General features: G+C 39.8%; 1 protein-coding gene across 1 annotated transcript; it reads right to left on the reverse strand.

Annotated features, from left to right (window-relative positions):
• Positions 1–28,092: 28,092 nt before the first annotated feature.
• LOC126235964 (transcription elongation factor SPT5) lies at positions 28,093–56,124 on the reverse strand. Its single transcript, XM_049944935.1, has 2 exons — positions 55,935–56,124; positions 28,093–33,174 (listed from the first exon to the last, which is right to left on the reverse strand). Exon 2 carries the CDS (start codon positions 33,161–33,163, stop codon positions 29,561–29,563), a length of 3,603 nt encoding a protein of 1,200 aa, XP_049800892.1. The 5' UTR covers positions 33,164–33,174; positions 55,935–56,124; the 3' UTR covers positions 28,093–29,560.
• Between the last annotated feature and the right edge of the window lie 15,965 nt (positions 56,125–72,089).

The following is a 72,089-nucleotide window of genomic DNA, read 5'->3' on the forward strand; positions in this document are numbered from 1 at the left end:
TATTCATACAAGTGGTTCTCTTTTCTCCAAAGGTCTCTTTAATTTTCCTGTAGGCAGTATCTATCTTACTCCTAGTGTGATAAGCCTCTACATCCTTACATTTGTCCTCTAGCCATCCCTGCTTAGCCATTTTGCACTTCCTGTCGATCACATTTTTGAGACGTTTGTATTCCTTTTTGCCTGCTTTATTTACTGCATTTTTATATTTTCTCTTTTCATCAATTAAATTCAATATTTCTTCTGTTACCCAAGGATTTCTACTAGCCCTTGTCTTTTTACCTGCTTGATCCTCTGCTGCCTTCACTACTTCATCCCTCAAAGCTACCCATTCGTAGAACTGTCTTTTTGGCCAGAGTGTACCGGGTAGCTGAGTCCGAGGCATCGACCAGGTCAGCAATCAAGTCCTCCTGGTCATGCAGGTGGGTAATAAGGCACAGAAATCTGGTTGATTCGAAGAGTTTGAAAGGGTCAAACACTTCGGCCACAATTTTGAACCAGGTTGTTGCCCTGTCGGGATTAAACGGCGGCAACATTGGTAAGCATTGTAGAATGTTCAGAAGAACAGGTTGAGTTGAATACATTGGGGCACTGCCTGAAACGAGCTTCGGTTGCTGCAGTATTCCAGGAGAGTGTCTCTCCAGGGTATGGGGCGACGACAGCTGGTCAGGTGGCAGCGTGAAGGTGACGCGTTGTGGTTGAGCGCAATCCGTCATTATGCAGAAGGCCGACGCGGGTGAGACACTGTAATGTGTTGATTGCGATAGCGGAAGCTCGACTGGAGCCGGCGCGGGGGCGACAGGTGAGAAAAAGTTTAAAGTTTGAAAACGCGTGCTAGTCCGTGGAAAGCTCGATGTACAATCAGAGCCAGAGCCACCTGTGTTGCAGGGAGGCTGCGGAGGTGCGGGCTGTCCAGAAGCACAATGTGGAAAATGATGTCAAACATCGGACGGAATGTGTGAATGTTCACTGTTCATAGTCACCCCACTCAAAACGCTGTGCAGATAAGGTGAATGACATGGCACAAAACACTGAGGCGTAGCAGTAGGACGGAAATGGAGGTCAGGCACAGATAACAAGCCATTGTTCCTGTTGCAGGCGAAGGTATTGAAGCAGGAAGGCATGTGCTGATGCTGAACCGGGGCAGGCGCGGGCGTGGTCGGATGCTGAGGAGGTTGACCTGTGAACAAAGCAGTTCTGGCCACGTGGCAGGAATCCGCGTGGTACTGTATGGATTGCGGCATGGCAAATCGTTGTCCTGGCAGTGGTAGGTTGTCCAACAAAGCATTCGTAGAAATCGGCATTGGTCCCGCACTGCACGGAGATCTGTAAGAGGTAACTGCACCGTCGATGAGGGAGGGCACTTGTGGTGGGAACAAAGGTGTCTGATAGCCGGAGTCATGCACACTCCTAACCTCACTTATTGTTGCAGGCTCGACAATGTCCGGCGAAATCGGCGTAATTGTTGAGTGAGAGGCATCGTGTTGCAGTCCTGGCGGGTGTACATCACCTGCAGCATGATGCATGTCAATCACAAAATCCGGCATTAGGTGTTGGGCCGAAGCCATTGTTCGAATGTTGTGTTGATGTAATACACGTGAAAATAACTGACGCGGGGTCCGCAAACACAGTAAAACGGCGAAAACGGAAGACGTTACAACTAGAGTTCACCAGTGAGGTGGATGCTCAGGTCAGTTACATCAAACAACACCTTATTGTCAGGTGTTCATTTATTCACCTCTTTACACAAGCAAGGCTTACAAAGAACTGGCTGGTGGAACTGCACAACGATATTGTTTAGTTTAGTTCAAAGATGATACTCAGATCGATACTGGTGTCGACCTCATTGGTGCCACAAATTTATTACAAATTTTTATTCACATTTATTGAGGTCACTGGGCATACAGTCTGAGGCAGTGGCTGGGGAGCAGAAAATTTTCTTTGTTCCTAGTATCATGTGAATGGACAAAATGGTTTCTCTCAAATAATTCATGTCTGGGGTACAAAAATGTGATATTCTCATATATGTATAAGGATGGTAGAATAAATATTTTAAGTTTTACAAATAATGGTCAACATGGTTGTTTGTGATTTGCAGTGCACATATTTTGAATGATTTTTTCTGTATTTTTAGTATCTCCACTATGAATGTCGAGTTACCCCAAAAAACTAAACCATACCTAATAATGGATTTGAAGTAGCTTGTATATGCTACTTTTTGTGTTAATGAGAATATATTATTGATGACTAAAATCTCTGTTATGTGTATCTGTTGTGTTTATTAAACTTGTGGAAAAATGCTATGAACTTATGCACCAACCCAATACATACACTTTATTATTAGTAAACGAAAACAAGGAGATATCTAAAAAAGAGATTAAAGTTCATAAAAAGGAAATAAAAAATTTAAGATTTGTCAATGAGATTGTAATTCTAACACAGACGCCATCACATTTGGAAAATTAATTGAACAGGATGGATAGAAGTGATGATAATATTGATTTCAGGGTGCTCAGTGACATGGTTATCAGTGCATTAGCAAAATGCTGGGTGAAATAAACACTTCTCACACGGAATCTTTTTGGGACATTGGCCCATGGACACAAAATGGAGACTTGAGAAGAGTGTCTGGCAATGACAACACAGACAATGGTTGCTAACCGAAATACAGAATGACAATCATTGAACTATATGAAAAAATATAAACTAGTTGAAACTATGGTGTGCACACACTTTGTTCAACATGTAAACATCACTACAGATATTTGGATTTAGGTTATGACTTGTTCAATATGCCTGCCATCATTGGCGATGATGTGCGCAGATGAATAGTGAAATTCTGCATGACCTGCTGAAGTGTCGGAACATTGATGCTGTCGATGACCACCTGAATGGTGTTTTCAGCTCAGTAATGGTTTTGGGGTTACTGCTGTATACCTTGTCTTAATATAGCCCAACAAAAGAAGTTTAGATCCGGAGAATATGGCAGCCAATTGAGGCCCATTGCAGTGGCCTTTGGGTGCCCCAGAGCCAGAATCTGGTCCCCAGAGTGCTTCTCCAGGACATCAAACACTCTCCTGCTCGATCAAGGGATCTAAGATTCCATGCTCCAGTCCATAGAATGCCACTTTTGTTTCTTGTGATGATGGCGTCCTCCTGAGTATTCCCCACCTGGAGATCCAAATGGGGAACTATTTTACCTCCAGAAGATTTTACCCCAGAGCATGCCAACATCTTTTAACCGTACGGTAGAGCTGCATGCCTCTGAGGAAAATGACAGCTGTAGTTTCCTCTTGTTATCAGCCATTTGGAATACCAGCATAGAGCCATTATGGTTGATGTTCCATTTTCCAAGACCAGAGCAGTCAGTAATCCAGACTGTTGCACCTGCAACTACTGAAAAGGCTTCTGCCACTCTTCAGGAGCCACACATTTGTCTGGCCTATCCATTGTGGTTGGACTACAGTACAGTCATCTGTATTGACTAAAAAATAAATAAATAAAACAGTTACTCTTAGATGCACAGCCTGCCCAGAAATTGAGACTGAAGTCCTGACAACACACAAAACCTTCAAACCTTTTATGCACTCAAATAATGGTGGACAAATTGTTATCAACAAAAATTGCTGCCCTTTTGTCAGAATGAAATTACAAGTAAGATGTGGCACAATGACTGGTAGGTGACAAGCACTTCACTCTGGTGGGTACTCATACCAAAGAAGGTGCTTGCATCCCAGAGGACAGTACCCTATCCTCAGCAGTGTTAAAGTCACTTCTTTTAATCTGTATGACAGAAACAATGTTTGCTATGGGAAAACTATAGGTTTTAGCAGCTTTAATTTGTCATTTTTTACCTCCAACTAAAAATTCTCCCATCGATACAACAATGATGTAATAGCATTCAAAGGGAAAGCATGGGAGTAGTACAGTGCTTTCTTCTCATGCATCTACATCTACATCTACATTTATACTCCGCAAGCCACCCAACGGTGTGTGGCAGAGGGCACTTTACGTGCCACTGTCATTACCTCCCTTTTCTGTTCCAGTCGCGTATGGTTCGCGGGAAGAACGACTGTCTGAAAGCCTCCGTGCACACTCGAATCTGTCTAATTTTACATTCGTAATCTCCTCGGGAGGTATAAGTAGGGGGAAGCAATATATTCGATACCTCATCCAGAAACGCACCATCTCGAAACCTGGCGAGCAAGCTTACACCGCGATGCAGAGCGCCTCTCTTGCAGAGTCTGCCACTTGAGTTTGCTTAAGGGGCTCCGGAACGCCCTATACTTGCAATGTTAAAATAACGCTTATAAATTACATCTTTCCTCACAAAGTATTTGAGGTAGGAAGTTAAACTTTTTACAGATTATTTATTGGAATATGGGCTACAACTTAACACAGGGATTTTACAAAATTTTAGTTCAGTTATTAAAGATGATTTTTTTTCAATTGTAATGAAAATTCATAACATTTTTTTGCAATTTTTTATTTATATATTCAAAAATATACAGTTTTTTGGAAAAAGGCTGTGTTAAATTATGCAGAAGGTACTGTGTAACATTTACTGAAAGTTTGAAACAAATATGTTTGGAAAATCCTTAGAAAACATGTAATTAGTATGAGAAAATAAAAGTTTTGGGAATCGAGCGACAAAGATTGGATTAACTTTTTAGTGCATTCCAGGTCCATAGGATGGATTATCTTCATCCTCTGCAAACTCCTCCTCCAGCTTCCTCTTGTTCCTCCTCCTGTTTACTCTTGCTTGTATTTCTAGACTCTTTACAGCCCTGTCTGCAGCCCGAAGGCGTTCCTTGTCTAAAGCAAGCATCGCTCGTACCATGTTAGAACCTATCTTCATTCCCATATTTCTAAATACCTTGCACCTTACAATGTTGCCATCATTGAAAGTCGCAACAGCATCATACACACCAAAGTGAAGTGTTTCTATTCCAACAAATACAGTCTTGGGGATTCTCGACCATATAACACAATTTACACTTTCATTGGGGTTTTGAGTTTTTCCGTGAATACACTTTTTCAACAGTTCAGGTGCTGCTAAGTCTCTGAAAATAGCTTTTATCACCTCCATTATTGCATGAGGCAGACTATGCCTATGAGTGTACACTTCACCAGTTAGCAATCCTTTGTTATATTTACACCAACTGTCTTCTTCTTTGGGACACAAGCTATGTTGGGGATTTTCATCGTCTTTATTGTTTACAGTAATAACACATACCTTTGGCTTTCCAACATTTCTCCTTTTCTTAAAAGCCTTCAGAGGATTTCTAATAACTTTACTTTTACTCATTATTATACTTCAGCAAAACAGAGACTCAAGAAACAGAATTAATTACGAATATTTTCGAGATAACGACAGAGTAAATAAACATGAAACAATCGACAATCACACCAGCGATATATATTGAACCATCACAGGTTAGCCACAACACATACTTTATCTCACATCACTAAAATGTACCTGATGAACACGGACGTTAATAATAACACCATTTGACAGCTGTTTAACAGCGCCACAGTGGGTCACGCCCATGTAGAACACATTTCAAAAAAAATTTAAAAATAGTTGTAGTCTTCGGAATTGAATAAATTATATATCAATTAAAAGGTGATAGTCTGCAGATTCAGAAAATGCAAAAAAGTAAAAATTGAACTTTTCATGATTTTGAGCCTTTCCGGAGCCCCTTAACATCTCCGTAACGCTATCACGGTTATCAAATAACCCTGTGACGAAACGCGCCGCTCTTCTTTGGATCTTCTCTATCTACTCCGTCAACCCGATCTGGTACGGATCCCACACTGTTGAGCAATACTCAAGTATAGGTCGAACGAGTGTTTTGTAAGCCACCTCCTTTGTTGATGGACTACAATTTCTAAGGACTCTCCCAATGAATCTCAACCTGGTACCCGCCTTACCAACAATTAATTTTATCATGTCCATTATAATTATCCGGTCTGTTATGCCGTGGTCGGTTGATGAATTCTGAGGTGATTCCCAACGTTTCGTCTCCGACTGCGGGAGACATCTTCAAGGGGGTCCGTAGCTTGATGGTCCAACACACACACTGGCTCGCTACTGACTGCTGCTAAATTCCGTGTCCGCGCGCCCCCGCGCCGCGGCGTGACGTCACGTGTTTTGAAAACGTCAGTACAATTGGCCGCTGTCCGTCGCCGTTGATCGCCGTTGCCATCACCCAGTAGTGGACGAGTGGTACACATCTTCTTTAACACCGGCATCCATATACTGTTTAATTTGACGCCCTCCTCCTTTCGGTTGAAATTATTTGGGTGTTTAGCGATTTCGATTGCCTCCCTGTAGAGCCTTTCGTAGTATCCGCTCGTGGCCGCTAGTACTTGCGTCTCCTCGAAATGAATATTGTGGTTCCCTGGCTGGAAAGCATGCTCCGCAACAGCTGATCGTTCCGTTTCTCCTCTTCTACAATTTCCCTTGTGCTCTTCCAAACGTTTAGAAACAGTTCTTTTGGTGGTACCCACATAAACATCACCACAGCTGCATGGGATCCTATACACTCCAGATTTTTCCAATGGTTTGCGAGCGTCCTTGGCAGGCCTAAGGTATTCCTGTATCTTCCTGGTGGGCTTGTAAATTACGGTAATATTCCGCTTCCTCAAGATCCTCCCTATTCTTTCCGTTACATTTTTAACAAACGGCAGGAAAACCTTAGATTTTGCGGTAGCCTGTACGTCAGTATGATTTCTGCGTGGCTGCCTCAAAGCATGTTTTATTTCGGCGGACGAATATCCGTTCTTCGTTAGTGCATTATGGAGATGTTCCATCTCAGCGTCGAGCAACTCAGGTTCACAAATATTTCTGGCTCTGTCCGCTAACGTCTTGATAACACCCCGCTTCTGTTGTGGGTGGTGGTTCGAATCCCGGTGCAAATAACGGTCCGTGTGCGTGGGTTTGCGGTACACTGAGTGACCCAAACTACCATTTTCGTTTCTAAACACAAGCACATCGAGGAAATGTAGTTTGCCGTCTACCTCCTCCTCCATAGTAAACTGAATTCTTGAGTTTATACTGTTCAGATGTTCGTGGAACCGGCTTAGTTCCTCCCTACCATGTCTCCACAACACAAACGTGTCATCCACGTATCGGAACCATATATTTGGTTTCTTGCTGGCAGTACCTAAGGCCTATTCTTCGAAGCCCAGACTTAGGGGGCTTCCCATAGCTACGCCATCCGTTTGCGCATAAAACTGTTCATTCCACTTGAAGTATGTGGTCGTCAAACAACACTTAAACAGCTCTAAAATATCGGCAGGAAAAATTCGATCCAGCTGTTCCAGTACATCATTAAGTGGAACCATGGTAAACAGCGATACCACATCGAAGCTGACCAATATGTCCTCCGGCTGGACCACTATGCCATTCAATCTGCTGATGAAATGTGTCGAATTCTTTATATACGAGTCCGAACGGCCCACATGTGGTTTTAACAGCGTAGTCAAAAACTTGGCTAACGAGTAGGTGGGCGAACCAATGGCACTTAGTATCGGTCTTAACGGAACATTTTCTTTATGAATTTTGGGCAATCCATAAAGCCTCGGTGGTAGCGCAACCGAACTGCAGAAAGGTCTCTGCCGTTTGTTAAAAATGTAACGGAAAGAATAGGGAGGATCTTGACGAAGCGGAATATTACCGTAATTTACAAGCCCACCAGGAAGATACAGGAATACCTTAGGCCTGCCAAGGACGCTCGCAAACCATTGGAAAAATCTGGAGTGTATAGGATCCCATGCAGCTGTGGTGATGTTTATGTGGGTACCACCAAAAGAACTGTTTCTAAACGTTTGGAAGAGCACAAGGGAAATTGTAGAAGAGGAGAAACGGAACGATCAGCTGTTGCGGAGCATGCTTTCCAGCCAGGGAACCACAATATTCGTTTCGAGGAGACGCAAGTACTAGCGGCCACGAGCGGATACTACGAAAGGCTCTACAGGGAGGCAATCGAAATCGCTAAACACCCAAATAATTTCAACCGAAAGGAGGAGGGCGTCAAATTAAACGGTATATGGATGCCGGTGTTAAAGAAGATGTGTACCACTCGTCCACTACTGGGTGATGTCAACGGCGATCGACGGCGACGGACAGCGGCCAATTGCACTGACGTTTTCAAAACACGTGACGTCACGCCGCGGCGCGGGGGCGCGCGGACATGGAATTTAGCGGCAGTCAGTAGCGAGCCAGTGTGTGTGTTGGACCATCAAGCTACGGACCCCCTTGAAGATGTCTCCCGCAGTCGGAGACGAAACGTTGGGAATCACCTCAGAATTCATCAACCGACCACGGCATAACAGCCCAGATAATTATAATGGACATGATATTTCCGGCCGTGAAAGTTTACATTTTAATTAATTTTATATGATCATTCCACTTCAAATCGTTCCGCACGCATACTCCCAGATATTTTACAGAAGTAACTGCTACCAGTGTTTGTTCCGCTATCATATAATCATACAATAAAGGATCCTTCTTTCTATGTATTCGCAATACATTACATTTGTCTATGTTAAGGGTCAGTTGCCACTCCCTGCACCAAGTGCCTATCCGCTGCAGATCTTCCTGCATTTCGCTACAATTTTCTAATGCTGCAACTTCTCTGTATACTACAGCATCATCCGCAAAAAGCCACATGGAACTTCCGACACTATCTACTAGGTCATTTATATATATTGTGAAAAGCAATGGTCCCATAACACTCCCCTGTGGCACGCCAGAGGTTACTTTAACATCTGTAGACGTCTCTCCATTGATAACAACATGCTGTGTTCTGTTTGCTAAAACTCTTCGATCCAGCCACACAGCTGGTCTGATATTCCGTAGGCTCTTTCTTTATCAGGTGACAGTGCGGAACTGTATCGAACGCCTTCCAGAAGTCAAGGAAAATAGCATCTACCTGGGAGCCTGTATCTAATATTTTCCGGGTCTCATGAACAAATAAAGCGAGTTGGGTCTCACACGATCGCTGTTTCTGGAATCCATGTTGATTCCTACAGAGTAGATTCTGGGTTTCCAAAAATGACATGATACTCGAGCAAAAAACATGTTCTAAAATTCTACAACAGATCGACGTCAGAGATATAGGTCTATAGTTTTGCGCATCTGCTCGACGACCCTTCTTGAAGACTGGGACCACCTGTGCTCTTTTCCAATCATTTGGAACCTTCCGTTCCTCTAGAGACTTGCGGTACACGGCTGTCAGAAAGGCGGCAAGTTCTTTCGCGTACTCTGTGTAGAAACGAATTGGTATCCTGCCAGGTCCAGTGGACTTTCCTCTCTTGAGTGATTCCAGTTGCTTTTCTTGCTGCCAAGTCAGTTTGTTTAGTTCCTGAGAGTCCCACCCAGGAGTATTGTACTTGATGTTTTAGCATGTGAAACATGTATGTTTGGACCACTTTGTTTGCTGAATGGTCTGTAAGACACTTGGGGAAGCAGAGTAGATAAGACTGTCATTCTGTTGATTGCATCTCATATGCTCCAATTCCTTTAGGACTGTGTCTAAGACTGCAAATTAATCAGGAATTCTAATCCTAAAGTCACTGGCAGAGAAAAATACTTAACAGCCAGCATTATAGCTCCCTTTTACACTCGTCAGTGTAAATAACTGTCAAATTTCCTAAAAAGTCGTAAAATGCCTGTATGAAAATTAATTTTGTTGCACAAGGTTTTTTACACTCTGTCAAACTTAAAAACAGCTTGGCCCCACTATGAACCAAGGAGAATACTTGTGCCAACCCATTGTTAAAACACTCAGGACCACCACACCAAGCTCTGCTAAGGGCTCTTTTGCTCTAATCTCAAACTGTCTAGCTGCTCTTCAGTGATTTACATACAAGAGTGTCAGGCACCTTGAAAATAGGTTATAAGATGAAAAAAAAACAAGGATGCTGGAATTAAATAAAAAGACACTGAGGAAACTGGATTAGGTTAGTGAGACGCAAAGTAGTAGTTGAGTTCTGCTGTTTTGGAGAGCAAAGTTATTGATGATGGCAGAGAAAATGAGGATATAAGATGCAGAGTTGTAAAAGAAAAAAAAATCTAAAAAAGAAAAACATGTTAACATCAAAAACACTTGATGTATCAAGAGGAATAGTAAATACTGCAGGAGGTGGTGGTATAGAATAATATTAATAAACTATCCCGTATAACATGTGTTCAGTTTTTACTGGTCAGAGAGATAAAACTTGTTATAGAGATAAATTTTCATTTCAAATGTTAGTAATCCAGCTGGTCTACATTTATTTATTGATTGTCATTAGTGCCTCAAAGTCACGGTTATTGAGTTGTGCTTGAATTTACATAACTGAATTTTTCAACTTAGCTTGCAACTTGTTGGGCAATTGTATTGTTTAAGCTTGTTGCATGTATTTGCAAAGGATGAATATTCCAACATGGAATTTGTATATGGCTTTTGTTATGGAAATGCACTGCAGGTTGTAGAAAATAGAGGTACATTTCCTAAATTTACTCATGTTTTCACTAAACTGCATAAGACTGGTGTGGTCCCCAACAGTCTGATTTTATCCTAATGCATAAATTAACAGTACGGATGAAGTAAAAGACATTATTCAGATGGCAGAACATACTCCTTCAACCAAACAAGCACACACAGCATTCATACACATTTTGGTGTTCCAGATGCAAGAATATGGTGAATATTACATATCCTCAGCCTCTATCCTTATCATTTATATCAGATTCAACACCTTAAGGAAGGAGATGGAAGGTAGATGACTGGAGTTTTATCACTGGCTAATTGCAGATCACCAAGTAATTTCATTAAAACTATTTGCTGGTGAAGCCATTTTTACTCATGGCAGTATCAATGACATTCATAACTCACATCAGTGATCCAATGAAAAACTGCATGCGTCTGTGGAGGCCCACTTTCAATAATGCCTCTCTGTAAACGTGTCATGTCATGCGATAACAATCAGTTGATTGGGCTGCCTGTGTTACCTAGGCTTCCTTGAAAATATGCTCCTAACATTACTAGAAGAGGTTCCTTTGGCTACAAGGTTGGGAACATTCTTTCAGTATGATCGGGCCCCTGCACATTCTAATCATAAAATGACACTCCATCTAAACCTAACATTCCTCAGAAGATGAATTGGCAGAAATTGTCACATTTCTTGGCTGCTATGGTCATTACCCCTTTAGTTTTTGCATGAGAGATGAATTGTTTGTTCAGACTATGACTAGTTCTGCCCACATAAAAGAATGCCAGGATGACTCAAAAGAGCTACAGTTGGTATTGTCAAGAGAATCTGAAAATGTACTGAAGTCAGAGATGGAATTTATGAAAATCAACTTTGAACTTAATCACTTGCCTTTGCTTCACATGTTTGTGAGTGTTTGGGTTACATACTAACTGTATCTTTGTAACCACATATGATATATGGAATGTTTTATTTAAATTGGGCTATACTACCATGGCCTAAAATATTTACTATCCTCTCGAAATACACCATATAGGTGGAAACCAAGGCTTGAATGCAGCACGTTCAAGTGGATACAGGCTGCAGTAGTTAGGCAGACATCAAGGGGTTTTGCACAGTAGAGCTGCATCAAACCAGTCTTTGGGCGAAAACCACAACACCTCACGTGCCTAACCTGCATAATTTTTGGAATTTGAGAATATTAAAGAAAAACTTCAAGAAATCAGTCAGAATATCAAGTTCAAGGTATGCACAAGCACCACAGTTCTTTTCCCCAATCCTCAAATTTGTCTGTTCACAATGAGATAATGAAAACAACACAATAAATAGTTTTTATTCGCACTTGAAAAGCTACTCAAGTTTATCAGAACTAGATATTTTCGTCTTCATGAAGTAATCATTATCGTTACTTATAAAAAAATATCCAATATCAGTTTCAAGATTGCTTTCCATTATTTCAATATCATAGCTCTGAGCCAGCTGCCCATCTTCAGATATACTACAAAAAATTTATTTTATAATTACAGTTGGTTCAAATTAGAAATGGGTTACAATTTAAGCTTGTAAAGCTTCAGGATTCTTAAGAAATTAGTTGTGATGCAGATTTGTGAAATATATAATTTGTTACAGTTATCTGTCGAATGTAGAACTGAAAGTCATAACTAGCCATACACCAGCTGCTGTGGCTTTATAAATAAATTTTTAAGAAATCTGATGGGTGCAGAACCTACAACACTGAAAAGCACTCTCTATTTGTGGAGAGTGGATCATGTAATTCATAAGAACTGCTCCTAAGTGTAGCATGAAACACTGATTTCACACAGCCTGTCTCGCACCTGCCAACACAAACTGTTGGGTGTGATGAAGCACCAGATTCCACATTCATTAACTCATCACAATCTCCCATGTTTTCAACAGCGAATTGGCTGACTGTGATCACACTGCCCTTCAGACATTTGCATCCACACAAACTTGTATCTCAAACAAGAGTACCACCATTCAGAACAGAATAGCTAGTGCTATGGTTCTCCGCTGCTGAGCATGTGTTCAGTTCGCTAATCTTCTGGGTTGTTAGGCCATGTCATATTTCCTCTAAAATAGCCAACATTAAGACCCCTCTGCTGGGATCTTATTCAGGATTTTCCGGTGTCCATCACTGTTAGGACACTGTCAGAGACCAGTCTCATGTTCTCTTATAAGGGGGGGTGTCAGAGACCAGTCTCATTTGTGGGACGTCATAATAGGCCTATAATGATGGCCCACCAATGGTAGCCACAAGAATTTTATCCAATACTCCCACTCCTCCAGCACAAATGAGGAAAAACTCCCCTTTATAAGAGAACGTGAGACTGGTCTCTGACAGTGTCCTAGCAATAGTGGACCCTGGAAAATCCTGAAGAAGATCCCAGCAGAGGGGTCGAAATGTTGATTATTTTACATGAAATTTGACATGGCCTAACAACTCACAAGATTTTAATTTCACTAAATATCATTGACGACGACACCAGATACATCACCCTCATCAGTAATCTTGCACAACATACTGAATTAATCAGTGAAGTCATCTTATCATCAACTGCTAAAAATAAATACACCATAGCTATGATATTGCTGTTGCAAAGACTATCAAAAAACTGGAGGAAAAATTACAAAAAGCCCTATTTGGTCATCAGCTCAAAAATAAGATTCCTTTGCAACTTTGGCACCACCTACGGTAAACAGTTGACGTGAATCTCATGACTAATGCCACTTTGTGGATGCTTCGGGTCGTCAAACTACTACAGCAGTTACAGCTAACATTGATACTGCATGAAACAGAAATGTTAGAGAAACACTGGGCTCTTTCGAATAGGTTGTTTATGCTATTACAGAACAAGCAACATATCAGCCAGGAAGTCACAGCACCCACACAACATTCTACAAATCGCTAACCCGCACCACGTGCTGGACAGTACTGAGTGTAGCCAAATTCCACCAGTGGTGACATCTCCACCACTGACTGGACTGTGGCAGAATGCACAAGGCACCAACCCAGCAACTGACAACACAACAAAGGTTACAGCGGCCAATTCAAGGTTACTAGCCTGGTAGGACCACAACCAGTTTGGTGACACCGCATGTGAATGCCACACCACATGTGATTTTCCAAACTGCAACTGCAAGGCGGTGTTAGCACACTGGCTCGCACAACTACATTAAGTCACCACCAATTGCTATATGTGTCGCAAACACACACCCCTTCACATGCTCATTAAGGAGGCAGGCTGTACACCCTCAATCTCAACTCTGGGGATTAGTTCCTCATCAACACCAGTTCCAGTATCAGTTCTGTACCGCAAAATGACACATCGACAGCTGACAGCAAGCAGTCATTCCAGCTGCATGCAGCTAACAACTCCACAATCAGAGTGACAGATCCACGATGTGCAATTTATATCCCTCAAGTCAATACCAACTCACATGGACATTCTACATCACTGACGTCTTCGAACATGTGTTGATCATCGATTTTCTTCACCATTTCTGATTCTTGCCTGACATCACAACTGCTTCGCTCATACAACATGATACCGGAGAACGCATCACAGGGCTTTTCTCACTGACCACATTTCCACCCATTAATCCAGCATGCTGCTCCAGACGGTGACTCAACAATGCTTCTAGACATGCTGACATACTCTGCAAGTGTGTCATCACCGCATAGGAACATCTCATAACACGTCAGCATTATGACAACAGCCATGCTGCTAATGATGCACACCCCACAGAAAATGCTTTGTATCAACGACACTTCAACTGTTCTCGCATTAGCACATGAACAGCTGTGGTGTACTTCACTCACACACAGCACTTACCATCATGTGGACACACCAAAGCCATCCAACCAGGCCTCACTGGTGCCATCACACAGCACAAAAGTTAGTACCACACATCTGCTTTTCTTCGTGCACTGCCTCTACTGCATTTTCCAAACCCCACATAATCGAGGCTAGAGCATGCACAGTCCATGATGGCACTGTGCACTAAATCTCAACAACCAACAGTCCACCTGTATGGCATAAAGCATGCTGACTAGCAATGGCTAACTTGCGTACTGCTAAAGAAGTGATTGACAATATGTTGCAAGCTGTTATCGTTCTTCTGTCTGATAGCCTGTGGGTGTCGGCTATCAAATAGGTGTGAAAAAAAAAATTAATTAATAAAAAAAAAAGAGGGCACTCTTCACCTCTGCTGTGATTATAGAGCTCTCAACATCCTTACAATGCCTGACAGTTACGTATTACGAAATATACAAGACTTTACTCACGCACTGGCAGGCACATCCACCTTTAGTGTACTCGATTGTAAAAAGCCCATTTACAAATCCATATGCACACCGACGACAAAAGTGGCAATTATCACACCCTTTGGTCTGTACGAATACGTTTTCATGCCTTATGGGTTGAAAAACACTGCAAGATTTGGCAGCAGAATATTGGCAAGGTCCTCTTCCATGTCAATCATTGCTATCCATACCTCAATGATACTCTTTATTTTTTCCACCTAGCCTGAAGAACATGAGGTACACCTCGAACCATTTCTCAGAACCTTACAAGATAGCAGTGTGTTGATCAATCATGACAAATCTCAACTAAATAAAAAAAAGCCACTTTCCTTGGACACTTAGTCAGTGCCACAGGCATCAGACCAACACCAGACAGGGCAGAAACCGTACAACAGCTCCCACTACCACTAACTTACCATGAACTCTGACATTTCTCATAATTTTAAATTACTACCAATGCCACCTGCCACAAGCAGCTGCACCACAAGTGCTGCTTACAAATGCGTTATCAGGTCACAATGAAATTGGAAAAAGGAAGGTTTAATTGACTGAAAACGTGAAATGGTTTCCATTGCACAAAAGAATGTCTCACTAATGCAGTCACACTTGTACAACCCACCACGAATGCTCAATTGAGTGCTAATGCTTATGTGAGTGACACCACCATAGGCTAGGTTCTACAGAAGTTGGTGAGCATTAAAGCTCAACCTCTCCGGTTTTTTGCTTGCAAACTGACAGCTTCCCAGTCCAAATGGTCGGCATTCGACGGAGAACTCCTTATGTTTTACAAGGCAGTTAAGTATTTCTGCAAAGACCTCGAAGGTAGGAACGTCATTCTACTCATGAACCGTAAGCCATTTGTTAACATTATAAAATATCCACAAAGGAATTCACCCCACAAGGTTTTCAACACGTGGATTTCATCTCACAGTGCTCAACAGATGTACAGCACTTACATAGTGCAGACATCAGTGCTGATTACCTATCAAGGGTTTAATAACATCTCCATCCAATTCGAGTGAGAATATCAAGCTGCTTCCCGAAAAACTTACACTAGCATTGCTGAACCACTACACAGGAACAACACCGGCCTCAAAATCGAAAAGATTAACCTGAAATTCAACCACTTGCACCACACTAACAATGTGACACAAAATCTTTAAATCTGTCCACATCCTTACATTCGTCCCGCAGTCCGCTAATCACTGAACATTTTGTGTGACTCAACATTAAGATAGTCTTTCACACTTGGACACAGATGTGTGAATCCCGTCAACACAGCAAGGCAGAATGACATGCACAACCACAACTCAGCCAATTCACGATAAGCGCAGCTCATTTCTGCCACCTCTGCATTGATCCTGTGGGGGCCCTTACCAATTTGGAAAACTACCAAGTTCCTCCTCTCCATCACAGAGAGGGTTTCATGGTGGGTCGAAGGAACATCATATTAAAGACATTAGAGCTGAAACAACAGCATGCATTTTTGTTGACACTTGAGTATCACGCTTCACCACACACACCAGGGTCACAAAACTGATGTGCACTCTCTGTGACAGCCTGTGTTATAAATGTACCTGTACCATCACCTAAAACCTGCAGAGCATCAGTCATTGTCCCCACCAACACCCCTCTTCAGTGCAACGCACTACGAGGGGGAGGGAGCGCTCAGTGGGGATATCCTCACCTACAGTCACCATAAGTGAGTGAGGACTGCAGTATCTGTGACTTGACCAAAGACAGCAGTGTGTTCCAAGCTGTGTGTCTATGGGCATGCTTCTTGTCAATACATAGTGTTTCTGTATCAGCATTCCATCTCGTTACTAGTATATTCCTACCACATTGGAGTGAATTCCTCCAAAATCTCATAATTATTCACTGCCTGATTGAGTTGCACACGCTACGGCTGTGGCTCTTCAAACATGAACATTAGCTTCCCACATGATACCAAAATGTTTTTGAAGAATGTTGTTTTTTGTTTTCACTTTAGCAGCTACACTACTGGCCATTAATTGCTACACCAAGAAGAAATGCAGACGATAAATGGGTATTCATTGGACAAATATATTATACTAGAACTGACATGTGATTACATTTTCACGCAATTTGGGTGCATAGACCCTGAGAAATCAGTACCCAGAACAACCACCTCTGGCTGTAATAACAGCCTTGATATGCCTGGGCATTGAGTCAAAAAGAGCTTGGATGGCGTGTACAGGTACAGCTGCCCATGCAGCTTCAACACAATACCACAGTTCATCAAGAGTAGTGACTGGCGTATTGTGACGAGCCAGTTGCTCGGCCACCATTGACCAGACGTTTTCAATTGGTGAGAGATCTGGAGAATGTGGTGGCCAGGGCAGCAGTTGAACATTTTCTGTATCCAGAAAGGCCCGAACAGGACCTGCAACACGCGGTCGTGCATTATCCTGCTGAAATGTAGGGTTTCGCAGGGATCGAATGAAGGGTAGAGCCACGGGTCGTAACACATCTGAAATGTAACGTCCACTGTTGAAAGTGCCGTCAATGTGAACAAGAGGTGACCGAGAGGTGTAACCGATGGCATTCCATACTATTACACCGGGTGATACGCCAGTATGGCGATGACGAATACACGCTTCCAATGTGCGTTCTCCGCGATGGCGCCAAACACGGGTGCGACCATCATGATGCTGTAAACAGAACCTGGATTCATCCTAAAAAATGACGTTTTGCCATTCGGGCACCCAGGTTCGTCGGTGACTACACCATCGCAGGCACTCCTGTCTGTGATGCAGCGTCAAGAGTAACCACAGCCATGATCTCCAAGCCCATAGTCCATGCTGCTGCTAACATCGTCAAACTGTTCATGCAGATGGTTGTTATCTTGCAAATGTCCCCATCTGTTGACTCAGGGATCGAGACGAGGCTGCACGATCTGTTACAGCCTTGCGGATAAGATGCCCGTCATCTCGACTGCTAGTGATACAAGGCTGTTGGGATCCAGCACGGCATTCCGTATTACCCTCCTGAACCCACCGATTCCATATTCTGCTAACAGTCCTTGGATCTCGAACAACGTGAGCAGCAACGTCACAATACGATAAACCGCAATCGTGATAGGCTACAATCCAACCTTTATCAGTCGTAAACGTGATGGTATGCATTTCTCCTCCTTACACGAGGCATCACAACATTTCACCCGGCAACACCGGTCAACTGCTGTTTGTGTATGAGAAATTGGTTGGAAACCTTCTTCATGTCAGCACATTGTAGGTGTCACCACCGGCGCCAACCTTGTGTGAATGCTCTGAAAAGCTAATCATTTGCATATCACAGCATCTTCTTCCTGTCGGTTAAATTTTGGGTCTGTAGCACGTCATCTTCGTGGTGTAGCAATTTTAATGGCCAGTAGTGTATGTTTGAAAGACGCTGCTTGCAAGTTAGAGTTCAATCTAATGTTACTCCTAGGTGTTTTGGTGTACTGCAGTATGGTAAGACTTGGCCTCTGAATCTGACTTCTGGTTTATATTTTGCCTGTCTGTTGTGTAGGCGAAATGCAGCATTTAGTTGGAGGTACCAGTTCATGAAGTGTACATCCCTCAGTGGAAAAGGTGACTTCAGCATCAGAAAATATAGAACTCTGGGCCACCAAATAAATGTCACCAGCAAAAATGAATTTTCTTGAAGATATTTCGAAAGTCATGTGTTTACGAACTGAAAAGTAGGGGAGCCAGAACAGGTCCTTAAGGTAAACCACCATTTTGTTTAAATACTCTACTTCTGTCATCATCAGAACACATCTCAGTCTCTATTGTTTAGTATGTTGTAAAGTTGGTGCATAAGTTTACAACATGGGATACCACTCATGAATTTCAACAGAAATTCTTCTTGCCAAACAGTGCCATAAGCAGCTGAAAGATAAAAAAAGGTAGCTACTCTTACTGATTTTTTCTCCAACCCATTGTAGATATAAGTAGTGAGAGAGAGAGTACCTGATCGTTATCAACTTCTCCCTGGTCTGAATCCTGCTTGGTCTATAGGGATGTGTTTGTCAATTACTTAAAAATTCTGTTGTACTTCAGAGGCTCAAGGAGTTCATATGTCAAATTTAAAATTGCTATTGGACAACAGTTTTCCATCCTCATGGGATTTTTATTTGGTTTCAATATGGTTAATACTTTAGTTTCTTTCATCAGAGGCAGAAGATTTCCAGTTTGTAAGATATTTGAGAAGAAGTTCAAATACCATTTTACTACAGCTGGTCCATGGTGAGCTAGAAATTTAGAGTGTATCCCATCAAACCCAGCTGCTTTTCCAAGTTTCATACTTTTGACTGCATCTTTGGTTTCCTCTTCTTGACATGGAGTGGAGAATCCAAAGTCTGTTGTGCAGCTCTTCTGGTATTCAACTGTAATTTGATACCCCTTTGGTTTGCTGGTCTTTTGTGTTCTTGGAAACTGATACCAGGTGTTTAACAACTCCATTCAACTGATGGTTGTTTTTGATATTTTAGTTGCAAGATTTGTTTAATCTAGTCTCCTAATGACAGTCCTGGCTGTCCTGCTAGAGTGGGTGTAATTTAGTTTTTATATTTTACAGATATTTTTTGTTCCAAACATAAGAATTTTATTTCATATTTTGCAAATATTTATTTATTTATGTCTGTGGATCATTCTGTATATATGTATTTGACATGTCATGTTTACATTAAGTATGAAAAATTACAAGTTTCAAAATTACATAACTACATGCATAAATCAGTAAAGTGACTTGATTTCTTCAAAAGTATCCTCTAAAAACCAAGCATCTAATATATTTTACAATAATTTTTTGCTTCAGTGTATTCTTTAACACTGTATGAACAAGTTTTAATCAAGAGACATTTTAGTGTTTTTTTTTTTTTTTTTTTTTTTTTTTTTTTTTTTTTTTTTTTTTTTTGAAAACAGAAGCATTTAATTACTCTAGTAGATATGCTGTCTAGCGCCCCCCCCCCCCCCCTAGCATTTTTTGTTTTTAATCAGAGTATTACTTGACTAATTTAGGTTCATTTGTTGGGAGAAGCAACAAACTTTTTGTCTTGTGAGGAGGACTTTGTACGGATTGTGTGTCAGGAAGGTTTTAGTTTATCAATTTGTCCACTACCACAACTTAAGGCTGACTTAAATATTACTGACTTCTTAAGGGTCCTTGATTTCCTTCCCATTTTTCTTTATAGTTATGTTTCCACTGTTTTTAATGTCTACACCATCCCTCTCTTCCTTTGTGTGAGACCATTATTTATGTTTTCTGTTTGGTAAATATTGCTCCAGTATTTAGACTGTATTATTCTTTATAGCCTCTGTAGGTTTGCTTGCTTTATTTGTCGCAACTCTTTAAAGCTTTTTTACGACATTGTTACCGTATCTGATGCCTGTATTAATACCCCACGGTGGTCAGCAATGGCTGTGTTTATGACCTGTACTTTTTGTCTGTATTGTGATGTACAGGTAATTAGGTGATCTATTAATGTCTCTCTATCTTCACTGCACCTTGTGGGACTCATTACTACTTTCTTTCAGAGTGTTAATATTTAGATAACCTGCTACTATTATGTACGTCAATTGCTCAATAGACTTGTCTAACAGAACTTTTAGGTTCTGTAGATTATCATTTACCTGTCTGGTGATCTGTATATTCCTAATATCAAACACTTTTCTCCTTTGAATGTTTGCCAATCCAAATAGCATTTCTGTACAGTTGTCCACTGTCCATGGTAGGCAATGTTTCATTGTAGTTCAACTCCTCCACATTTATATTGACATCTGCAGAAGTAAGTCAATATATACACTCCTGGAAATGGAAAAAAGAACACATTGACACCGGTGTGTCAGACCCACCACACTTGCTCCGGACACTGCGAGAGGGCTGTACAAGCAATGATCACACGCACGGCACAGCGGACACACCAGGAACCGCGGTGTTGGCCGTCGAATGGCGCTAGCTGCGCAGCATTTGTGCACCGCCGCCGTCAGTGTCAGCCAGTTTGCCGTGGCATGCGGAGCTCCATCGCAGTCTTTAACACTGGTAGCATTCCGCGACAGCGTGGACGTGAACCGTATGTGCAGTTGACGAGGGCATATAGTGGGCATGCGGGAGGCCGGGTGGACGTACCGCCGAATTGCTCAACACGTGGGGCGTGAGGTCTCCACAGTACATCGATGTTGTCGCCAGTGGTCGGCGGAAGGTGCACGTGCCCATCGACCTGGGACCGGACCGCAGCGACGCACGGATGCACGCCAAGACCGTAGGATCCTACGCAGTGCCGTAGGGGACCGCACCGCCACTTCCCAGCAAATTAGGGACACTGTTGCTCCTGGGGTATCAGCGAGGACCATTCGCAACCGTCTCCATGAAGCTGGGCTACGGTCCCGCACACCGTTAGGCCGTCTTCCGCTCACGCCCCAACATCGTGCAGCCTGCCTCCAGTGGTGTCGCGACAGGCGTGAATGGAGGGACGAATGGAGACGTGTCGTCTTCAGCGATGAGAGTCGCTTCTGCCTTGGTGCCAATGATGGTCGTATGCGTGTTTGGCGCCGTGCAGGTGAGCGCCACAATCAGGACTGCATACGACCGAGGCACACAGGGCCAACACCCGGCATCATGGTGTGGGGAGCGATCTCCTACACTGGCCGTACACCACTGGTGATCGTCGAGGGGACACTGAATAGTGCACGGTACATCCAAACCGTCATCAAACCCATCGTTCTACCATTCCTAGACCGGCAAGGGAACTTGCTGTTCCAACAGGACAATGCACGTCCGCATGTATCCCGTGCCACCCAACGTGCTCTAGAAGGTGTAAGTCAACTACCCTGGCCAGCAAGATCTCCGGATCTGTCCCCCATTGAGCATGTTTGGGACTGGATGAAGCGTCGTCTCACGCGGTCTGCACGTCCAGCACGAACGCTGGTCCAACTGAGGCGCCAGGTGGAAATGGCATGGCAAGCCGTTCCACAGGACTACATCCAGCATCTCTACGATCGTCTCCATGGGAGAATAGCAGCCTGCATTGCTGCGAAAGGTGGATATACACTGTACTAGTGCCGACATTGTGCCTGTGGTTCTGTCAGTGTGATCATGTGATGTATCTGACCCCAGGAATGTGTCAATAAAGTTTCCCCTTCCTGGGACAATGAATTCACGGTGTTCTTATTTCAATTTCCAGGAGTGTAGTTCAACTCCTCCTCCTTTATAGTGACATCTGCAGAAGTAAGTCACTTTTTCATAGTCCTGTATGTTGTAAATGATTATTTCATTTTTGTTTAACCCATTTTCTGTCATAATAAATATATGTGGTAGTTCTCCTGCTGCTATAGTCCAATCCACGAATTATGTCTGTTCGGCACATATGGATGGGGACTGCATTGTAGCAGATGCCAAGTGACAGTTACGGTACACAGATGCACGTGCTTTGCTCTTGAAGAAAGTGTATATCCAGCAAATTATGTCTCTCGCTTCCTTATGCAGAGTTTCTCATATACCACCACTACAATGACAACTCGCAACAAATGTGACAGAAATTCAGTAAATAACTTGCTACAATCACATTAGCTACAAAATTCACAGCAGAGCACTCACAACACTCACCAGCTGTTCAAGAATGTGTGACATAGGCATGCAGAATAAACCAAAACTCGACTGCCATCGTTCGTGACTCCAACTATAGTGTCTAATTTACTTGATACATATCATAATTTGGTGTAGAATTCTTACAGCAGAAAATTTATATTCGTTTCTAAATTCTTTCTTTATCTTTTTTCCCAGCTGCTTGTGCATCCAAAGAACACCTCTGAACACTTTCTTGATGGTCATTTATCCTATTGTGATGATCTAATTTTAGAATGTAATTTTGTTTTATTTCATTGCCTTTGGATGATGATTCAGAATTGTCTGTTTTCTTTCCTGAACCTTCTACACAATATTGCAGAAATGGTACATTGTTCTCATGTGTATTTACACCTCTGTGAGGCAGAGGTCCATATGAATCACATACACTGTCATTGAGTGGTGCAACATTGGTGGAGAGTTTTATTGGTGTAAAAGAACATTATTCTTGCCCTGCTGATGTACAGTTTCAGTGATCTGGCATTGTGTGGTTATTTTTTCTGAGAGTTCATGATTTTTGTCATTGAGGGAATGACCTCTGTAGAACAATACAGCATACTCAATTTCTTTACACATGACCAATCTGGTAAGTCATAACTTTGTGGGACAGAAGACAATCAAATCTGAGCTTCTCAGCTGGTTGAGCCTTCTTTTGAGTGAGAGCAGTAGCTCTATAGCTTGATTTATTGTCACTTCGTTTGTTTCTGCTAAGAATATGAAGTTTTTGTTTGTTGAAAGTGTTGCCACATTAGGATTTATAGAAGTCATTGCCTGGAATTTAGCACCTGGTTTCAATATGCTGCTTATATTGCTCCTGGTTTTAGATTTCAGTTAAATTCCGCCCTTGACTGTCTACAAACCGGTTTATTTCATCTGTTCTTGGTGGCTAGTAGTTCCTTGAATTTTCCCCTAAGCAACATTCACTCATATACCATGAGTTGATGCCAGCTTTAGTCTTTTGAAGAATGAGTATGTCTTATCATTTCACCAATTTTCAGATCTTTAACTATTTTTAGTATTTTGCACATTTTCTTTGTTATGGTCTGCAACTACAATTTTCTTGACACTTCTGGTCTTCGATTTCTTTCTTCAGTAAACATATTCACTTTTCAGAAACTCTATATCACTTAACACCACTCTTATAATTTCATGTTTCGACTGTACTGCCAAGGCTAAACATGTGTTTTCTTCTTTTAAACAGTCAGAACATGACCACTGAAAATCGTAAAGTGATCAATTTTAGACATACTTTTATGTACTTTTCACACTGAATTCCTTTGCACTAGTCATTTTTTACTTTTCTTACATGATGCACTGTTTAATTTATTCTTTTTATGGAGTTATGTAACTCTACACCATCTTACTCAACATCTAAGGATCCTACCGTTATGTGCCAGAGCTCTCTTCGACCATTATTGCAATGAGGTCTTTTAACTTCACAGACGACGTGGGCAGTCTGAATGGGTAGTCATGGATGGCATTTCCTCAAGTTTAATCATGTAAGGATGATTTAGCATGGGTTCTCTTCTAGTTTTTTTTTTTTTTTTTTTTTTTTTTTTTTTTTTAGTGATGATCTGGCATCTTTTCGAAGAGTTCCAATCCTTGTCACGGTTCTTCTTCAAAGTTAGTGTATTTGAAAATAAGCATGCCATGTTGTCTATTAAATTTCACATAGGTTATTTTTCTGACTAGCACTTATTGCAATTCCAATCTTTATATTTTGCTGTAGAAAATCCCTGAAATATTTATGTTTTCATTCAAATTACATTAAAGGGGTCTCTGACTCTGGCACTTTCCACAACTTCAGGTGCGTAAATATGACATGTCTTTCAAAGTTTCTTTTCAATTGTGCCAAAATCTTGATCACTTGGTAAATAGGTATTACCAAGAACAAGGAAATAATGTTGAATGGAATCATAGCGTCCTTTCACAATCAGAGAATAACACACATTAACAAATATAATTTTTTTGTCCAGTACAACAGACAGAAAAAATATTAACTTTCTCTTAAAATTAACATTCATGGGATCACTAAGCACTTCTGCAATGAAAGGTGAAATTGCTGAAGAACCCCTCAAGGCAATATCTTCTGACCACATACACATAATTAACACTGGAGCTGTGTATGTGGAAGCCAAGGTTGTATACCCACAACTACATTAGACAGATCAATGCCTCTGTTGCAATTTTTGGTGCTGTTTTAATTCACAGATGGTGATTACACAGCAGTCTCAAACATGACTGGAACAAGCCTCTTTGCTTATTCGCCCCACCCCCGAGATTGTTTTTTTTCTACTTTAAGCTGGTGTAGCCTAACATTCAAAGGGATAGAAGCAGCACACTCATCACAAGTTTTACACATCAGTATGTGTTCACTTATAATAAATTCAGTATTGAAAACTTTACCATACATTTCATATTTTAGAGGTAAATCTCCTGAATCTTGGCCTTTTTTCATACAGACAATGCATTTCAGCTATAGTTTTCACACTTCTCGTATACACCTTAATTGTATTCTTTTAATGAATAATGACTTCCGTAATTCAGAAACTTTTTTATGTGGTCTCTCAACATTATGCAACAAGTATACACTGATTTCATGCTTAACACTGCCATGTTTGTCTATATGTGGCAAGGAAAACTGTGTTGTATTAAGCTCATTGCTAACTTCATCAATACCTGCATCTTTTCCCCAACATTACATCTTTCCTGGCTCATGTACTCTTTTCCATGAATTGTATCGCAAGAAGCTTTCAAACATAAATCTAAGCTTTGTACCAGTAGCTGTCTCCACTGAAGTAAATTAGTTCGTTCTCCTACTCACTCCCATGTCATTATGTTTTTTAGCAAAGCCCCAACTGCATGCTTCAAGCTTAATAAGACCGCTGAAGCATGCACTTGGATGTTGCACACTCACTGATTACAAAACAAAATAATGTGTGTTTAGCATGTTCATCTACAGTTGAATAGCTACATCAGTTGAGGTTAGACCTCCTGATTTGATTTGCAGTTGCATACACATCCTTTTTGCCTAGTGGCTGCTATTTTACTGGTCTTACCTTTCTTCTTTACATTTTCTCTCTTCCTCTAGCCTGGGTTACAGATACATGCTCTGATGCACAAGCACCCTTGTTTCTCTGAAATACTGTATAACAAGGATACCAGAAATACAATTTTTGTTATCAAAAAACTGAGTTAACACATGCATTACAAAGTGAGGAAAGAAGACGGTTTAGGTGTAATGTATGTAAAAGAAGAGAGATGTAAATGCAAAAATCAAATAAAAAAAATGCTCTTCTTGTACGATAAAATTTATGCAACAGTCTGTAACATTCCTGTTGGTAACTTTGTCACTGACATAGCAGACATCATTAGTAAGTGTCATAACTCCTCCTCTCACTCAAAATGCTAATGACTATGAATTCCCGTACTCTAAGAATCTAATGTGGATCTATGTCATGTCATTCTAGTTTACTTGACACACAACAGATGACAGTAGTACACCAGAAACGGCAAAAACTGAGTTTTTCAAGCTTTTTGGCATAGCTTCCCCTCTCACTACACCCCTCAATTAATAACTGAAAATAATTGTTACCTGTTTCAAATGAAAACCAATTGGCAACTCTTATAGCTTACTTGTTAGGAATCAAATCATAACTTCTGTCTTGAGATTAACTACTTTAAATGTCGCTAAATACATAATGTCAAATGTTGCAGAGAAGTACTGTTATTCATTTTATGCCATATCCTTACTGTGTGTGGTCTATGACAATTTTAGATATCACCAATGGCTGTTGTGACTTCCATACATTCTTCTTGTGGCCTTCAGTTCAAAGACTGGTTGATGCAGCTCCCCATACTACTGTATCCTGTGCAAGCTTCTTCATCTCTAAATAACTACTGCAACCTACACATTTCTGAATCTGCTTACTGTATTCATCTTTTGGTCTCCCACTACAATTTCTATCCCCCACACTTCCCTCCAGTACTAAATTGGTAATGCTCAATTTCCAAGTTTGACTCATTCCATTCTTGAAATTCAACCTGCACGTCAGAATCTACAGAAGATAAATACTAATGGGAAAAAAATGAAATCAGTGTTCCTATTCAACTAAGTGCAATTAAATATTGCAACAAACAGGAATTCTCTGTTGCTTGAAAAATGAAGGGATATTTCTGATCACGAAATTAAAATTACAACCAGTGAAAAAGAGAAGTGTGGGACTTCTTATGAGTATTATTATATTTATGGGCCACATAAAAAAAGGTGAATGATAAGCTCACCAGACAAAATATTAGTCACACCCTTACAAAGTGAACACAGGTCACTTTGAAATGCAACAGAAGGTGCAGAACTGGTACCCAGTGGTAATGTTACCACAACCATTTATGCAAGTCATGGCAGTGCAGTGGTATGTTTGTACTGGTCACTCATACAGTATCAACATAACAGAACGTAACTATCCACACCGTGAATGAAGTAGCCAGTTTGGTGTGTTACCAGTCTGGACTGCCCAATGTGTCTACAAGGAAAGATGCACTACTTGCAGCCATGTTAACACTGCATAAAACAGAGGCCATAAAAAGATCCTGACAGACTGGAGATGACAGTAACACCTTGTAACTCAAGTGGTTCTAAATCTGACAGGAACAGCTGCTGTCACTGGATCGAGGGCCAACCAAACCAGATTCAGGGTGAGCAATGGGAAGGAAACTGAATGGATATTTGGAAGGATGTACTCCACAAAAGGTCATTGTTCACAGTGGCACGTACAACTCTACCGGCTGCAATGGGCCAAGCAACACAGACTGGGCAGAAGCTGAGTGGAGTCAAGTAGTGTGGTCTGACATGTCACAATTTTGCCTCCTTTAAAATGCTGTGAGATACTGTGTGCACTAACATACCAATGATATACATTTTTCAATTCTCATGGCATAATGAGAAATCCATTAAATTTCAGGCACGCAGCCATGCAAATACTACTTCTTCCACTGATATTTGAGCCATGTACCGCCCGAGCACCCTCAAAGTGAATCGCGGGTCAAAATATCAGTGAAAGAAGTAGCATTTCATAGCTGCATTGCCCAAAATTTATTGGCCCAAAGGTATATTTAACCCACAGCTTGTGGAAGGTGTAGTTCATCCTGGGTATGGATTCGTGGTGTTTCTTCCCCCCTCCATGACACAGCCCTTTCTTTCAGGTTACTGTAAACAAGAATCAGGATACTAGTGTCCAGGACTTTTTGGGATAGTGGGTGAAATTTATCAGTCAACATCTCAGCAATTTGGTAGCTCTGTGGGATATAATAATCAATGAATGGCTTCAGCTGGATACGCTATACATGAAGAAACTTGCTCACACTTTCTCATCAAATGGTGGCCATTAACAAGGCTAGTGCAATTTATCATGGGAAGGACTAATTTTTTGTCCATTTCACTTATCACCAATACTCTACAAAATTAGAATTTTGACCTCTGTCTCTATCTGGTCTCGTGTTTCACATTCCCCTGAAAATATGCAATTGTTGGGTAACAGGTGACAAGTTTCCATAGTGCAACAGAAAAAGGTATTAACAAGGAAAGCAAAGTATAATGGAATGGTAAATGACAACTTACAGCAGCCAAAATGACATAATATTTTTCAAGAATGCAACACATCAAATATAGATGTATTAAATACGTCTTTATTTCAACCATGCAGATTGCAATTTAAATACCATTTTGCATATAAAACAGAGCTAGAGCAGAAATATGCACAACATACAGCTGGCAAAATTATTCTTATACAAACTAACATAAAATGTCGATGTGTAAATGTAAACTTTATTTACACAGTAATCACATTAATCTCAGGAAACAATACGAAGTCTCACAGATAAATCAGTTAATTTCACAGGACTGTTATTTCCTCTTATAGCATAGCTGTTCCTCAATTGTCACTTCTTATTACGGTCCTATAATATTCTAACAGTCCTATAAAAAATAGTACCATTGGTATTGATGTGAAAATGTTGCTAGCTTTCCAATCTGGGATGAATTCTTGAAGTGCCAACAGATATAACTGGAAAGAAGCAGCCTGTTCTTTCATGTCTCAGTATTGTATTACAGATGATTACTTCAAGTGCCAACAGATAAGACTGAAAACAACCAGCCTGTTCTTTCAAGTCTCAGTATTGTGATACAATCATAGTGCACAAAATGGGGACTTAGCTGATTTTTACCTAATTTCTTTCTACTCAAGATATTAAATCTCTTAGGCTAGCAGAGACTATTTTTTCACTTCAATAAAATAGTACAAATACTTATTCATTTACCCTACTGCCTTGGTCACACACTTTTTCAAATACTTCTATTCTTTAATTATCTCTAGTCTTTGACAAGATGTCAGAAAACTGTGGATGAATATATATACATGGCAATATCACATACAATTGTCTCCTAGTCCTTGCTGTATAAAGTTTCTATGAACTAGACTTTTCATGTATCCTTGTGTAACTCATTGTCTTTTCCTTTTGCCTTGTAGTTCCAAAACAAGTAATTTGAAATGCAATAAGTTAATGATTTGATAACTGCACTCAGGTACTATGTTGATTCTAGAAAACACGCTCTTTCATTTTTCAAAGTTCATATCTGAGACTTCCAAATTTTATTTCATTAACTGTGGTATGAAACTGACAAGTCTTACTGATGAAATAAGCATAGACTAAGAATATTCAAAATAGTCACCATTTTTATATACCTATTTTCAAAGAAAGAATGAATGTAAAGAAAATGAACAAGAAATAATAATGGACTAACACCACTTTCAAATAATAACAGAAAATTAAATTTTTTAGCTTTTATTTTATGTTCTGGTATACAAATATCCCTCTCTCAGGGTTGATGAAAGACCATTACTGGTTATTACAGTTTAAGTTTCAAAAAATTGTAACAAAAAGAACCCCTATCACTTATAATGAGAAGGGAAGTCATACCCAACTACATAATCTAAAGATGTGTAGTTGTCCAACATAAAGAAATAAAGTTGTTATGACTCATTTCAAAGTGCAGTAACTTTGCAAATTGTGTGTAAATGATTTACGTTTATGTGATTAACAGAAAAAGAAGACAAAGTGTATGTCTTACAAGCTTTAGTGAATAGTTCTCAATTTGCATAAAAACCTGAGCTGAAGCATCTTCACATCTCCTGATTCAACTTTAACAACTCCATCCTGATTATCAATAGAGATAAGTTTTCCTACTGCTTCTCGCTCTTCTCCTAAAATAACTTTAACCCTGTCACCTTGCTGTGGCAGTACTGGTTCCAAGTGCTCAGCCAAAATGTTGACTGTGCGATCTTCCTGAAGTAAGAAAACTGAGCACATACCTCCAGAAATTCCAGTAATAATACCAGTTTGACCACTTAATCCAGTATCCTCATGTGTGTCTTTAATCCTCACTTCAATATCTGTTGTATGCCATTCTTGCTGCAATTGCTGCTGGTCTAAGCCAGAACCAGGTGTGTGTGGATTAAAGGGAGATGCTGCTCCTGGTGTCACAGGACTATAAACCAATGGAGATGGAGTGGCATACTGAACACCACTAGTTGGAGATGGTGTGTAGCCTGAAGGACTTGGAGTTGCAACATAGGCAGAGGGAGTGCCACGGTAACCAGGTGGAGAAGGCGACGGCTGATATGGAGAGTATGAATTGTCTGAACCATACATAGTTCCTGGTGTCTGAGGAGTAAGTGGACCTCCTGGCTGATAAGCAGGTGTACTGGGATTGTAAGTGGGTGAAGGAGAAGCATCATCAATTGGATAGCTATCAAACTCATTAGGTCGGCGAGGAGTATTTGCAATAGTTGGATCCCATGCTCCTAATCTTCCTGGTGTCTGTGATCCATCATGAGAAGGTGTCATGCCACCAAAATGTGGTGTGCGAGAACCTGCATCATATATGGGTGTCTGGGAGCCGTGCATCGGAGTTTTGCTGCCGTCACGATATACAGGGGTTTGTCCTCCACCATATGCTGGTGTTCGGCTGTATGATGAGAATGAACCGTCCCTTGTTGGAGCACCCACTACAGCAATGTGAGACCTATCAACAGAGATGGTTTGGCAAGTTGAATGCAGCTCAACTCTGGCAGTTGATTCTGTTGCAACTTTAACAATTCCAACATTTCCTTTGTAGGGTCCACCAGTAATTTTTATTGTCTGACCAATTAATTCTCGATCTCTTCTCATACCACCGCCACGACCTCTACCTCTCGCACCCCCACCACGAGCACCTCCACTTGGATGCATTGGAGAGGATATGTGAGGTGACATGAAACCTGGAAAGCCACTGTCCAAACCACCAGATGTGTTGGAGTTTTTGTTACCACCAGCGAGCTGCAAATGACGTGTTTTGCAAACAAAAATACCACCATTGTCTAAATACATTCTCGAATGGAGGAACGCATAATTTCTATACAAATGTTTTATTTCACCATCACGGCCAGCATGAGGCCCATCTATTACCTTCACAATATCTTTTCTCTGAATTGTATTTTGATCATAATCAAGTGCTACAGTATACCTTGACTCCTTCCTTTTTTGTAATGCTTGAGGTTTTGCCTCTACTACTTTGCCTTGCATACTTAAGACATGGAAATTCTCTCTCTCCAATCTGACGATAACACCAACAGTCTGTGGATCCAACTGCACACAGTCACCCCATTGATACTGGCCCAATGAATCAACACCTGTAGCCATATCTGGACTCAACTGAATATCTTTAGGGAGAACCTCTAGTTCATGCATTGTGAGATCTGAAAAGAGAACAACACGATTCTCTTCGACTCTTACTATAAGGCCAGTGTCTCCTTCATATCGCCCGGCAATGACCTTCACGTGATCTCCCATACGGAAATATTTTCGCAATTCTGATGCTACGAACTCCAGAGGTTCTGTAAGTGCCTCATGCTTAGGCATAACGGTTATCATGTTGCCATCTATGGTCAAAATTTTACCTTGAAGGTTCATCAATTCACCTTCACAAACTTCAACATTATCTCCTGTTGAGAATGAATGTGTTGTTGCATCATCTTTTGATGCTGTGGTTGGTAATTCAATATCAATTCCTTCTGGAGCTTCTTCAAACTTTTCTAGCTCCGACAATGTTGGTTTGACACCATCTGCAACTATGGCACTCATTGTAAAATTTTTATACAGAAATCCTTTCCTGGAGTACCTGTTTCCTTCAAAGATAAGGAAATCTCCATCACTTGTAACTTCACCCCCAATAGCCCTAATTGCCTCAGGATCAAATGGTTTTGCTGGCGGGCGAACTTTCTTCTTACGTTTTGCAGAATCAGTATCAGGCTGTGAAGTCCTTAAGGCACCTCTCAGTCTCGTGTAGTCAATCCTAGGAAGTAACTTAAGGTGCACTTGATTCTGTGCTAAATCAACATAGTCCACCTGAGCAATGTCATCCCTATATATGCTTCGTTTTAGGCGAACCCACTGCTTAGGTTTCAGTCCAATCTGTTCCTTTACCACTCTTAGAACATCTGTCATTTCCTTTATGGGAACCATCTGCTGTTGCCATTGTCCCATCCTAAGATTGCCAACATTCTGAATAGCAGCTTTCACGTGGGGTTGCTTGTAAGCTTCAATGTAAATATATCCCTTCACATGCTCTGGTGCAACGACAGATTTTATCTGCAAGGGTTCATTAGTGAATTGATAAGCAATAAATTTTCTCATAAGCAGCAAAGCTGTATTTTTCTCCTCTCCTATGCGACATTTAACCATCCACAAGTTTGGATCTTTAACACCAGGCAATAATGTCTGCTGTGTGATCTCATCAGACATTTCTTCACCTCCATCACCAAAATGCCTGGCAGCAATAGATTCATCAGCATATTTCTTTCGTAAATATTCTTCAATTTCATCTTCTTTCTGGGAGTCCCAAAGATTGGTGCCTCGGCGTCTTCCTTCAATCTCACGAGCCGTGGGTCCATGTTCATCAAATTCATTCCCTACAATTCCTATTTCCTGGGCTCCTTCCTCCCATTCATCCTCATCTTCAACCTCATCATCTACCTCAGCTTCATCAATAATAAATCCTCCAAAACGATCTTTCTTCTTTTTCTTACGTGGTCGGTCATCTTCCTCTTCATCCTCCTCTTCATCGTACTCATCTTCATCTTCCTCCTCCTCCTCTTCTGAATTAAGATCTTCTCCTTCTGGCTCCTGCTCATCTTCAACTTCTTCCTCCTCCTCACCAGGTCCTGCTTCTTCTGCTTCATCATCACGAGTGGAGCGGCGACTTCGACCAGACTTCTCCGACCTCTCTGACCTCTGGTCATCGTCTGAGGCATTTCCATCATCTGACTGGTTATCAGCATCTGATTGGTTACCATCTGACTGGTTACCAACATCTGACTGATTGCCAGCATCTGATTGATTACCAACATCTGACTGATTACCAACATCTGACTGATTACCAGCATCTGACTGATTGTCATCGGACTGGTTACCGCCATCAGATTGCATTTCTGCATCTGAGTCATTCTCACCACCCGACCTGTTACCAACGTCGGACTGGTTGCCTGCATCTGACTGGTTTCCATCATCTTCGTCCCCTGAGCCTACATCACTTCCACCTCCAGCATCAGATCTTGCATCTTCAGCTTCTGAATCACTTCCTTGAATGCTTCCTCGGTCGCTCTCATTGTAAGAATTACTGCTGGCTTCAGAATCCGACATGATATGGGATTCTGAAACAAATCAAAGAATAAAGGTTTTAATTAGCTTAAAAGATTACTATTTAATTTTTGTTATACCTACAGATAAGTCATTAGTTCAAAGTATTACGATCACGGCTCTGGCCAAAAGCGAAAAGAGCTCAGACTCATTCCATGTGAAAATAAAATTGTTCTGAGAGCTACTCTTCTACATAAAACTCTATGATTAGACACACACTACCAACACACAATCTGTAGCCTTTGCTGCCTAACTATTAAACCGTCAAAGGCTGAAGCGGCAACCACTTAGCACAAAAATTCCAAGTGACATCAGCAATCATACCACTTTTTGGCTTCAACTGTTAATCTTCATTATTGCTACACTAGTGTTACAGTACAGTTCCTAAAATTCTCACGGTGACAATCATACTTACCAGTTGAGACAGCCACATTAATTTTGGTTTATTGCTGCATGGAAATTGTACATGTGGTACAGATGTTGCTTAAGCTCTCTGCTGACATTATAAGACAAGCTGGCACCAGTTCTCTCTCTCTCTCTCTCTCTATCTCTATCTATCTATCTGTCTGTCTGTCTGTCTGTGGGACAATTATGTCAACTCAGGTAACAAGTTTCTTCTTTGTAACTGTACAAGGTTTGGTAAGGTAGATGAAGAGGTAAATGCCAGCAAAAGTGTGGAATTCAGCCCCTGGAAGTTTTTTCGTCAACTGTCACTTTATCCCCTTTGGAATGAGTTGTTAATAAGAAAAAACCAAGTTGGATCATGGTTTAGAAACTGTGTTTAACTACAGGTATCTTTAATTGGCTCAATAAGTCATTTCGAAAGTCAGAGACGGGTAAGGGCACCTCACCTCCACTAGGACTACGCTCAGTGAAGCAGAGGTGCTGTTCAAATCAGCCTTCGGGTTGAGAACCACTTTACTAACTATAACACAATCTTGTTTCTATGATGAGCTGTCGAAGTATTTATTATAAACCCAAACAAATAGTTACGCAGTTAATTTTCTTTGCTTGTTTGTTTGCATGTACATGCCTGTAGCCATGGTACACACTGAAGTCGTTGCACCACAGTACCGTAACATGTCGCTACAGGGGCCAAAACAAAATGGCACAGCCTACTGATAACATGGAGTATCAAGTGGTAGGCCCTAAATCAAATTCTGCATTTGGACATGAACAATGCTGTTTCTACAAACACTCACTTGAACTGAAGCAGTTGCTAAAATGCCTTAAGCTGTGTCAGGCCAATTCATCATTCAGAGGAGGTCTTTAGCTGCCTAATAACCATAGATGAGTGCTGGGTGTATCACTACGAATTCAAGACAAAGGAGGAAAGCAAATTGTGGACACGTGGCTTCACCAATGCCAAAGATGTCAGGCGAGGTGATGTCAAAGGTCTTTTTTTTTGGGGGGGGGAGGGGGGTAGCCTGCCATAGCTTGGTGCTAATGAATGAACTATACCTGTCAGGAGAAAACAGTCATATGCGCATATTACCATTATTTCCTGAGGGGCTACAGGAGCAACATGTGAAGCAGTCTGAGGAGGTGTTTGGCTCCACGGCAATGGGCCAGCTCACTCTGCATGGGTTACAGTCACACATTGCTGCTTCTTTGGACCCTCAGATTTTGCCGCATCTTGCCATGTTCTTCTGACACGGCACCCAGTGACTGCTGCTTCTTTCATCAGGAACAATGAACTGCAGATTTCTACACCCAACGACTCTTGTCAAGTCTTCCACCACTGGGAAAAATTTGTTGCATTGAAGTATGCATATGTTGGAGGAGGACTAACAGCATCACCCAGTTTCATTAACACAGCTTGATTTTTTCCACGTGATAATCAAAACTTATTGACTAATCACACATACACTCTCATATTTTATATATTCTTTCAATACATTTAAGGAAAAAGCAGCAATATGAGTAATAACATGACAGCAATGATGAGATCAGCAGACACTGTACATAACCCCTCATTTACTTCCTCATCCTTCCCCAGTCAGTTATGATTTTTGAAGGGAACTATCTGAGCATTTGCCTTAAGTGATATAGGTACACCACATAGAACCTAAATCTGGATGGCAAGGTGGGGGTTTGAATTTGTAATTAATATGATGCACATTATGCCACAACAGTCGAGCAAACTTAAGGAGGATCTAACGTTTCTTGGAAAAATTGCTAATAGAAAGGTTTGTGGGAAAGTATCAAGGAAACCACAATACAATGTCAATTCCGCTGCTTTAATTTAATTTTTTGCGAAATCCCTGATAAATACCTAAAAGTGTGTCTGCCATAAATTTCCCTGGTAGCAGGAGTGGAATACCACCATGTCCATCACTGATTTTTATAACCTTGATCCAATCCACACACATACACAGTGTTTGAAAACTCAACAGCAAAATTTCAGGAATGCATTCCTCGTACAACAAGATGTCCACATTGGTCCAGAAAAGCATAGGTACAGAGTTGTTCGAGCACATTACTATTACCCAGCGCACTTTGTCAAGTGCCGTTTTCCAAAGGAAAATGTATGACAGCAATTACAAGTCTTACACAAGTAATCAAATTGTGAATCATAATATGTGGAAAGTTCTGGTTGAAAATTATAAATTATTTAGGAATAAAGGAGATAACTGACCAAAACGCAGAAGCGCTGTGTCATTGACAGGCACACAAACAAAGGTACGGAGCTTTGGTAGCATTCGGAATGCACTTCCCTTTTCTAGCTGTAGGGAAGTACACACACACACACACACACACACACACACACACACACACACACACAGGCAGTCGACTGAGTGTGTGCGTTTTTTCCTACAGCTACAAAAAGGAAGTGCATTCTGAAAGCTAACCAAGCTCTGTACCTTTGTTGGTGTGCCTATCGACAACATAGCGCTTCTGCCTTTCAACAAACTGTGAATCAATATGATATGAGCCTCAATACCTTTCAGCAGGTGCAGGATACTGATTACCAGTTAAGTATGTAGCTTCGTAAGGTACACATGGTGTGCTGACGGGTGACCTGTCTCGTCGGAAATGAAGAACACACTTTGTATGCCACAATCAAAGCACAGACACTTTTATTGTCCAAAGATGACCAGTTTCAACAGTCTTATCATGCCGTCATCTGATCTAAGGGGAAAGATGAAGATAATGGGGAGGAGGGGACTACAATTAACTTCACTGATTACATAAAATACAGAATTTCATGTACCCTATGGAATTTGTTATAAAATTGCCATATTTGATTGCATGAAATCAAAGCACAAAAGGCATTCCACATTTATATGTATCTTCATAAAAATCCAGTAGATAAAAATTCTTGCCCCATCCACACATATCAGCTATCACCAGGACTCTCCCATGCTTGCTGCACTGCACTGCACTACACTGTCTGAGATAGTTAATATAGAGGTGTTACATCCTCTACAAAGTTACCTGTTTCGCCACTGGACGACGTACGTAGTACAAGGTAAATTATCACATGCTGTGGTTACAATCAATGAATAGCGATGCACCAGAAATAAAGGTGGATTTTTCAAAGTGCCCAATAAAACAATTAGGAATGCCACCTGACCTGACCATAAAAATGAAGTTACCTTGCGCTTATGCTCCATATAAAATCTGTAGTAATCCCTATGTGCTTACTGATAGTGAGGAAACAACAATAATACTAAAAAATTAAAATAATCCCTATATTTAATTAACAAAGCAATGTGATGTAAAAAGAAAACTGCACTAGTGGGTGCACGGATGACAAGCCTGCCAGACGTGGAGGGCTCCTGGGAAGCATCTTCTACAAAAGGAGGAGGAGGGGAGAGTTCCACACAAACAATGTGATGCTGAACTTACTTCACAAGTCATCTGATTCAGATGCAAGCCTTATTGGGTGCAAGGTCTCTATTGCAGTGTCAATTGAAATGCTATCTACTATAAAAAGTAATGCAGACAGTTACAATAGAGTTAAAAGAAAGAATGTGTCGTTAATAGTGTGTATGTAAACAGGTCATACATTGTGCAGAGGATGTCTGGAATCAATGCTGCGTGTCAACAACTACTGTAAATGGAGGCATTTAAGTGAACAGGAATGACAAAGATCAAGTAGCTATTCTGAGTCCGAGGTCTACCTTTAGTATCATGGTGAAGTGGGAGATGGAATATATTATATCTGCAACACCTGAGGGTATATGATGATAAAGATTCAAATTAATGCACTAGATGATAAAATACTAAATGAAAGGTTTGGGGGTGATGGCGTGGTACCTAGAGGCTGTTCTACTATAAGCACCTAAATGTCTGTATATAAACCAACCAACTTAGTAAACTGGTCTTTCATAATACCTTACCCAAACTTATAGTACACTATTGCAAAAAAATCATTGTCAGCTGACTATTACCAGACCGAAAGACATTTGAAGAAATTCACTGATGCCTCTGTGAATACAGGATTTTCACATGTTCACCAGGCAGTGGAGTCAGCCAAGATGTGCAACACCAGAGGACGAGGAAGGTCTACTTAACACTGTGGAGGAAAGTCCTGGAATCAGCACAAGGCTGTTAGGCCTGCAGAGGAATGTACCGTACGCGCCAATCTGGAGATTTTATGCGAAAACATACTATATTTGTACCATCTGCAACATGTACAAGCCTTGCCTCCTGCAGATTATCCTCCCAGAGTAACATTCTGTCAGTGGTTCCTGCAACAATGAGTTATGACACCCATCTTTGCAGTGGTTGTTTTATTCACAGAAGAATCAACATCCACAAGAGATGGAATCCAGAATTTGGCTAACCAGCATGTATGAGCAGGCTAATTCCCATGCAACTATTCAGTCATCTCACCAACTGAGTTTCTCCACTAATATCTGGGCAGCCATTGTTGGCAATTGCTTGTTGGGACCTTGCGTCCTTCCAGGTAAACTTACTGGAAGGAACTACACAGATCTAATGTGTACTTCATTGCCTAGTGCTTAGGAGAAATGCCACAACTGTATTTCATGCACGATGATGCTCCCACACATTGTCTGCCTGCTTGGAGGCACCTGAATGCACATTTTACTAAGTGCTGGAGACACAGACGTGAACTAATTCCGTAACCACCTTGTCTGCCTGACATAAGTCCCCTGCGCTTTCACCCGTGGGGACATGTAAAGTCTCTTGCTTATTCAACTGCTGTTGTGAATGAACCTATTCTTCATAAGCACATTATGGCAGCCCTTCAGACAGCAGGTACAACACCTGTCATTTTTTTATCGTTTCTGGAATTCAATAAAGTGACAGAGACCTGCATTCAAGCAGGAGAATGTTACTTTGAACATTTCCGCTGATGTGTAACCAGAGAGCACTTTGAAAAAACCTGTTGGATAATTAAACTAGAGTGAAATCCACCAGTTAATAACTTCCAACACACAAAACATATGGTGAGAATAAACAACACAATTCTGAAGTGGCCAGATAAAGATGCTGTGAAATAAAATTATTCAGTAAGATATAGCTTATTTCTTCTTTCATTATTCATTCGATATAATAGAGTCAAAATATTTCATGTTGCAATGTCCTTCCAATTGCAATTGAAAAGAATTACTATAAAATAATAAATACTGAATGGAACATAAACTGACAACAAATTGAGTGAAAAATTGAAACACTAGGAAGCATCAAATCACCAACAGATAGCAAACTATCCAAATAATGAATTTTCACTCTGTAGCAGTATGTGTGCTGCAGCAATGTACAGTAGTTCACTCACAGCTAGTGATTGATTGTTTTGTTTAAGGGCATAAAAGCAACTGGGGTTATATTCGCCCAATTCAAAACTACGGAACACTAGAGATCCTTGGAGGGAACATAGGAACTAGTGGGCTGAGGTATGAGGACAGCAGCCTTGGCAGCAGCGCCAGCAGCCTCGTTTCCTGGCAGACCGACATAACCAGGAACCCACAAACATCACTGTGGCTCCATCAAGAGTGAGCAAGTGACAGTTTTCCTGGACCCATTGCACAAAGGAATGGGCAGTGTACAGAGACTTTGAAGGGTACTGAGCGAGTCTGAGCAGAGGACACTACTCAAAAGCCTGTGTTGCCAGATGTACTCCGTGGCCTGATACAGTACAAAGACCTCAGCTATAAATACTGAGCAGTGCACCGGAAGCAGATACTGAAAAACATCGGCACCAAGGACGAAGGTACACTGAACACCATGGTCAGTCTGAGAGCTATCAATGTACAGAAAGGTACTATTACAAAGTTCCATGCAAAGATCGTGAAACTGAAGGCAATAGAGCAAGGTTGGGTAGTGTCCTTAGGTAGCGAATGAAGGCCAAGGTGAACATGGGACACCATACAAAGCCAAGGTGGTGAAGGGTTCACACCCACTGGGAAAGTTGCAGGTAGTGTGAAGTTAAGCCGCCAGAGCAAGGGCCGAACGTGGACTCAAGGAGGTAATAGAAGAGGGACACACTCCTTACTGGTGATCAAAGGAGTCACAAAAGAAGGAGGCATAGGATGGGTGGGCGGCCATGCATGGCAGACAAACAGAATGCATACCTGCTGCGGAGAAAGTCACGGCGGTATGTCAGTGGTAGTTCAGCAGCTTCGGCATACGGACTCTCAATCAGGCTAGTATAAAAGGTGTCAGTGGCCAAACGGGTACCACGATGGTGGACAGTGTTGAGCAGCGTACGAGAACAGACATGCAGACACACAAACAAAGCACCCTTAGTCTAGTTTCAAACGGACAAGGGGCCGGTACAAATGAAGGAGATTGGTTCAATTTGCACACCCAGAAGTACCATTGAGGACACGTAGGATACAAAGAGCAACCACGTACAGCGGGCTGCCAGGTAAGACACATGGGAGGACCAAGAGAGTATCCTATCGAGCATGAGCCCCAGGAATTTCACAGTTTCAACAAATGAAAGAGCAACAGATGTAAAGATGGTGGGGGGAAACCAACTGCGCCACCAGAATTTCATACAAACGGTTTTGTCAGTGGAAAAATGAAAGCCATTGTCAAAGTTCCGTGAGTAAAGACGATCGAGACCTCATAGATAGCAAAATTGTCAACAAAAAGGGTGTGGGAGATACCCGGCGGAAGACAGGCCATTATAGGGTTAATGGCGATAGCAAAGAGGATGATGCTCAAGCCGGAACACTGAGGCACACCGTTTTCCTGGATAAAAGTGTCTCACAAGGCAGAACCCACACGTACATTGAAAATGTGGTCTTTTAAAAATTCCTCAAGGAAACAGGGCAGGCGGCCACAGAAGCCCCACGTGTAGAGAGTACAGAGGACACCATTTCTCCAGCAGGAGTCTTAGGCCTTCTCCAAATCGAAAAACATGGCCAAAGTCTCGGATTTCCGCAGAAAACCATTCATGACATGTACAAAGTGACGAGATGGTCAATCACAGAACGACGTGCTCGAAATCCACACTGTGCAGTGGTTAGTAAATTGCAAGACTTGAGCCACCATACCAGCCGGGCATGAATCACCTAGCAAACACACCTGGTGAGGGAGATGGGGCAATAACTACAAGGAAGGTGTTTGTCCTTCATGGGCTTAGGTATGGGTATGACAGTGGCTTCACAACAGCATCTGGGAAGCGAGCCCTCTGCCCATATGCGGCTGTATGTATTAAGCAGAAAGTGCTTGCCTGCAAGAGGAAGGTGCTGCAACATCTGAATGTGGACAGCGTCTGGTCCTGAGATGCGGGGATAGCGGTGAACTGACAGCATGATCCAGGTCCCTCATAGTACAGGTGGTGTTGTAGCACTCACGATTCTGAGAAGAGAAGGGCATAATAAGAGCCGCCTCCACTTGTTTCAGATGGAGGAAGGCCGGGTGATAGTGGGAAGAGCTCAAAATTTCCGCAAAATGGTGGCCCAAGGTGTTGGAGATAGCAATAGTGTCCAGGAAGACATCGTCTGCTACAGTCAGGACAGAAATTGGGGAATGGATCTTGGTCCCAGAGAGCGACTGGAGGTTGGCCCACACAACAGAGGAAGGGGTGGAACTGTTAAAAGAACTAGTGAATGAAATCCAGCTAGCCTTTTTGCTATCCCAAAGAACGCGACAACACTGTGCACGCATCTGTTTATAAAGAATGCAGCTTGCCATCATAGGATGATGGTTAAAAACGCGGAGAGCACATCTCCGTGCGTGAATTTTGTGGTGGCATGCCTCAGTCCACCAAGGGACTGGGACACGGTGTGGTAAAGGGGAAGTGCGAGGAATGGAACATTCAGCAGCGGTAAGGATGACGTTTGTAAGATATTCCACCTGGTCATCACAAGTGGGGAAATTTTGTTCTTCAAAGTTCGCCAGGGAGGAGTAAAGCCACTAGTCAGCCGTAGTAAGCTGCCATTTGGGTGTGTGCATTTGGGTGTGTGAGGAGTCGGAAAGGAATGTGGGTGCTCCTGTGTTAAGGCAGAAGAGGTTAAGTTGATTATGAAGGGTAGCTAAGAGGGCACCTCTGACAGGTTCTGGGAGAACCCCAAAGGCGATGATGCGCATTAAAGTCACCGAGAAGCACAAATAGGTGAGGTAGCTGCCCAATAAGCTAGAGGAAGACTTCCCTGGTGACACTGAATGAAGGAGGGATATAAATGGTACAAAGGGAAAAAGTCTGGTGAGGGAGTAAAAGGCAAACTGCAACAGCTTGAAGATGGTTAGTCAGGGAGATGGGTTGACTATGATCATCATCCTGAATGAGCAGCATGACTCCCCCACGAGATGGAATGCCGACCACTCCCCCATGAGATGAAATGCTGACCTCAGGGGGAAGATCAAAATGGATGGGGGAGAAATGTGAAAGCTCAAAGCGGTTGTGAGGATGCAATTTTGTTTCCTGAAGGCAGAGTACAAGGGGATGCTGCAATTATAAAAGCAGCCATAAATCCTCTTTGTGTAGGATCGATGGCTGCGAACGTGATGTAGGCAGTCTTCACAGGAGTACTCCTTCTGTCCTTTCCGGCCTGCTGGTTGTGTAGCTGGTGGCTTTGCCCCTTGAGACGATAGTTCGGTGGCTTGTTGTGCAGCTGGACAAGAGGACGGCGATGCTACCTTAACACAGGGTGATTTCACAACCTCAGAGCTGAAGTTGAGGTTGCATATGTTTGCGTGACCATGTCCTTCATGGACCGAGGTGTAACAAGAACAGAACTATAAGTGCCAGACGGTTGAACACAGGGCTTGCAACTTGAAAATGACTTACGAGCAACCAGATAAGGCACTTTTTCCTTTACCCAGATCTCCTACATAGCCTGCTCATCAAGATACATGGGACATCTCGAGCGGAGGCTGCATGGCCGCCATTGCAGTTGATACAGTGGGGAGGAGAAGGGGGACAACCGCCCTCGTGCACATCCCTAACACAGGTTACTAATTTGCCTGGGTGGCGACAAGATGTACTAGTGTGGTTGAAACGGCGACAAGATGTATTAGTGTGGTTGAAACGATGACACTGATGGCAGTGCATCGCATTTGGAATGTGATAATTTCATAGTCTGCTTTGATCTTGGATGGAAGCACCACTCTATCAAAGTAGAGAAAAAGAGTGTGTTTGGGCACTGAGGAGGAATGTACCTTTTTCATCACCTGATGGACAGCAATGAAACCCTGATCAGAGGGGTATGATTGGATTCCGGCCTAGGTCAGACTGTTGAGCAGCCTAGTGTAAATAACGCCACGGGAAGAATTCAAAGTTCTATGGGCCTTGACATGAACAGGATAGTTGTAGAGAAGCGAGGCAACAAGCAGTTGTTGTGCTTGAGAATCAGAAGTAGTCTCCAAAGTGCCATTCCGTAAACGAGAGCAGGATTTCACAGGGCTGGCAATGGCATCAACTCCTTTCTGAATAATAAATTGATTTACTGTTGTGACGGACTGACTGTCTTCAGTATGTGAAATGTGGAAACGTGGTGTAGCTTAAAGGATCTTTGAATTGGTACCCTCATTTACGTTTCACTGACATTAATTGTGAAGAGGAATGGCTCATTGCAAGAAAACCCCCCCATGATTGCCAGTGTCTCCGATGGTGTGCTCATTCCAAGTGAGGGGCCCCTTCACAAGGTGGCGCATGCGCTTTAGGTGATTGTTTGCACCTCAGGTCACACCTCTTGTAACACCTGGCGGAGGGACCAATCAGCAATTTGGGAAGGTAGCAGCCCACACAATCACCCCTCCCTGGGTCTGGCCTGTACCAGGGGGTACATGCGATCCCTACCTGTTGACCCGGAGCTGGGAGTTACACGTTACCCAGTCACCAGTTATGCATTAGACACGTGGGCTGGCCTTCAGGAGCGCACAGCGAGGACAAAGTAGAAGAGGAACGCCAAATGCCGAAATGGAGGAAGGATAGGAGAAGGGCCCCGTGGTAGCCAAGCACGAACCCAACAAGAGTGGCAAGACTCACGGGGCAAGAGCTAGTGATGTTAGAGTCAAGGTTCGATCACCGTAAATGCACTTGTAATAAGGATGAATGACAGGACAGCGAAGGAGTGCTACTAAAAAGAGAGATAAGATAAAGGCTAATGGGTGAAAATATAGCAATAATAAACTAACCTCAGACATGGAGAGAAAATGTCTCACTAGGGGCCTTGTGGCTTGGCCCCTTTTGAGTTTCTTCATGCTCAAAGTTTTTAAGGTCAATGTCCAGATATCAATTTCCTAAGTCAGTAAGATGTACTTTTCCAAAATACTTAAGGAAAGCAAAAAAAAAAAAAAAAAAATTGTTGTGAAGTATAAAAAACTTAAAAGTTTTTTTCCAAACGAGCCATCAGCAGTACACGTACCATTCTAGTCTTGTGACTGCAAGGCTGCAGACAAACACTTTTCACTTCTATTTGGATTTTATATTAATCATCAAATGAAGATGTGAATTAAATTATAACATTCATTTTTTAAAATTAAGAGTACCATCTTTTTATCATCAGTCACACAAAAATGGGACTATTCGTAATGAATTAATATCTGGTACCATTATGAGAAATGTGTTACCATTGAATGATAAACACATATAAAGCAATTTTTAACAACAATAAAGTCTACTTTCAAAGGTACTTTACATGTGTCTGTGTGCCATTAAAAGACTGTTCTATGTAGTTAGTAGCAGTTTATTATATTTCACTGTTGTTAAATCCATCCCCGATTTTCCATTGTTTAATATTATTGTTTGCAATAGGCTACTGTGTTTTTACTTATTTGTAATATCTAGGAATAGAAAATTATTCTTCCCCCATGAACCATGGACCTTGCCGTTGGTTGGGAGGCTTGCGTGCCTCAGCGATACAGATGGCCGTACCGTAGGTGCAACCACAACGGAGGGGTATCTGTTGAGAGGCCAGACAAACATGTGGTTCCTGAAGAGGGGCTGCAGCCTTTTCAGTAGTTGCAGGGGCAACAGTCTGGATGATTGACTGATCTGGCCTTGTAACATTAACCAAAACGGCCTTGCTGTGCTGGTACTGCGAACGGCTGAAAGCAAGGGGAAACTACAGCCGTAATTTTTCCTGAGGACATGCAGCTTTACTGTATGATTAAATGATGATGGCGTCCTCTTGGGTAAAATATTCCGGAGGTAAAATAGTCCCCCATTCGGATCTCCGGGCGGGGACTACTCAAGAGGACGTCGTTATCAGGAGAAAGAAAACTGGCATTCTACGGATCGGGGTGTGGAATGTCAGATCCCTTAATCGGGCAGGTAGGTTAGAAAATTTAAAAAGGGAAATGGATAGGTTAAAGTTAGATATAGTGGGAATTAGTGAAGTTCAGTGGCAGAAGGAACAAGACTTTCAGTCAGGTGATTACAGGGTTATAAATACAAAATCAAATAGGGGTAATGCAGGACTAGGTTTAATAATGAATAAAAAAATAGGAGTGCGGGTAAGCTACTACCAACAGCGTAGTGAACTCATTATTGTGGCCAAGATAGACATGAAGCCCATGCCTACTACAGTAGTACAAGTTTATATGCCAACTAGCTCTGCAGATGATGAAGAAATTGATGAAATGTATGATGAGATAAAAGAAATTATTCAGTTAGTGAAGGGAGATGAAAATTTAATAGTCATGGGTGACTGGAATTCGTCAGTAGGAAAAGGGAGAGAAGGAAACATAGTAGGTGAATATGGATTGGGGGGAAGAAATGAAAGAGGAAGCCGCCTTGTAGAATTTTGCACAGAGCATAACTTAATCATAGCTAACACTTGGTTCAAGAATCATAAAAGAAGGTTGTATACCTGGAAGAATCCTGGAGATACTAATATGTATCAGATAGATTATATAATGGTAAGACAGAGATTTAGGAACTAGGTTTTAAATTGTAAGACATTTCCAGGGGAAGATGTGGATTCTGACCACAATCTATTGGTTATGAACTGCAGATTGAAACTGAAGAAACTGCAAAAAGGTGGGAATTTAAGGAGATGGGACCTGGATAAACTGAAAGAACCAGAGGTTGTACAGAGTTTCAGGGGGAGCATAAGGGAACAACTGACAGGAATGGGGGAAAGAAATACAGTAGAAGAAGAATGGGTAGCTCTGAGGGATGAAGTAGTGAAGGCAGCAGAGGATCAAGTAGGTAAAAAGACGAGGGCTAATAGAAATCCTTGGGTAACAGAAGAAATATTGAACTTAATTGATGAAAGGAGAAAATTTAAAAATGCAGTAAATGAAGCAGGCAAAAGGGAATACAAACGTCTCAAAAATGAGATCGACAGAAAGTGCAAAATGGCTAAGCAGGGATGGCTAGAGGACAAATGTAAGGATGTAGAGGCCTGTCTCACTAGGGGTAAGATAGATACTGCCTACAGGAAAATTAAAGAGACCTTTGGAGAGAAGAGAACCACTTGTATGAATATCAAGAGCTCAGATGGCAACCCAGTTCTAAGCAAAGAAGGGAAGGCAGAAAGGTGGAAGGAGTATATAGAGGGTTTATACAAGGGCGATGTACTTGAGGACAGTATTATGGAAATGGAAGAGGATGTAGATGAAGATGAAATGGGAGATAAGATACTGCGTGAAGAGTTTGACACAGCACTGAAAGACCCGAGTCGAAACAAGGCCCCGGGAGTAGACAACATTCCATTAGAACTACTGATGGCCTTGGGAGAGCCAGTCATGATAAAACTCTGCCATCTGGTGAGCAAGATGTATGAGACAGGCGAAATACCCACAGACCTCAAGAAGAAAATAATAATTCCAATCCCAAAGAAAGCAGGTGTTGACAGATGTGAAAATTACCGAACTATCAGTTTAATAAGTCACAGCTGCAAAATACTAACGCGAATTCTTTACAGACGAATGGAAAAACTGGTAGAAGCGGACCTTGGGGAAGATCAGTTTGGATTCCGTAGAAATGTTGGAACACGTGAGGCAATACTAACTACTTACGACTTATCTTAGAAGAAAGATTAAGAAAAAGGAAACCTACATTTCTAGCATTTGTAGACTTAGAGAAAGCTTTTGACAACATTAACTGGAATACTCTATTTCAAATTCTGAAGGTGGCAGGGGTAAAATACAGGGAGCGAAAGGCTATTTACAATTTGTACAGAAACCAGATGGCAGTTATAAGAGTCGAGGGGCATGAAAGGGAAGCAGTGGTTGGGAAAGGAGTGAGACAGGGTTGTAGCCTCTCCCCGATGTTATTCAATCTGTATATTGAGCAAGCAGTAAAGGAAACAAAATAAAAATTCGGAGTAGGTATTAAAATTCATGGAGAAGAAGTAAAAACTTTGAGGTTCGCTGATGACATTGTAATTCTGTCAGAGACAGCAAAGGACTTGGAAGAGCAGTTCAACGGAATGGACAGTGTCTTGAAAGGAGGATATAAGAAGAACATCAACAAAAGCAAAATGAGGATAATGGAATGTAGTCAAATTAAATCGGGTGATGCTGAGGGGATTAGATTAGGAAATGAGACACTTAAAGTAGTAAAGGAGTTTTGCTATTTAGGGAGTAAAATAACTGATGATGGTCGAAGTAGAGAGGATATAAAATGTAGACTGGCAATGGCAAGGAAATCGTTTCTGAAGAAGAGAAATTTGTTAACATCGAGTATAGATTTAAGTGTCAGGAAGTCGTTTCTGAAAGTATTTGTATGGAGTGTAGCCATGTATGGAAGTGAAACATGGACGATAACTAGTATGGACAAGAAGAGAATAGAAGCTTTCGAAATGTGGTGCTACAGAACACGTAACTAATGAGGAGGTATTGAATAGGATTGGGGAGAAGAGAAGTTTGTGGCACAACTTGACTAGAAGAAGGGATCGGTTGGTAGGGCATGTTTTGAGGCATCAAGGGACCACAAATTTAGCATTGGAGGGCAGCGTGGAGGGTAAAAATCGTAGAGGGAGACCAAGAGATGAACACACCAAGCAGATTCAGAAGGATGTAGGTTGCAGTAGGTACTGGGAGATGAAGAAGCTTGCACAGGATAGAGTAGCATGGAGAGCTGCATCAAACCAGTCTCAGGACTGAAGACCACAACAACAGAAAATTATTTTGTTTTCTAGCTGATGTTCTGCATTTATGTACAAATTTTACTACGAATATTCACACTTCCATGCAATCCGTAATTAATAAAACATTTTCATTAGAAAATTATGATTCGATGTTAAGTTAGGTAATTTGTAATTTGATAAAAAATATAGAATTGAAAATATGTACAAAAGCTCTGTATGCAGCGCAGCAATAACAAGACAAGAACGCTACTGTGCAATGGACTGCTGCCTCTAAAAAACACACAGTGAGAAACAAACCAGCGACCTCGCAATTAACAAGGCGAGAATGCTATGCACACAGCTACACGCAGCTCTGTTAAGAACATCTATTTATTTTACTTTACAGCACTCTTTAATATTAAAGTAGATTTTTTTTTAGTGTTTTTGAGAAATCTATCAAACTGCTTTATCAAACTGATGCACTGAACTTTAAATTCTATAAGGATGAAGAAAATTTATGATGGCAAATCTGCTAGGTCTATTTTTTGATGTCTCTTTGTCGGACAGAACACAACAATCAAACATACAATGATAGAACTAAAAGGCGATCACACACAATATTACAGAAATAAATTTCATTAGTGAAACTTTACAATCAATTGCATCAATGCCAGCCAGTAAAATGCAAGATTTGGTTTTTATTTGCTAAAGAAAGTCAGAGCTTTTAAAATAATATTTATGTATCAGTCATGGTACTGTTGAAGAGCAGGGTACCTCAGTGAATTCCACTTATAATATTCTACTTTTCAAATAACTGAATCTTACAATAGAACAAAAGATGTCATTTGTTCAAATGAAATCAGCAGCCAACACAAAGTAACAATATTATCACATCAAATCAACTTGTTTACTCTGACATGTTACACACCTGACTTTACCCTGAATTACATACTAGTTACACTTAATAATTCAGAGTTATTTCACATGATCAGAATAAAATATGATCACAAGATGAGGCTTGTATTAAAGCTGAAACGATTTCCTTGCATGTATAAGGGTCCAACCCCCCCACACCTCGCTCCCCCTTTCTGAACACAGTATAAAACAAACATTAAAACCATCAATGACAACATACAATAATCAGACAACATGAAAAAGATACTGAATAGCCATGTACCAGGTACATTCAAAATAGAAAGAAGCTCTCACATTTCCAGACAAACGGTAGTATTGAAAAACCACAACACTTCAACAAGTCCCGTATGTATCAACTGGCAAAGACAGCAAATACGCGAGTGTTTCTCACCAAAAGAAGATGACTATGACTTTCATTCAAACAGTACTACTTTTCAACACAGTCATCAAGCCGAAAACCCAAAAGTTTTTCATCAACATTGTAGGATACACTGGGGAAGACTATGTTCCCACAAATTTACTTATTTCAATCTGTGGTATATGCTAATTGGGTCATTCCATGTCAATTCAACCAGGGGCTCTAGCTCATAGTCTCAGATTTGACTGAAATTCAGTACTCTAATTCTACCATGTGTGGAACACTCGTGTACAAAGTATTAGTTTCCCCTGCCAATTAGTTCCAGAATTGTGACTTGTTAAAGAAGGCGGCGTGATCCAGAAATTGTAACCCACATCTGGCAATCTATCTTCAGACCCAACTTCAGGTCTTAATAACTTTGGAACTATTCCACACAATCCAGTGAAATTTTTACAACCCAGTAACATCCATCTGGTGAATCAAAACACCAACAACATATTTCTGAGGGAAAATAAAAAATTCCAAAATGTGATTAAAAAAATGTAATACGTTAAAAGGTGCCGTCTATGCCAAATATAATTCACTCAAAAAGGGTATAAATTTTTTTGTGGTAAGCTTAATGTGGCCTAAACACACACAGAACTCATCATGCCCATATCAGTCACAAAAACTGAATTACATGTGCACAAAAATAGAAAAATTTGAAAAATTACCTGAAAAACATGGATTTTCGAAGTGTGGTAGCACAAAAGAGACAAGTGGTATCCAAGCAAAATTTCACACAATGCATAAGTAGACCATAATGATATATATCTCAAAATTTCAGCATGTTATTGCAAGACATTTGTGTGCAACGGAAGTTGGCAGATGTATTTGGTGATGTGGCCATTGTTTCACAACACAATTTTGTAAAAACATATCATAAACTGTTCTGCCTCTTCTTATCCTGTACCACAACTGTTTAATCACAAAGCAACAACATATAGACAGATTAACACAACCTATCATTAATGTTCACTGCACCTTAACTGCTAAAAACCAGTCGATTGTGCTTCGAACAGAAGTTCTCCCACACTTTAGCTACTGTTCCCTGTACATTGAGTGGCAAATTGCAGTGTCTTCCTGACACTGTGGTAGGAACTGGAATTGTCATAAGAATATGTTCAAAAGGAATCCAACACCTGTCTGCCAAATGTGGCCAATGAAATGATCTTGCTGGTCCCGCTGGTGCCATGAAGTTCACTAATACATCATCTTCAGGTTCACAGCACTCTGCAGCACATCCTAAGTAGCATTTGTCATCATAAATATCAATAACATAGCAACCTGGTTGTATGTTGCTGCTTTTGCTTCTGAATCCTGAGTCAGACACACTGTGAAGACACATGTTGTGCATGAACCTATAGTTATAACCGGACAGTCTGCTCATCTGCACATTGTCCGAGTCCGCTGGAGAGAAGTGATGACGGCTCCTTGTGCCTGCAGCAGTTTTAACGTGTTCTAGTCTGCTTTTTAGCAACTCTTCGAGTGATTTCACCTCATCCTTCAAACATAGAAGGATTGTATGCCAGAGATATTTTTCTGTACCCAGGTAAATAATTGAAGATGTGTTAGAATGTGACCTTCTGTAGGGTGCTGCAGACTAGCTCGTGATGCCATGCGCTTTTTACATTTCTACCATGATTTGTTACAAAAAAATTCCATTCTGCGTGAATCTGAAAATCGTGGTAATGCACTGGTAGGAACTGATGTCACACACTAGCAGCTTCATTGCACCTTTGTAATCCAGACCAGAATCCTTTATAGCAGCAAACATTAGCTTAGCATTTTAATGGGTCTCACATACACAAACATTGTGTGTGCCCCTTGCACTTACAGGCACAACCCATTTTGGCCAAAGATTGAAAAAAGATGATAAACATACTTTGGTATTGGGATACTTCTCCTTGAAACCTACATATAGTTCTGATATGTTGCATAGCAATAGTCTTTTTTCATCTGTACACGCACATTTCCCATATTTTTTTTCCAGGCATTATTTGGCTGTAGTCATTATTTTCATAAAACTCCGACACTAGCACCTTTATTTCTGAACTCAATTGCTTACCGTGAGCCTGCTGAAGTTGTGGAAGCACTCCTTGGGTTGCTTTTATTTTCCAAACTTGCTTTACCATATATGTAGAAACATTGAATTCCTCTGCAGTGTAGTCAATAGACCAGCTGGAAGGTGAAAGGATAAGAATAGCTACTTTTTTCTGGTGTGTGGATATGGCACATTTTTCTTTCAAATCATGCACAATTTTGTCCAAATCAGAGCATTTCTGGCATGATTTCTGTTCTTTTGGAGCAGATAGTCCTTCCTCTTCCACTATTAGTGTGTCAGCTAATTTGTGTTTTAATTTCATTTGAGCTTCTTTTATTTTTCTTCTACGATAGCTGGGCTTGTCTCTTTTCCCAACTTTGTGTGTCTTCATGGGAGGCAAACCAAGAGCTGTCACTGAAGTATTTAATTGCTCATCTGCTGTGGTTGTAGGTGGCAGATACTCTTCATCACTGTCATGTAAATTATCAGAATATTCTTCATTTTTTAGCAGTGTAACACACCTGGAACATAACTTTTGTCCTGGTTTCATGTTAAGTCCCATGCACTGATTCACTTTCAATATTGATTTTATATCAATTTCTCTGAGGCTACACTTCACTGTCTTCTTATGAATCCGACACAGTACTGACCAGTCTGAACTAGAATCTTAAAAACATGAGTAACCTGTAATTGTTGCTTGTTTCCTTTGTTGTTCCTGCCTAACAATGGCTCACTCTGTCCTTGAAAACTACCATTGTTTAACTTTCTGTTGCCTAATGGTTCCCAACAATTGCTGCAGCTTTATCTGAAACAAGCTGTCTGCATCATCACTATTACTTGTTAAGTCGTGTTAAAAGAAACGTAACCAAATACATCTCTGTCAAGTTTTATTGTACACAAATGCCTTGCAATAACAAGTTGAAACTTTGCCACATATTATATTATGGTCTACTTATGCAGTGTTTGAAATTTGACTTGGATATCACTTGTCCCTTTTGTGCTACCACACTTACAAAAGCCATGTTTTTCAGGTAATTTTTCAAATTTTTGTATTTTCGTGTGCTTGTAACTCTGTTTGTGTCACTGATATGGGCAAGATGAGTTCTGTGTGTGTTTAGGCCACATTAAGCTTACCACAAAAAAATTTATACCCTTTTTGAGTGATTTATGTTTGGCATAGAGGGCACCTACACCTTTTAACGTGGTACATTTTTTTAATCACATTTTGGAATTTTTTATTTTCCCTCAGAAATATGTTGGTGTTTTGATTCATAGTGTGTGTTCTCCAAGTGGATGTTACTGGGTTGTAAAAATTTCACTGGGCTGTGTGGAATATTTCCAAAGTTATTAAGACCTGAAGTTGGGTCTGAAGATAGATTGCCAGATGCAGGTTGCAATTTCCGTGTCACGCCACCTTCTTTCACAAGTTATAATTCTGTAACTAATTGGCAGGGGAACTTAAAATTTTGTATGAGTGTTCCACACTTGGTAGCATTGGTGTGCTAAATTTCAGCCAAATCTGAGACTATCAGCTGGAGCGCGGGCGTGCACAAGTGTATACCTGTCCTTTTTTCCCCCTAAGGTAAGTCTTTCCGCTCCCAGGATTGAAATGACTCCTTACCCTCTCCCTTAAAACCCACATCCTTTCATCTTCCCCTCTCCTTCCCTCTTTCCTGACGAAGCAACCGTTGGTTGCGAAAGCTTGAATTTTGTGTGTATGTATGTGTTTGTTTGTGTGTCTATCGACCTGCCAACACTTTCGTTTGGTAAGTCACATCATCTTTGTTTTTAGAAATACATTTATAAAGTAAGTTATACGAGTGTCAATTCCATGTTATGTGGTTCTTTAAGAAATTATCCCAACTTACCACTTAAGATGCTGTTTATATTTGGTGTTTACCTGTCTATACCTGTTTTAGGTAACTCCACAAATTCAATTCTCAATATTTAGGAGACCCTTCAGTCCAGGTTGTCTAAATTTAGTAAAGAGGATGCAAAAGTTTTTGTCATGATGGGGCTGACGTCTTTTGTTGAGCAGTTAAGCTTCCTGAAAGTTAGTACATTAGTTCTACAGCTTGGATAGCATAAGTTTTTTAAGAGTGCTGATATAGTATACACCACACCAGCAATCCTCAAATTCAACATAAAATTACACCAAGAAAAAATGTTGCAAGTTCAGGTAGAATGTTTTCCTGAAGATGGTGTCACAGAAAGCTCAGCTTACGGGAGTTTGTTCTCTGTTAGTTGCTTTGCGAGATACACGACGAAGTTTAGCCATCAGGAGTAGATCCTTCTTGAGAGAGTTGGAGGCTAATTTGCTCCAGAAAATTTATTGCTTGATACTTAAGTTTTTTTTTTTTTTGGGGGGGGGGGGGAGGAAATAGGTGGGATAGGAATTTCATTTGTTTGTATTCATTTTTCATTCAGTTTGTATGTTGATATTCATTTTTCGATAATCTGGATTTTTTTATACTAGGTACCTATTTATGGGTATGTTTGCTGTCAAAAAATGTTTTAACAACTTCTGCAGTTTTTTATGGATATACTCTGAAGTGTTTAGTATTGGATTTCATTTTATGTTTACAGGTAAACAAGTAACTGATACCCCATGAAATTTCATATTTGTGTGTGATTTGGTTTCTTTGTGAATACTTTATTTTCGTGGTTGTGGGTGTAGTGATTCTCATTTTAGCTATATATGTAAAGTACATCAATACCAGCATGTTTTGCAACTCCTATCCCCTGTAGATACCACTATTTCACGATTTGTTGGTAATGGAATGGTATGTCACTTTACCTAACATCTACAAATTCATTCACAATAGTGATAATAAATGTGTGCTATTCCTGGAGGATTTGTCACATTTAATGTGAGTTGCATTTTTGTTTAATCTTTGTCTTTATTTCTTTTTTGACAGAGAAGAGACTATATGTTCCACACAAATACTACGAATTCCTGTGGATGTCTCTTTAGTAACATATTGATTTTGACATTACTGAAATTTGGATTTTTTTTTAAATGTCAATAATTGTTTCTATTCAGAGCTGGATATATGATGCTGTGGTTGCCATTCTGGATGTAATGGAGTCACTGCTGATGCCTGATATCAAATCCTTTGTTATTTCCTAGTTTTTCCTTCACAGAAATCACAATCATGAAGAATGCAACCTTTAATTCAAGCAGGTCAACTAACAGTTTTTGTCAATTCTACAAATGGCACAAACACATAAGGAAAGTAATCCAAAGGATTCAACAGCAAAACATTGTTTAGGTCTGAGGTTGCCCAACAGACTTTGGAAACGTCAATTCTGAGAGGTAAACGTATTCCACAATCAATGAACAGCACTTCCAGATTGTTTGACAACAATCCCTTTTTGCCCTTAAAACTGTATCCTAGTATTACAACGTGAACAAAGTTTCGTCATCCTCAAAAAAAGTTTATCACTCAATTTTCAGTGTCACACAAACTTTACTCAGGATTTTCCCATAAAACAATAAATCCCATGATTAATGAGTTTGTGTATTGTTTCAATCATTCCCTCAGAAACTCTATAAACGCTGTGCTTGTCTCTGACAGATCTACAGTTTGGTACTGTAACTATGTCTGAATCGGAACTTACAATGTGACTCAAGCAAAGTTTCGTTTTATATTCGAACAAGAGCTCGGCTGTGCATAACACAATTCCTCTTCCCGTTAAATCACATTTTACAATTACAAAACAGGATTAAGCAGAAAATGAACAACTGTGTTTCTTCATTTCTGCAATTTTACATGACTGTATCATCGAAAATGATGAGGATATGTGGAAACAAAGTCAAACAGAAGTATGACGTCTTGTACAGCAAAATGTGTGGCTACTAATGAATGTTGAAGGATTGAGCATTGGTTCAAACTGCAAAATATGAAGTTAAAATTTTCTGTAGCAAGTCTCTATGTCGCCCCACATCCACTAACGGCAAACAAACTCTTTATAACAAGTACTTCAGGAAATCACTTCACCTGACGCTAGAACATTTTCACTGAGATGGGATTGCCTGAAGAATTCCCCCCCCCCCCTCCCCCAAGAAGAAGTGAATACGCCTACTGTCAACTATCTTAAAAGTTTTATACCTTACATCATTCACACTAATGAACTAGTGTACTATCAGGGACGTAGGCCTATTTGCCAATTCGATGAAAGATAGCGACTCAAAAATGAAAAAACCTTTACCATCCTAGTCTCAAAAATTCGACAAGCATGACTTCCGCTGTTCTTAAATGGAAAATAACTACTATCAACAGCCAATAATCACCTATGATACGAAACTTCCATATATCTAGATATAATCGACAGTAAGGCGGGCAACACTGGACTGCCTAGCATGTAATGACCTAATATATTCAACCAAGTAAACAATTGTTTTCTTGTCATATTCAGCTATTTATCCTCTTTAATACTAATGCTGATGTAATATTACTTTCACTACCTGAATTCAATCTCGATCATAATGAACTGACAAGCAGTTGACCTGTTGATACACTACACCACATACCCTATTCAAGCCTATATTTCGTTGGATGATGTTTACAAAGCTCAATTTTCTTTTACATAAAAAGAATGTCTCGAACACGGCTTCCTTTCTCCGCCACACGAATATTTAACAATACAAAAAATATTGACACTTCTAGTAATTCCAAGCCACGGTGTTACTACGTGTCAAATCCATCCCATACCGCAACAGAAGGCAGTCGGTCACCTACTCTTGGAACGTTTCGAAAATACTGAATGGGGGTCCGAAGCTTATTAAATGACACATGTACCAAATAAACAATCGTCCTACATAAATAATGTAGACATGATTGCTTGATCGATAACTTATACTGCGAAAGAATGAAAACAGATTTGATTGTTTGCTTTTATTTAGGTGTCTATCGTTAATAGAGTCCTAGAACGAATACGAACGTCAAATTTAATATCATTAATTCAGCCTACCTTCCTTATGTCACAATATATCCTCCAGTTAACACGGATCACTTTCAGCGCTTATCCTTTGTTTGTTTGAAATCACGAATTTAATGTATCGGACAGCGGTTCACTTCTCTTCAAATTATTGCAGGTTTTCACAAAACACCACGTATTTTCATGTTACCTTACAATAACCATACGGTATCCAATATCCATTTACAACGGACGATTGTAGATCGAGATATTCCACTCCAGTATCGCTCTTATGTGCTTTGGAATTCGTGATCAAAAGATCGATCCTAGCAGTCTAATGTCAAAAGAAGGCATTTTTTCAAGTGGTAACTTCTCAGTTCATATATAATTTTTTTCTTCAGAAATAGATAAATTTATAGACTATACAACTCACAACTCACTGCGTAAAATCCAAAACAGCAAAACCTCATCTTTAGTGATTTGGCGAGACCCATATCAAGATCCTTGTTCTCTTAATAAGTTTCCGCTTACGTAACATTACGTAACAACAGACAAAATCAATGCTGGGGTGCAGAGGGACACCAAACCTATTCACTAATATCTGAAGGACCGTATTTATCACATAGTTTTCGTCACTGAAATTGTAGAGGCTCTAGTATGCTTTATTTGTATCACAAATTGAGAGGTCAGGTCAATAAAACACTCTTACTATATGTATATTTTGTTTTCCTCAATTCCCATTTGCTATAAGAAATTCTACTTTGGAATACACTCTGGACCAAAAACAAGTTTTTATCAACAACATGAAAAAATGATAATAATAATAATAATTTAACTGTCATTATGTCATTACAGCAAAAGGTTAACACACATACATAACACAATACAATTGATAATTCCAAAGAAGTATAGATCTGATATTAACATTACACCATTATATAAGAATTGATAAATTACTTCATATCGTGGAATGGCTGGGCAACTAAGCAGTCGTGCAGTAGTTTTTTGAACACTTGTTGAGATAGATCTTGTACAACTTGCAAAAAATTATTAAATAGTAATAGTTGTATTAGTCTGTGGAGCATTCTATATAATGTTATAAGATAACTTATGTTTTCATGGAGTAAAAAAATTACGTCATTACAAGTTTAATATTTATGCATTTACTAGTTTAAAGTATAAACAACTACAAATTTAAAATTTATACAGTAACATGAATATATCACTGAACTGAATGATTACCTTGTAATAAGTAGCCTATCTAAAAAGCTCTGATATTGACACAAATATTTTTAGCATGTTCCATGGAGTTAAACAAATAGATTTCACTACAAAGCATCTTTATTTGTCTTAAAATAACTATTTAAAAGCAGTCAATACCTACAGATGTAAGTACGATACACTAACGTCAAATGACATTATCATAAAAGTAATATACATGTATGAACACAACACTCTCATAATTTTTTGATTCAATATAATCTTTAACAATACATGGTGAAATTTAATCAACTGACCTTTATTTTAATTTTGAAAACAGCTATATTTTCTGTAGTCTTCATATAAAGTGGCAAACTGTTGTAAAGAAAGATCATGCGATTACAGTCTCTTTTTCAGTTAATATGAGGCAGTTTCGGCAATGTGATTATCGGTTTTGTAGTGGTTAATAAAAAAGAAAATGAGAAGAAAAAGAAAAGGAAAAAGGTTGAAAATGAGGGAAGAAATCGTAAGTGAAAATGATTTTTTTTAAAATCGTTAATGAGTGTGAAAAAAGGGAAAGAAAGAAAGAAATGCAGATCCGACTTCGTGATTCGGAAAAGCTATTGTTGGGGTGGTCCTTGTGGCGTTTTTGAGCAAAAGTTAAACCAATTTCCACTACAAAAATTATTGAAAAGAAACAGAGAATAACAAAATGTAACTGACAGGGGGATGTGGCGTAGATAAGAGTTCATCCTTTACCAGGTTAACTTATCTTCTTTCGTGCGGCGTCCAGGTCTTCAAAAATCTCCTTCATTTCTGCGTGAAAAGTCTGCTCCGAAATCTTGCGATAAGTTTCATTGTCCAGGAATCTCTAATGTATCCAAAACCGTCTTGATATTAAATGCAATTTATTTTAGTTGCTTCTCTCCATCCTCCGAATTTCGTAACAACTTCCACAATGTCTACACATTAATAAGTTTTTTTCGTCTTAATCAGATCACGTCTGCCTTAAGCTTCAGCTATCAAGAGAGAATTAATAAACGAATAGAAAACAAAAAAAGAGTTACAATTTTAGTAGTTTCTCTGCCGTCGAGCGCTCATACTGCTGCGACGGGATATTTTTTTATCTGAGGGGACGAGTGTAGCGCGGCGAAATACAAAGTCCCGCTACAGTTTTATTTATTGTGTTATAATCATGGATGTCTCTAACAATGTGGCACAGTTGGTTTTCACATAAATAATTATTTCATAAATGTTCATGATGGTACTGTTAATATTTTTAGTTCCATGAGTATTTCTGCAGGAATCTGTAGAAGATATTATTTTGCTATACATCTTACAGCTTTCTTTCCGGACTTTAGTAATCCTTACATGTGTAGATATACAGCATTTCCTGAGACCAGAACACCATGTGATAGTTGTGAATGAACTAGCCTATGATATGTTATTATCAGTGTTTGTGTGCTAATATTTCTCAACATTTTTCTGGTCAGCAATATGTTGCTTAACTCATTTTAGGTATATTAGGTATATTATTTTTCCATGTCAAAACACTATCCACTATCGTGCCCAGAAAGTTATAACTTTCTGTCTCTTTTAAATTCATGTCATCTAGCTTAACAGTAAAATTATTCAAGATATGTGTTTGGATGTATTTCCATATATGTGGTTTTGGTAAGGTTATAAAAAATTACTTCCACTCAAGCACTTTTTCAGTTTTTGGGTATACAGAAGGTTTGTTTTGTATTCATCTGTTTTGCCCTCGCATGGTATCAGATCTGGAAAAACATACTGTATGTCTGGGGGGTCTTTTTTGACCCCAAAGTGATTCTAGCGACTTTATGGCGATAAAATTTGAAATATGTTCACAAACGTAATTATAATTTATTGAGAAACATATGCACAATGTTGATATTATAACTTCATAGTTTCTTAACATAATTAAGTTACATGTAAGTTGTATTTATTTACTGCATTTGTTTGAAATATGTTGTTTAGTTTGTTTAGTTACAAAAATTATTTTAACACAAAATATTCATAACCCATACACTATGTAATAATACTGTACTTATTAATGTTGTGTGTAATATCACTTACATGTAATTTTATAGAAATACATTCTTACTCATCTCCGTATCATATGATGAACAATCATTACACAACACGCTTATCCTAGCATGTTCTATATAGACAAACTTGTGACATACACCACATTGTTGATTCACTTTCTTGTCCTTTGACCTTGGGCAAGAATGACACCATTTTCTTTCCAGATTTGGAACATCGGCTTCCTGGTTATTGTGTTGTTTTTCCTTTACAAGATCCTTGAAGCCTGAAGATATTATTTCTGCACAAATGTGTTGTGTTCTGCACTGGGGCTACAGCATTCGTCGTTCCGTGTGAAGTTTAGCTAGTTGTTTTTCTAGTTCTGAGAGGAATTCTCTTCTTGCATTTTTACTTCTCATATAATGTAAAAATTTACAATACAGAACATAAGCAATGACACAAGTACACAGATAGTCACCAACTGTAATATGAGGTCCAGGAACATAAGACGAAATGGTTGCATCAACGAACATTTCAAACACAGCCGTTATAGATTCAGATTTTCATCCAGAAGCAGCTTTTCCTTCTTCCCTTGCAAGTTTATCAACGAACTGGAGCCACATCAAAATATCACGAAATCTTGAAAAGGTCATTATGGCTCGAAAAATAAGTAAGCCATACTCTTCTGGCCAAAGTTCACTCAAAGGCTTCCCATGTGCCTTATGCAAGCCAGCTATTATTAGTAGACCAAAGAATGCCTGAGCTCTGTAGAATCAAGTTCAGTCCAGCATTCAAGAGTTTTGCATGATTGTTGGTATGCATTACTATTACACTCTGCATGTGATTGGTAATAAAAAGTCTGAAACAATCTGCCATTGTCTGTAACTGTGGTGTAAGGTGATATGGAATACACACAGTTTCACATATTACATTGCTTGAAACCTGCTTGCACACATCGGGTGGTAATGTGTTATATATTATCTGTCCACTTCTAGGAACAAAAAAGAAGGACCATGTCCACACATGACAGCATTCCTTCTACTGTTTTGTTCCTATCACTTACACGTAAAATGGAAAGTAGCGTGCCAAGCACTGATCCTTGAGGCACAACATTTGAATAGACATTTCAAAAGTACTGTTTACTCTGTGTTGTATTACCATGGAAGTTTCTCTATTTTGCATGAATGATTTTATTGTGTTGGCTGCTTTCCCCTTCCACCCTTATTCTATAACATTAATGACGCTGTAATAATAAATAGGGTGCTCAGAAACAGTTGGAAAAACATGTAAAGGTGGTGTAGGGGACATTGTGCCCAGAAATAATCATTACGAAAAAAAATTCGACATGTGTCGCTATTTCTGAGTTAGCCAATCAGGTAATCAAGTGCACAAATTAAAGCAGCCTGCCAGAGACAGTGTCACCAAACTTGTTCTTCATTTGATTTCCTCAAACCAAAGAAAAGTAGCTTTTTCTCACCTAGCCTAAATTTATTGCTTCCAAGAAAAGGCACATTTTATCTGGTAATGAGCATTTGAAAAAGTGATAACTCGCAGACCTTCAGATGCCTGTGCATTACAGTGCTGTAGCATTTGCAAGTGCTTGAATTTGTGCACATAATGACCTGATGGCTAACTTCAGTGCTAAATGACACGGAATCAGTGCAGTGTAACAAATTTTTTCCTTAAGAATTATTTCTTAGCACAACATCCCCTACAACACCCTTATATGCTTCTCAGACTATTTATGATCACCCTGTGTTTAAACAATCACAAGCATTTAAAAGCTCCAGAAACACCACAAACTTCTGCTGTTCATCTAGTGCCTTAGTTACAAACGCAAAAAATTAAGCTTTTGTTGTTTTGGTAGAGATATCCTTCGTGAACCCATTTATTGCATCATTCAATCAAAATGTTGAACTTTCCTATAAAATTTACTACCTTGTTTTTAACTACAAATTTTGTTATCTAATAAGTCAGATGTAATATTTATTGATCTGTAATTTTCTGGTCTTCAATGCTGCTTCCTATGTGTACAGGGGTCACATTACTCTTTCTTAAAAATGTCTGAAATATTCTTTCTTCCATATCTAAGACCATAAGAAAAGTCATAGGTATGAATACGCACTGCAGGCAGCATTTAATCAGCCAAGTAGATATTCTCTCTGCCACCTCAGTATTTATTTTTTAAACTGTGTATTATTTTTTAATAATTCAGATTCATTTTTTGGGAAAAAGAACAAACATTTTATCTTATGAGGCATACCCTACATCCGAGCAGAGTTGCACATTATTAATTTCCTCATCACCGGAGTATGACACATTTTTTTTAGGTTTCTAGAAGATTCAATCTTATTTTTGTAGTAAAGGGATTTGGTTTCTGTTACCAGTTTTTTACATGAACTCTTCTTGTCCCTATAGGCATCACAATTTTGTTGTGTTGGTTTTGTCTGACAACATTCATACATAGATGGTTTTCAGCTCTTCTCCCTTTCTTATCAGATGTGTTTTGACCAAATTTTTACTATGCCTATTACTTATATTTCTATGTATTACTATTAGTCAAACAAAGTATTACTGCATCTAGGAATGAGCGCCCTTCAGTTGGTTTATCGTGAACTTTTATTATGATATTTCACAAGGACATGTTGAACCACTTGCTAGCATATGCACTACTGTCTTGAAATCAGTCACAGTGTCATGTGGTATCCTTAGTCACCATAGTTCTTGTTTATTATCGCAACATCTTTGTGATAAAGGCGAAATGCAATATTATCAAGGCGAAGAATAGACATGCAACAGTTTTATGGTAGGCTGATGTTTTCGAAAAATATTTCCATCTTTTATTTATGGTTCCCGCCATACAGATGGCATTCCAGTCTTCAGACTTCAGTAATCCTTGTACCTGGCTAGGTTGGCTGACTTTGTTTGTTGCAACTTTTTGAATATTTTTTATAATCTTACTGTCTTCCCTGATATTTCGATTAATACTCCATAGTGGTCTCCAGTGGCTGTATTTACGACCTTTAGTTTTTGTCTGTGATATGCTGTACCAATAATTACATGAGCTATTAATGTATCTCTATTTTTACCTTGTGGGATTATTTACTACTAGTTCAAGATAAAAAATTTTGATTAGATCATTGGATCTCGTTGTATAACAGTTGCCTTTCAGTGTTTTAATGTTTAGATCATCTGCTGCTATTATCTAAGGTAATTATTTCGCAGCCTTGTCTAACAACACTTCTTAATCCTATAGAAAACAATTTATCTGTCTGTTTGGCAATCTGAATAGCCCTAGTATCAAGGCTTTCCTTTTTTAAACATTATCTGCATTGCTGCTGATTCAAGCAGTATATCTGCACAGTTCTTCACTTATTATGGAATGTAATTCTTCATTTCGTTGTGCACATACACTGTGAACTCTCCACCTTGATGTTCATGTCTGCAGAAGCAAGCTCGCTTTTTGTAGTCCTGAAGATTGTAAACACTATTTTTATTTTCTTTTAACCTGTATACCATGACAATAAACTTGTGTGGTACTTCTGCTGCTGCTAGTACTTTCATCTCATCTAATTTATTTGTTACTTACTGTACATTCTGGTGGAAAGTTCTTACAGTAGAAATGTTTATATTTATATTTAATTTTTTTGAGACCTTTTTCCCCTACTGCAGTACAAAAAATCCAGGTCCTTCAGATGTTTGTGTTTCTTGGTTCTTTCTCCTCTCCCATTTTTCCTGGTGGTTTCCCTGCTTGTGGTAATGCAACTTCCTCTACTGGAGTCAGTGATATGTTTTCTTCTTCTGAAGGGCAGAGTGATAGTTCTGCAACTGCTGATAATAGTGATTCTGCTGTTTCCACTGCTTATACTGTTCTTGCAGATCAGGACATTTCACTACACTGTGTATGAATCTGGTTTGAACTTTGTGAAACTATCTGGATTGTCTAAGGTAGAGGAATGGCATCTGAGATATATGTGTAAAGAGTATTCCTAAGAATTTCTGTGTCTTTTTTAGAAATAAATGTTTTTCTCTTCCCATTAAGATACGTCTGCTAAAGTGATCTCGGTCCATATCATGTGTGTAGTGAAACATTGTGTTCTGGAAATCTGGATGGATTTTATAGCGTGGTTTGTTGGTTCTCCTCTCTCCTGGTTCACATAGGAGAAATATGAGAGGTCGTATCTGTGTGGAATTCGCACAGCAATCCATGTTTGCTTGTTCAGTAACATCTGTGGCTTCATTAAGCATCTTTTGGCTTCTCTGAGTTAATTTTTATAGACATCGTTGACACCTACTATTAATGCTACCATGTGCCATTCGTTATTAGAGAAGTTTTTACTGATTTCAGATATGGGTTCACTGATGAACCTAGTGCTGTTTATACTTTGATCATTTCTTAAAAATTTTGGAATTCCTCTGCCATGACTGTCGGAATATATACAGATGTTCTTCAGTTTGTTACACGTAGTTGTTTTCTCACTAATAATTGCTTTCTTGTTATTTCCTGTAAGTGATATACATAAATGAAGGTTTAGTGACTGCATTCCATGACGTGTGAGGTTCTTTTATGTTTATTATTTACCTCCACTGTTGTGATTTCACTCACACAACGTTTGAAATGGTCACACTTGGCGTCAAATTTCATATGTATTACTTGGTGACGCACATTAATTCATCTCTTTAGGCCTAGAGTGGAAAGTGGTTTTATACTCAATGGTTCATCAATCACTGACTCCACAGAAGCATCTTAACATAATTTTTAGCGTCCTTTAATTCAATGATGACTGCCTCTGTCATAGAACACTCCTTTGATGCACTTTTCAACAACTGATTCATGAGTGTTACATTTCAGTTTACACTTCACGTTTTTTCCTCGCTATTGACTTATGTGAAACATTCATAATGATTCCATTTCTGAAACTTTGAGTATATTTGGACTACTTTTGCCACATTTTCATCAGACACAAGACACTTTGTAAAGTTAAAAATATCAGTAAATGCCAAACAATTTTCCATGACTCACCGTCATTTTGGTAAATAAATTGTATCTCGCTATTTCATTTCTGTTAATTGACTATGACAGTCTGTGGTATGGAGTATAGGCAAATTCACACTGGCCATCATGTCACATCACCTCACATCCCATCAAAACATTGTGCAACGCATTTCAAATGGCGGCAACTACACTGGCCATCATATCACATCATGGAACCATCAAGGTTTCTTGGGAAGAACAGTTTGAAAGTTGACATCATCTGTTTGTAGTTTATCACATGACTCTCAAGCTTATTTCCTCTCAATATGCGCCTGTCTCCATATTTTATTTTTTGTTGTTTTCATCATTGGTATTAGTTGTTGTTAGGTTCATTATTTTTGTTGTATTTTATAATAAATGATGAAAGAGCAATCTGGATAGTATGACTTGAGCATGCTAAATTACTTACCATTTACTATATTCATAAAGTGGATTTTTATACATACTGTTACTGAAAGTAATATTTTACAATGAAGCTGACTGCAATATGGCTGCAAATTGAAGAGAGAAAAGTACTTTGGGTAGAATCAAATTGATTAATAAGTGGTATTTGTTTGTATACTGTCATTCATTTGTAAAGTTACATAAAGAAATAGAACAAAACCTTCAGACACTGCAACAATGGCAAAATAATTTTTTGCATGAAGTATACATCAAGCAATACATTAAAGTTATTTGTTTAAATATATGTTTGTGGCAGACTTATTAAGTATTAAGTAGCTCTCTGGATTGCACATGAAACAGTTTTGCAAGCATTATTGGTCAATATAGTACAAATAAGGCACTTGAATTCTTAAAAGCCAAATAAAAGGTGTAAAGAAAACCCATAAATCTTGGAGGGAAAGGTATTGAGGGAGGTATGACTATTGCATAACAATTTGCACTGGAATTGCAACTAAATTTAACCTTAAACAAATCAATTTTTCATATGTCATGGCAGCTCATAGCACTATGCACCTTTTAGTAACTCTGAGTGCAATTTGACACACCAAATGAAAAAAAATGGTGCTTTGAATTTCTAAAATACTTGTAAAATGCAGATTTCTCTTCCTTGAGCTCCTTGTATAGTGTGTGAAAGTCCCCTTCTGTATGACATAACGATGCTTTTCGGACCCAACACTCTTATTTTGCCTTGTTTTGCACTTTGGTCTTCATTCTATAAAACACAATCCATCCCGGCAAGCCCCAAACCATTTGAGTCCAATGAATGTCATTTTCGTACAAAGGAGGACAGCTAGCACCTATGTATGTAAGTTACTGCATTGTGTATGTGCATTTCATGTGCGGAAACAGTTAAAAATCGTCTTATGAAAATAGCAGTTCCTGTGAAAAGAATAGTCAAGATCAGCATTGTAAGTTGCAATCACATGATATGAACTGGTTTGACATGTTGTGACATGATGGACAGTGTGAATACACTATGATGTGATGGTGCTGTGATGGCGAGTGTGAATTGACTAATTCAAACTGACCATCACGTCAGGCAATTTCAAACCTTCCTGCAGTGCATCCACACTGGTCATCTGACACATCACAGCACTATCAAGGCTCGTCAGGAAGTAGTTCTAATAGCTGATATCATCATGCATTGTTGTTTAAGTGACCCTCTAGCACATATCCTCGAAATACACAGTGTGTGCTCATCTTCCATACTTCGTTTTGTCATGCTTTTTGTTGTTTACATCAGTCGTTATTTTAAGTATTAGCTATTTGTTATTTATATTTGTTGTAAACTGAAACTGTTTTGTTTTGTTATATCTTCTGTTAAAATTTATAATTTTATGATGAATGACAAAAGATTAATTGAAGCAGCGAGGCAGCAGTGTCAATTGTATGATATGAGCGAGATGAGGTACTTTTAGGAAAAAAGCCTTGTGGAACAAATAAAGAATGTGGGAGGTCTGATTCCTAAACTTTATAAACCTTCTCACATTTTTGTTGTAATTATCATGTACCAGAAATGGATTTTACATAGGACTTCTCAATTACATGCCCTTTGCTACATTTATAAAGTGTATTTTTGCAGATACCGGTATTCAATATTCTCCAGTGAAATGGACTGCAGCATGACTGCAACTTGATGTAATAATTTGCTGTGGTAGTCTTAGATTGATCAGTAAGTGGAATACAGTTTTGTAATGTCAGGTAGGTCTATTTGTAACGTGTGATAAAGAAATGGACTGAAATATTCATACATTGCAACAGTGGCAAAATGCTTTTTTTGTGAAGCATATATCAAGTAATGTATTACAGCCATGTGTTTCAATATGTATTTGTGGTAGGCTTATACACTGTTAAGTACCTCATTGGATTGGATGTGAAACACCTTTGCAAGTATTAGTGGTCAATATTTGTGTGGTTTCAGTAGCTAACCACAGTACAAACAGAGCACTTGAACTATTAAACACTATATACAAAATGTAAAGGAACCCCACAAATCTTCAAGGGATTGATATTGAGGGAGTTATATCTACTTCATTGGACTGTAAACTAAACCTTAAAAAAACAAATTTTTCATGGTTGTGACAGCAGCTCGTAGCAACGTGTTCCTTTTAGTAATTCTGGGCCCAGTTTGATGTAACAAATAAAAACCTGGTGTTCCGATATTCTAAAATATTTATAAACTGCAGATTCCTCTTCTTTAGGCTTCTTGTGGTGCGTGGGTGAAACTCTCCTTCTGTACCATGTAATGACGCCATTTTTCGGACCCACACTCTTATTTTGCTTTGTTTTGTGCTCCTGTCTTCCTCCTCTAATATAAAAGCTATTCCTGCAAGAGGCAAACCAAATGAGTCCGAGAAATGTCATTTTTGTACAAATGTAGACTCTAGAACCTATGTAAATAAGGTACTGCACTGTGTAAGTGCAGTTGCTGCGTCAAAACAGTTGAGAATCATCTTGTGAAGACCGTAATTCCAATGAGAAAACAGTTGAGGGTAGCCATGTGTTTTGGTATCATGTGCTCTGAATAGATTTTACATGACAGACTGTGTGAATACACTCTGACGTAACATTACTGTGATCTGACTTTGTTCTGATGGCCAGTGAGAATTGGACTTAAATTTATCTATTACTTACTGTATTGTAAATATGTACATTTTCTCTGTGTTTTATTAATTTAGTGCTTATTACTCACAAAAGCCAAAACCAATCACAACAGTGTACTTCTGTATGTCAACTACCTCTACAATTGATGAAGAGACCGACAGAAAATGTGATGAAGTAAACAAATTTATCCAGATAGTAAAGGGAGACGAAGATTTAATTGTGATGAATAATTGGAATTCGACAGTAAGAAAAGGAAGAAATGGAAAAAGAGTAGCTGAATACCCACAGCATTCCCTCAGGTCCTTGGAAGAACTTGCTTTGACAAAACAGTTCCACCTCATGTGAGAGTCGACAGAGATGAATAACAATCAGTAGTTGAGAAGGATATTAGGCCGGGTTGTAACCCACAATATTATTCAGTCTGCACACTGAGTAAGCTGTGAAGGAAATCAATAAAAAATCTGGAAAGGAGGCAAATTTTAGGGGGGAAATGGAAACTTGGAACTCATTTATAGAATATTTCACAATGAACTATAAAATAGATGTTTTTTTGGAACATCAGTAATGTGCATCTCAGTTTTTAACAAAATCTATGAGGTTTGCCAATAACATTGTAATTCTCTCAGAGATGGCTAGTAGGTGAATCAAAAGGGTAATGTTTTAAAAAAGATTGAAAGATAAATCTCAACAAAGATAAAACATGGGCAGTGAAATGTAATTGAAGTAAATCACATGATGCTTGGGGAAGTAGATTAGATAATGAGACAACAAGAGTAGTAAATGAGTTTTGCTATTTGAGTAACAGAATATCTGATGATAGTCAAGATAGAGAAGATACAAAACACAGACTGGCAATGGGTAGGGAAGGTAGTATCTGAAAAAGATGGATTTGTTAACACCTAATATAAATTTAATTATTAGGAAGTCTTCCCTTTTGTGTGTAACCTGTTACAGAAGTGATACTTCGACAATAAGCAGTTCAGACAACAAGAGAAAAGAAATTTTTGGTATATGATTATAAAGAAGAAAGTTGAATATTAGATGGTAGATCAATTAACTAAGATGATATACTGAACTGAATATAGGATAAGAAATTTATGGCAGAATTCGAGTAAGAGAAAGGGTTGGTTGATAGGACAAATATGAAGACAGAAGGGAATCATCTGTTTGGTTATGTGTGGCGGGTAAAAATGCTAGAGAGAGACCTAAGCATGAATACAGTATGCTGGTTCACATGGATGTAAGTTGCTACAATTCTTCAGAGGTGAAGAGGCTTACAAAGGATAGACTAACATGGCGAGCAACACTAAACAAATGTCTGGACAAAAGTTCACAGCAATAACATAAAATATATTGAGGAAATACAATTCATCCTTACTTCCTTCAATAGGTTGTAACATATGTCGTGTATATCTACATTGTCAGATGATTTCCTCTGTTTTACTGTTCTTGGGAAGAAACCACTGAAACACCATAGAAAGTCCTGTTCTCGTACATGATCTACAATTTTTTTTGAAAGTAGCACTAACGAACTGGTATCACGTTTTTAACAACACATCCTTTTTCAACTGATTTAATAAAAATGTCATCGAAAGTTTGAAGAGTGATATAAATTTTGCTGTTTCTTGCATCTTTATCAGGGCTATTATTAGTTTCCATGCAGATTTGCACGTATTTGTGGATTTCTCAATACTGCTAAGAGTGTGTTTCTTTGTTGTTTCCATAATGACTCTTTATACTTCAAACTACACACATAAAAAAAGTTTTGCATCACCCCGGTTCCCAGAATTCCTGAAGATAGATGTTGACTGTGGATATTGTATCACAGATGCAGTCCCTTTGACTGTTCAGAGATGTCACTAAACCCGCACAGAGATGTAAACAACCATGCAAGAGCATCGCCTATTAGACAGAGGGGAGTCCAACAGCCCATCAGTTCCAGTCATTCCACCAGGAAGGAGATACACAGCTCGTGTTGTCTGTATTTCAGCCATGCCTAGACGGTCAATGCCGCTGTTCGATCGCGTCTGCGTTGTTGCTTTGTGCCAGGAAGACAGGAGACAGGAACTGCCGATGACATGCCTCGCTTAGGCCGTCCAAGGGCTACTACTGCAGTGGATGACAGCTACCTACGGATTATGGCTCGGACGAACATTGACAGCAACGCCATAATGTTGAATAATGCTTTTCATGCAGCCACAGGACGTCGTGTGGCGACACAAACTGTGCGCAATAGGCTGCATGATGCGCAACTTCACTCCCGACGTTCGTGGTGAGGCCTCTCTTCGCAACCACGCCACCATGCAGCACGGCACAGATGGGCCCAGCAACATGCCGAATGGACCGCTCGGGATCGGCATCACGTTCTCAGCAGCGATGGGTTTTGCATATGCCTTCAACCAGACAATCGTGGAGACCTGTTTGGAGGCACTCCGGTCAGGCTGAACGCCTTAGACACATTGTCCAGCGAGTGCAGCAAGGTGGAGATTTCCTGCTGTTTTGGGGTGGCATTATGTGGGGCCGACGTACGCCACTGCTGGTCATGGAAAGCGCCATAACAGCCGTACGATCTGTGAATGCCATGCTCCGGCCGATAATGCACCCTAATCGGCAGCATACTGGCGAGGCATTTGTCTTCATGGACGACAATTTGCGCCCCCTTCATGCACATCTTGTGAATGGCTTCCTTAAGGAAAAACGACATCGCTCGACTAGAGTGGCCAGCATGTTCTCCAGACATGAACCATATCGAACATGTCTGGGATAGATTGAAAAGGGCTGTTTATGGACAAAGTGAGCCGCCAACCTCTCTGAGGGATCTACTCCGTCTCGCCATTGAGGAGTAGGACAATCTAGACCAACAGTGCCTTAATGAACTTGAGGATAGTATGCAACGACGAATACAGGCATGCATCAGTGCCAGAGGTTGTGCTACGGGTATTACAGGTACCGGTGAGTACATAATTCTGGACCACCACCTCTGAAGGTCTCGCTGTATGGTGGTACAACATGCAATGTGTGGTTTTCATGAGCAATAAAAAGGGCGAAAATGACGTTTATGTTGATCTCTATTCCAATTTTCTGTACAGGTTCCAGAACTCTAGGAACTGAGGTGATACAAAACATTTTTTGATGTGTATATTATGCACTGGGTGAACCAGAAATCATCCAATGAACTCACAGATGTGGTAATATGGACTAAAACAAGAAAAATGTGTATTATGCAGGGGTTCTAAAATAATACCTTAAAAGCAGTGAGCACTTGTTCACCTTCAACTCTACTGAAAGGTCCTTACTTTCCACATTCTTGGAAGAGGTAGTGTAGACCAAAACTGGAATAAATCGTACAGTAAAGTTGAATTATAAAATGGTACCACTTCTCAAAACGCAGAAAACAAAGTGCTTTCAGTAGAAGAGATGAGTCTCACAGTGGTGAACTTGAACACCTGCTCATACCTCTTAAGGTATGCCCTCTAGTGCCCCTGTTTACTAGATTTTTTTTACTTGTTTTGTTACATACTACTATATCTGCAAGTTTGTCAGTGGAGTTATGATTCACCGTATTGTATAAAAACATAACTTAGGTTCTCCAATTAAGCAGTTCTTCACATACATCTGTATGCATCGTACATACTCCGCAAATCACCATACGGCATGTGCTGTCCTTAGGTTAGTTAGGTTTAAGTAGTTCTAAGTTCTAAGGGACTGATGACCACAGCATTTAGTACCATAGTGCTCAGAGCCATTTGAACTATTTTGAACATAAATTGTTCAGTGGTGCTGTTGTACATAGAATACTTTTAAATGTATACAGTGATGGTATTGTGAGTATTTGTAATTGTTTGAAGAGGGGCAAACAGTGAGTTATTGGAGAATTGTGTACTATAATTCGAATAGCTCTTTTCCTTCGTTTGAAGATATCTATTTAGCATGTTTTAGTTTTACCACAGAATACTATACCATAAGACACAATAGACTGAAAGTAAGCAAGATACACTAATCTAGCACACCCTACGGTGCATACTTTTTATGTTATCCTCAATGTGTTGCATGAAGAATTGAGCCTGTGGGATAAATAATGATATGGTCCTTCCAATTTAAGTTTTGATCAGTGTGCATGCCCAGAAACCTTGTGGCTTGCTCATTCTCTATCTCTTTGTCACTCAGTTTTAACTGGAGGTCATTTCCTTGGGTTGCTTTTCCATACTGTGTATAATTTGTTTCGCTTAAGATAAGTGTTAACTTGTTTGCATAAATTCACTGTTGTATATAATTAAGGACTTTGTCTGTTGTGGTGGATAGTGAATTTATGTCATCACTTACAATTATTATCATGTCATCTGCAAGCAACATAATTTTGGTAGCAATATTTGGATTCTTTATGTCATCTATATAAACCAAGAGTAATAAGGGACGAAGGACACTGTCCTGTAGGACACCAATATCCACTTTTTTTGCATCTGTACTTGATTTTCTGGTTATTATGATCTGAGATGATTTCTACAAGCTAAGTTCTGTTTTGAATACAAGATTCAAACCATTTCCACACAACTCCTATTACTCATATTGCCTCCATCTTGTTCAACAGAATTTGGTGATTTACTGTATCGAAGGGTTTCACTAGATCTAAGGTAATTACCACTACACTTTTTTACTGTCAAGATTCTGACAATTTCTTCAGTATAGGCACAGATGGCAGTTTCTGTGCTGTGGCCTGAATGGAATGGATTCATGCAAAATGCTGGTTTATGTTTTACTGGGGAAAAAGGAGGTATAACCTATCATTCTGAGATGAATGCAAGACACTAAGAAGGGAGGTGTAGGGGCATTCTCGAAAAACTGCCAAACAGATCTCCATATCATACAATGATAAATCCAGT

Source organism: Schistocerca nitens, chromosome 2 (genome assembly GCF_023898315.1).
Source record: "Schistocerca nitens isolate TAMUIC-IGC-003100 chromosome 2, iqSchNite1.1, whole genome shotgun sequence".
Taxonomy (NCBI): domain Eukaryota; kingdom Metazoa; phylum Arthropoda; class Insecta; order Orthoptera; family Acrididae; genus Schistocerca; species Schistocerca nitens.

What these genes read in the sequence shown, in the direction of transcription:
- LOC126235964 (XM_049944935.1), bottom strand. Translation starts at nt 33,163, where the DNA reads ATGTCGGATTCTGAAGCCAGCAGTAATTCTTACAATGAGAGCGACCGA.